At 48.1% G+C, this 72,089-nt stretch overlaps 1 long non-coding RNA gene across 2 annotated transcripts; it reads right to left on the reverse strand.

Annotated features, from left to right (window-relative positions):
• Positions 1–17,107: 17,107 nt before the first annotated feature.
• LOC140902824 (uncharacterized) lies at positions 17,108–42,681 on the reverse strand. Of its 2 annotated transcripts, XR_012156125.1 has the most exons (6): positions 42,570–42,681; positions 38,560–38,592; positions 27,384–27,422; positions 22,253–22,285; positions 19,472–19,495; positions 17,108–17,365 (listed from the first exon to the last, which is right to left on the reverse strand). It is a non-coding gene; the product is annotated as an uncharacterized lncRNA (long non-coding RNA). The 2 variants fall into 2 exon arrangements; XR_012156126.1 differs by lacking the exon at positions 27,384–27,422.
• Positions 42,682–72,089: the final 29,408 nt, after the last annotated feature.

Consider the following 72,089-nt stretch of genomic DNA (forward strand, 5'->3'; position numbering starts at 1 on the left):
TTTGATTCACTTTCTGGAGTCTGGCCCTTGACCCAGTCAGGGTGAGGAGGAGAAGGAGAAATATAATATATATATATAAAATATAATATATATATATATATATTTAACTGGGAATTGGTCCTGCTTTGAGCAGGGGGTTGGACTAGATGACCTTCTGGGGTCCCTTCCAACCCTGATATTCTATGGTTCTATGATTCTATGATTCTAAGACCTGTCTATACTTAACGAGACTGGCCAAAGCTTTTTGTGTTCAGTGGGGTTTTGTACAGAAAGATTCAGAAAAGAGTAGATTTGGGGTAGCTAGTGATTCCCTACACTCATTGAGACAGCATTAGAAGGAATCCCTGGGAAGATATGCACCACATGGGAATAGAAAGAACACTAGAGTTGCTAGAGGTCAGTTTTATTTGCCTTAAATGACCCGAGCCGTAGAAAGGAAATGTCTGCAATCAGAACTCAATCCTCAGTCAGCGGAATTTGACCCAAACAAGAGGAGTCAACTTCATGAAGATCAACTGGAAGGGACACAAACCAGGGAAATTTCCCACCACAACATCTGTAGAGAGTACTGCAGAGGTATCTATTGGATCTCACAGAACATGGCAAGTTAGAAGCCAATTAGTCCAATTTGGTGACCATCTCCCTCACTCTGTTATTAATCCAAGGGCTGGAATATAAGGAGCCCTAGACTTTGGTTTGCTGACAAGGCAAGTGTTTGGGAAAGAATCAAGTTGCTGCTGTTCTTTCCAAGTGGTGAAGGTGACACATGCCACGTGTTATGAAGAGTGAGACCTCATCTCAGAAAGAAGATCAGAGAGCACTATGTTTGCTATGTGTGTGCTAACGTGTAAAGGCTATGTTGAAAGCTTGTATTTAAATATATGCAACAGCACCAAAGTGGGAACACTGTATAAGGGCTAGATTTAATACCAAATAGCTTGTGTTTAAAAAATTATTCAGAAGAATTCCAGATACTATTTGCAGGGTGTTTGCATGTGTTCAGTGTTAGTTTATAAGACATTGCACTGGACTCTCTCTCTCTCTCTCTCTCTCTCTCTCTCTAGCTGCTTGGGAACTGTTAAGACCTATGTTCAAGGTTTTACATACAAGAGCCCTGAGGTTTAACTCTGTGCAAAAGCTTGTGCTTCAACAACGGGCTCAGCTGAGGACGTGCAAGAAAGAGGGGTGTGTAACCAAGTTACACATCCTAGTGGCGCAGCAACCCTTATCCTGTTATGTGTTGTCTTCAGATACCACCTCCCCTCTCCTTTCTCCTGTGTGATGTCACCCAGAGCCCCTGTCGTTTCCCAGGCGATTGTAGTAAACAAGTCCCTGGAGGTTCTGCTATGCCATGTGAGTAATGGCTTCCTCAGCCCCAGGCCAATTCAGTTACTCACCTCAGAGCCAAGGTACTGAATGGAAAATACAGGGGATGGTGGGAGGGACCCAGTTGTTTCTGGAGCTGACTAAGAAGAGGGCATGGTAGAATAACATGCAGGCCAGAGGGCTCTTCCACTCTCAATGGAGGTGGATCATGCCCATGTTCAAGTCAGCCAAGACCTTCTCTGCCTCCCAACTCACCACTCCATCCTACATTCCTTCTGCTGTCTCTCTACCTCTCACCCCCATCACTGCCCCTCCACTCCCGTTGCTGTTCCCATGTTGGTCTCCCCTCCACACAACACTGCTTGTTCCCCGTTCCCCTCCCTGGGACTCTCACCTTGTTGTTTTGGGCAGGCAATGGAGGGAACCCAGCTGCTCCGGCCTCAGCCATCACCTCCAAGCCCAAAGGAGGAAGAGTAGGGAGCGGCCAGCAAGAATTCCTGCTCCCCCCACCACGCATTTTCAACCAGACAGCTCTGCCAAGCAACAACTCAGGGCTCATCTACAGCCTGATGGATGCCACTGTGTCCTCGCCCTCAGTGCTGGTCCAGACCCTGCCGGGGTCCTTCCCAGACATCTATGATGGAGACACCAAGAAGTGGGAGGAGCATTTCCACAGCATCCAGAGAGCCTACAAGGAATTTGGTAAGGATGATGACTTGGCCATCCGGGTGCTGACCGAGGACTTCACCCTGCCATTCCCATTTACCTGGCCGGCTGAAGGTGAGGCATCCCTGCAGCCATCCTATGACCCCACCGACTGCTCCAGCTTCGACTTCTTCCTGCACCCAGGCAAACCCGTGCCTCGGATCCTGCAGCCGCTGCATGCCACCACCCAGGCCTTCTTCAAGAAGAGACGCCTGGAGCAGCTGGCCCTCAGCTATGCCAGCCAGGGTTCCCAGGGGCCACCAGCACAAGGAGCCACTCCCCCGATGCAGACAGACGTTGTGATGATCACCAGCCTGCCGCATGTGAGCACCTCCACCATTCCTGGAGAACCCACCTTCCTTCTAAAGGATGTCAAAGGCCTGAGGAACATTCAGCCTGTCCCTGTGGCAGTCTCCAATCCTGCCCCACCACAGCTAGGAAATCCTGGGTTCCTTACCCCAACCATTTCCCATTTAAACCTTCAGTAATGCTCCAGATGTGAATGAACCCAAACGTGGCCCATCTGAATACTCCAGATGTTTATGAAACCTCGACAAACCGCATGTGAACACTCAATAATGCTCCAGATGTTTATGAACTCCAGCGCTGCCCGTCTTAATGTTCCAGATGTTTATGAACTCCAGCACTGACCATAACACACACTGATGTTCCAGATGTTTTTGAAGCCCAGTTCTGCTCACCTGTCCACTCAGGTAAATCTACATTGCAAAAAACCAACCCCATGGCAGCGAATCACAGAGCCAAGGTCAACTGGTTTGGGCTCATGGGGCTCATGCTGCTGGGCTTAAAATAGCAGTGTAGACATTGGCACCCAGGATGGAGCCCAGGCTCTGAGACCCTCTCCCCTTGCTGCGTTTCCAGCCTGGCATGGAACGTCTACACTGCTATTTTTAGCCTTGTAGTGTGAGCTCCGCAAGCCCAAGTCAGTTGACACAAGCTCCGAGAGTCGCTGCTGCAACGTAGACATATCCTCAGTGATGATCCAGATGTTTGTTGTCTAGCTAGGATCTGTATGTTACAGCCTGGGTTGAAAGTTTAATAAAAATCGGCCTATCTGCTGAAGAGGGACCCTACCAGCCTACCCTGTATATGGAGAGAGCATCCCGGGGCGAAGATTAGTAAAATCGAATCAACTTGGACTCATCTTTGATCTTAGAGTGAGCTCATCGGACAGAAACATAGATCCTCTTCCACACCACAGCCAGGTCTCTCGCCGTTGGAAGTCAGAGACGAGTTGTGGGAGGCTCAGTCCCGTTACCAGCAGGACAGGTGTCAACACAAGTCATCTGTCCTTTTCACTATCACCTTCAGCACCATGGTCAGGGATTAAAATAGGCCCAGGACACTGAAGCTGCAGCATCCAGATGAAGGCTGGTCAAAAACTTGCCATCAAAAACGGTATGTCCCAAAACCGAAATATTTCCATTCTCAAATGCCACCAGGGTGCCTCATGGGAGCTATAGTTTGGGTGACTCGTGCTTTTGGGCTAGGCCCTGGTCAGGCTCCCATGATACACCAGGGTCATACAACTGCCATAATGCATGGCTTCCCCTTGCTAAGCAAGGAGCTGGCAGTCCCTCGTGGGCGATGTCCAGATGGGGAGCCTGGTCCCCACAGCAGAGTATGAGGCACCATTTCAGAATGGAAATCCTGCAATTTTTTTTCCCCCCAAAACTCCAAATTTAATCCCATTTTCCAGCTCTAATCCAGACCTCTTCCTACTCTCCAACTGGCAGGTCCCGCTCCTCTCTGTCCCCTGCAAATCCATATCATGAGTGTGTGTATGGGGAGCTGAGCTCTCAGTCATAGGGTGGGTGAGGATGAATGCACCAAACCATTCCTAAATTCTGCCCCCCCAGCACTGGCAAACCCCACTGTGACACTTCCCGGGGATACCCAGGGCTGGGAGACACCCTGCCACCCTCTGCTCTTGCTGTGTGGGAGCCACCTGTGCTAGCCATGGGTCAGCTCCCCAACTCCACCAGCCACAGGTGACACAAGCAGTCAATCCTCAGTCTATGCAGACCCCACTGTCCCTCTGCAGGTTAGCGAGAGGTGCACTCCAGCTCCCAAGCCTGCCAAGCATCTTCAGCATGGACCCCCTTGTGCACTGGACACTCACTGTGTTTTCTCCCAAGGAACAGCACCCCGCAGCTTGCCAGTCATACCTCAGATCACCGCTCTCCTTAAACACAGCTCTCAGAGCTGCTTAGGGAGAAAGCAAGCAAACATTTATTTAACAAAGAGTAGATTTCAAATAATAGCAAGTAGGAGTAACTGGAAACAAAAAGTTACATGTAAAATAAAATCACAGCACATATCCGAGGGCCTAGGCAATTAACCAAATACTAAGGGTGCCTCCCCCAAAAGATCCTCACAGCGATTTACAGCCTGCTTGGCTGTGACCTTCTGTTCATAGGCAAACACACAGCTTGCTTCCTAGGAGAAGGATCCGGCCTGTCTCTTTGCAACCCCAGATATCTCAAAACAGTCCTTTGATCTTTGTTCATAAAGTGTGCGCTCCTTCTTGTAGATTTCACGGTCTCTTGTCGATGTCACAATCTTGATTAGCTGGTGGCTGTATATGAAAATAAACTTACATTCTGAGATGCACAGTGCACAATGATCAGACAGAGAGATAAGCACCTGCTGTCCCCTGCCTGAACAAAGCCTGTCTGAGGCATGTCACCACCTGGTGACCTGCCTTTGACTTCAAAAGCTTGAAGACATAATTTCCAGTATAAATACATCACTCCTTAAATTTGATCCTACATACATTACACAAAGATGATGATCACTACTGGCTCTCAGCAGACACCTTATGACATCCTTCGGTGAATTCTTCTGCATATAGTTGACCCAGGGGATTCGTGTAAAAGTCTCCCCCATCCCCCCCGTGCCTTCTGCCAGTTGGCACAAGGAGGTTTCTGTGTCACCTGTCACACAAGACTTTGGGAAGTCCTGGGCCAAATCTCATTCAGTGGGACCTGCGTTCTGTGACCCTAGTGCCCCCGTGACCCCCCACCAACACGCCTCTGCTTCTCCCTCAGCAGCCGCCTCTCCCTGAGGTATCCCATTGAATCCCTTCATGTTCCTTTCTACAACCCTTAGTCACCAGTGTCGGGATTACAGCCAGGAAAACAGAGGTTTATTAGACGACAGGAACATGGTCTAAAACAGAGCTTGTAGGTGCAGAGGACCGGACCCCTCAGCTGGGTCCATTTTGGGGGGCAGTGAGCCAGACAACCCCGTCTGCCCTTCACTCCATGTCACCAGCCAGCCCCAAACTGAAACTCCCTCCAGCCCCTCCTCCCCTGGGCTTTGTTCCTTTCCCGGGCCAGGAGGTCACCGGATTCCTTTGTTCTCCAACCCTTTAGTTCTCACCTTGTGGGGGGGGGGGGGAAGGGCCCAGGCCATCTGTTGCCAGGAAACAGGGTGTCGGCCATTCTCTGTGTCCAGACCCCTGCACACACCTGCCCTCTAGGGCTCTGCAATGATCATACACCCTTATCCCACCCCCTAGACATTTAAGAACCGCCTAGGGGAAACTGAGCCACCCCACACTATTCAGAGGAAACATTAAGAACAGTCCCACTTGGTCACAGGGGGGTCTGTGTCTCAGTGAGGGGTGATGGGGTGAGGGTTGCTGGGGGGTCTGTGCCTCAGTGAGGGGTGATTGGGGTGGAGAGGTTGGTCGGGGGGTCTGTGGCTCACTGAGGGGTGGTTGGGGTGGGTGGTTGCTAGGGGGGTCTGTGTCTCAGGGAGCGGTGATTGGGGTGGGGGTGGCTGGGGGCTCTGTGTCTTAGTGAAGAGTGATTGGGGTGGAGAGGTGGGGGGGTCTGTGTCTCAGTGAGGGGTGATTGGGGTGGGGTGGCTGGGGGATCTGTGTCTCAGTGAGGGGTGATTGGGCTGTGGATTGCTGGGGTATCTGTTTCTCAGTGAGGGGTCATTGGGGTGGTTGGTGTCATGGAGTATGGGGGAGTCAGGGCCCTGCACCCCCCACCCGCCACTTCCTGCGATTCACCATGACTCTCAGCCAGCCAGTAAAACAGAAGGTTTATTAGACAACAGGAACACAGTTTAAAACAGAGCTTGTAGGTACAGAGAACAGGATCCCTCAGTCAGGTCCATCTTGCGCGGTGGGGAGCCCAGACCCTGGTTCTGGGCCTCCCTCTGTTTTCCCGGCCAGCTCTAAACTGAAACCCCCTCCAGCCCCTCCTCTGGCCTTTGTCTCTTTCCTGGGCAAGGAGGCCACCTGACTCTTTGTTCTCCAACACCTTCAGTTGGCACCTTGCAGGGGAGGGGCCCAGGCCACGGCCATTCTCTGTGCGGACACCATCACACTGGCCCTCTAGGGCTCTGCAGCAATCACACCCCCTTATCCCACCACCTAGATACTTAAGAACTGCATAGGGGAAACTGAGGCCCCCACAGTATTCAGAGAAAACATTAAGAACATTCCCACTTCATCACATCTCTCTCCCCTTTGAGACCGAACTGAGCGAGGTCACTTTAGCCAGTGACCTGGGGAAGTTAGAACCCACCAACGTTCCCATGGATGCCCCAACATTTCTCCCATTGTTTGGTGGGAGTTACACCAGGCCTGTCAGGGTTCCTTCCCCACTCTGAACTCTAGGGTACAGATGTGGGGACCTGCATGAAAGACCCCCTAAGCTTATTCTTACCAGCTTTGGTTCAAAACTTCCCCAAGGTACAAACTTTGCCTTGTCCTCGAACCCTATGCTGCCACCACCAAGCGTTTTAAACAAAGAACAGGAAAAGAGACCACTTGGAGACATCTTCCCCCAAAATATCCCCCCAAGCCCTAACCCCCCTTTTCTGGGGAAGGCTTGATAAGAATCCTCACCAATTTGTACAGGTGAACACAGACCCAAACCCTTGGATCTTAAGAACAATGAAAAATCAATCAGGTTCTTTAGAGAAGAATTTTAATTAAAGAAAAGGTAAAAGAATCACCTCTGTAAAATCAGGATGGAAAATACTTTACAGGGTATTCAGATTCAAAACACAGAGGATCCCCCTCTGGGCAAAACCTTCAAGTCACAGAAAACAGGAATAAACCTCCCTCTTAACACAAGAAAAAGTCACATAAAACAAAAGATAAACTAATCCGCTTTGCCTGGTTTACCTATAGTGGTTGCAATATTGGAGACTTGGATTAGGATGGGTTGGAGAAGATGGATCTCTGTCTGGCCTCTCTCAGTTCCAAGAGAGAACAACCACGTAAACAAAGAGCACAAACAAAAGCCTTCCTTCTCCCCCCCCCCTCAACAAGATTTGAAAGTATCTTGTCCCATTAATGGTCCTTTGGGTCAGATGCCAGCCAGGTTAGTTGAGCTTCTTAACCCTTTATAGGTAACAGGGTGTTGCATCTGGCCAGGACGGATTTTATAGCACTGTATACAGAAAGGTGGTTACTCTTCCCTTTATAGTTATGACAAGGCCCTTCCAGTTTCATGCCCTCCCGTAGGTCGGGTGTGCTTGATGGCACTCGCAGGCCACATGTGGGAAGGTTTATGTGGCCTGTGCCCTTTTGCCACCCCAAAACTCCTGGGGTTCAAACTGAGATCGGGTCTTCTCCCAGCACTCCAGTCTGGAGGGCTGTGATTCGGGCTCTCTTGGTGTTAAGGAAAAGTTAGCACATGTGACTCCATTTTGGTTTGGGGCCCAGCATTGTCGAAAAGCAAACACATCATCCAGCAGGAGGAGTGATCCTTAGATACTGAATCCCTGTGAAAATCCTCCTCCTTGTCTCCAGCCTGCCTTGACTCCCAGTATCTGTTTTTTGTCAGTCTCTAACTCCCTATCTCTTGGCCTTTGATGTGAGGCCTCCCATCCTGAAAATAAAAGTTACTAATGCATGGCTTTAGGACCATGCTGTGTAATTAACATACTGGTTTAGCAGGAGGAATGCACCAAGCAGGGATAGGAGGTAGATAAGAAAAGGGTTTGTTTATTGGCTAAGGTTTCCGATGCACGAGGGCAACATGCTTTGCTAAAAAGTATATAACCTTTGTATAATCTGTATTCAGGGTCCCCTCCTGGCTAGCAGGGGGGCACCACGCTCAAGCGTAATAAACTTAGTGTCTTTTGGGAACTCTACAGCTGTGGACTATGTTTATGTGCCTCAGCCTAGATTCGAACTGTGCGTGACCTATCAGGTATAATTCGCAGCAGTTGTGTGCGTGTCCTCTCAGGTGTAATTCCTAACACTTGGTTAAAAGCCCCCACCTTGACCTTGGCCACCCTCTGCCCAGGTGTGTCTGTCACCAGCAGCTCAGCATCAGCCCCTTTCATTTGATGCAGCCACGTTGGGGCAGAGGGGTCAGGATACACAGCAAAGCACCGCCCAAAGAGATACGGCCACAGCTTTTTAGGGGCCTGCCCCATGGCCAGGCATTTCTTCTCTGTGGCCGCATAGTTCTGCTCCCGGGGCAGCAGCTTTTTGCTCGGGTACCCAATGGGGTGTCTCTCCCCCTCAGCATCGGCCTGCATCAGCACCGCATCCAGCCCTGCGTCAGAGGTGTTGGTGAACACTGTAAAGGCTTGGCAAAATCTGGGTTTACCAGATTTACCAGAGCCTGGATTAGAGCCTCCTTCAGCGCACAGAGAGTCCTCTGGCACTGCTCAATCCAGACCATCTCGTCTGGCTTCCCCTTCTTACACAGCTCAGTGATGGGGGCAGCTAGGGAGCTAAAGTGGGGTACAAACCTCCAGTAGTACCCCGCCATCCTGATTAAGGCCTGGACCTGTTTCTTGGTCTGGGGAATGGGCCAATCTCTGATTGTCTCCACCTTGGCCGGCTCTGCGCTTGGGCAGCTGCTCCCCACCTTGTGGCCCAGGTACAACACCTCTGCCATCCCCACCTTACACTTTCCAGCTTTCACCGGCAGTCCTGCCTCCTTGAGGCAGCCCAGCACCCTCTTCACCTGGGACACGTGTTCCTCCCAGGTCTGGCTAAAGACATAGATGTCACCAATGTACGCCAAGGCCAAGTTCTCCATCCCCCTCAGTAACGGAACCACCCGGCGCTGGGAGGTGGCCGACCCTTGAGGTCGAAAGGCTGGACCAGGAACTCAAAGAGCCCCAAAGGGGTGAAAGCAGATTTCAACCTGGCATCTGGGTCCAAAGGCACCTGCCAGTCACCTTTGGTGAGATCCATAGGAGTGAGTAACGAGCCCTCCACAGCTTGTCTAGTATCTCACCAGGCCTAGGCATGGAGTAGGCATCGGACATGGTGATGGCATTAAGCTTCTGATAGTCCACCCAGAATCAGATTGACCCGTCTTTCTTGGGGACCAGCCCCACGGCTGAGGCTCATGGGCTGTTGAACAGCTGGATCACCTCTAAAGCCAACATGTCCTTGACCTCTCTCTCCAGGTTCTGGGCTGTTTTCCCAGTGACTCTGAACAGGGGACACCTGATGGGAGGATTGGCTCCCATCTCAGGGAAGAGATCCACCAGGGGTTTTTCCCCCTTCTTCTCCCAGTCATCCCTACTCCAGGTCCAGGGGTCCCCTCACTCTCCTCCCATACAGCAGCTCAAAAGGGAAGAACCCTGTGGATTCCTGGGGCACTTCCCTGTACCACAGGTGGGGCAGGTTCTTGTCCCAGTCCTGCGGATGCTGATTCATAAAAGTCCTCAGCATGATCCTCAGTTTCCCATAAAATCTCTCCACCAGCCCGTTGGACTAAGGGTGATATGCAGAGGCCCCGGTGGGCCAGACCCCACATTTCTCCCACAAGCCCTAGAGGACTCAGTTTCCCTGGGTGTTACTGCTTTAACAAGGAGGGGGAGGATCGCCAGCCTTACTTCTCCGCTGTTCCCAGCTCCACCCACAGCCCGGTCTGTGTTCATGATACGATATGAGTCTGCTCAGACTCAGCTCACCACCCCACCTCAGTGCTGTCTGTGCCTCTCAACAGCTCTCCCCTTGTAACTCCCCAATACATCCTCACAGGGCCTGCCCCATACGCCCCCTCACAGACCCCCAGTGTCCCCCCTCAGGACCTGCCCCATACGCCTCCTCACAGCCCTCCAGTGTCCCCTCTCAGGACCTGCCCCATAAGCCTCCTCACAGCGTCCCCTCCCCCCAGTGTGTCCCCACAGGACCTGCCCCATACACCTCCTCACAGCCCCCCCTCAAGCGTGTCCCCTCAGGACCTGCCCCATACACCTCCTCACAGCATCCCCCCCCCCCAAGCGTGTCCCCTCAGGACCTCCCCCAAACACTTCCTCACAGCCCCCTCCAAGCATGTCCCCTCAGGACCTGCGCCATACACCTCCTCACAGTGCCCCTCTAAGTGTGTCCCCACAGGACCTGCCCCATACACCTCCTCACAGCCCCCCCTCACCAGTGTCCCCCCTCAGGACCGGCCCCACAAGCGGCCTCACAGCCCCCCAGTGTGTCCTCAAAGGATGTGCCCCATACGCCTCCACACAGCCCCCCAGTATGTCCCCTCAGGACCTGCCCCACACACCTCCTCACAGCCCCCCCCCCAAGCGTGTCCCCTCAGGACCTACCCCACACACCTCCTCACAGAGCCCCCCCCAAGCGTGTCCCCTCAGGACCTGCCCCACACACCTCCTCACAGCCCCCCCGCCCAAGCGTGTCCCCTCAGGACCTGCCCCACACACCTCCTCACAGCCCCCCCGCCCAAGCGTGTCCCCTCAGGACCTGCCCCACACACCTCCTCACAGCCCCTCCCATTCCCTCATTCTCCTCGTCCTGTCCCCCATTCTCCCTGCAGACCCTCGAGATCCCTTCCTCGCTCCTCGTGTCCCGCCCCGGGACTCCCCGTGCCGTGGATACACCAATCCCTGGCGGGCGGGCGGGCGGGTGAGGACCCCGCCGCGAGGCAGTGACCGTGGGTCTCGCGCGCCCCGTTTCTGCCCCGCCCCCTCCGCTCAGCCCGGCACGCGGCGGTAGGCAGCGCCGGGGGGGGGGCGGGAAGGGGGCGGAGCTTTGGAAAAGGCGGGAAGAACCGGGGGCGTTTGCGAGTCTGCGGGGTGGGGAGGAGACAGCGCGAGACGTGGAGAGGAAGCAACGGCGGGGGGGGGACGATGGAACGGCCTCCTGCTCCTCCCCGGACCCTTCAGTGGGCGGGGCAAAGGAACAGCCCCGCCCCCTTTCAGGCAGCCTATTGGGAGGCTTAACATGGGGGACGCATTAGAACAGACTCCTTCTGCCCCCTCCAGACGTTTCAACCCTCTCCTGTCTCCTCATGTAGCCCGGGGGGGCGCAAGGGAACAGCTCGCTTCTTCCAGCCTGGAGGGAGAAGTCGCAGGGGGAGGGGCAATGGAACAGCTGCCTCCCCACTGCTCCCCTCCCAGCCTTGGGGTGGGGGTTAAAGGACCAGCTTCCTCCCTTTAGTCCTCTCGCCACACAGCGTGGACAGAATTGGTGGGTGTCACCCCCATTGCCCTGCTCTCAGGGGGAGGGGTCACAATACCCTCTGAACCTGGGGGCTGAGGGGGTTTGAGCCCCCTTCCCGCAGCAAGGAGTGATGGGATTGGAAGGTCTTTGGTCACCAGAGAAACCCACCTCCATGACTGGACTCGGCACCAGGCCTCCATCGTCCAGGCTTCATGTCTGGCCTCTGGTAGCCTGGGGTCCACGGGGGGGCCTAAGTGTTTTGTCTCTGGCTTCAACAGCTGGACTCAACACTTGGCCTCCTTTCCCTGCCTTCGGCATCTGGACTTGACACCTGGTGTCGGTGTCTGATTTCTGTCTCAGCTTCAAACATCCAGCCGCAGCCTCTGGTCTGAACATCTGGCTGAAACATCTGCTCTCTAAGCCACCCGACTGCAGCCTGCATTTGACCTCAGCATATGCCATCGACATCTGGCACAGGTAGATCAGGTTTTTTAGGTACATTTCTTTCTTCTGCCTCTTTTTAACGAGTTCCCGGGAATACTCTGGTCTGATATTGATAATTGGCTGAGGTGGCAGCACTTTTGCAATCTCCTGCACCCTCTAATCTAACAAGAGTGAGGCATTTACATTTTCAGATTAGTGCACCCATCACCCCATTATTTACATTACAGCACTGAATAATCCTGTACCAACAAATATTTTCCACCCGCACCTGGTAGCGAGCAAAGCCTACTGCATGTCTAGAAAGTTTTTGGCCTCAGCACATGGGAGGAAAACGTGGTTGTTTGTTGTTGTCTTCCCTAAACTTTATATCAGAGTTTAGGGCTTGGGTTCCCACACTTTTGACTGGGACGACCCCATTGTAATGAATTATTTCCTTTCAGGGCCCCAGATAGCATGGAGGACACCATTTTGGAGAGCGAAATGGCATCCTCAGCACAGTGTGACCTCACGTGTATGGCGCATGCGACATCACGCCTCGTAGAGGATGCCAGCTTTCTCTACCAAATGGCATCTTCCATGCTGAATGACCTCATATGTGTGGTATGTGCAAAGTCATGCTGTGTGGAGGATGGCACATTGTAGAGCAATATGGCACTCTCAATGCCTCATGATTTCGAATGTGTCATACATGTGAGGTCACGCTGTGCGGAGCAAAATGGGTTGCTGGAACTCCATCTGCTGATGGCTGGGGTCGAGACACACAGTTAGGGAACTGCTGTGGGGAAGATTGAAGGTACTTTTTAGGCCAGGGACTAATGGGCTGCTTTATTCGATTGATTGATATGGGTGAGTTAATTCATTCTCTTTATGTGATTGTCCTGCTTGGCAGCCATCATTATGTGATTGAAAGTTGGGGCACCAGGAGCTTTTCCTTTGAGCATTTGTTTTATGGTTATTTATATATTTTCAGAAGTGACTTGTGATTTTGGGAGCCCAACTCAAAACACCTTGTGCAGAGCACCCAACCTGTGAAAATCAGCTCTCTTTGAAGGCTTGGGCTCCCCAGAATGGCTAGTTCCTTTTGGAAAATGTTGGCCTGATTATTAAGTTCTATAAAGGGCACTTTAAAATGTCTTGCTTATGTGAAGTAAGTATAAAAATCACAATTCCATGGAGTGTCACCGACAATCAGCCCTTTAGGGTACAGTCTTCATTGCTGTCCAGAAAATCTAAATGAAATGGTTTGAATTGTAACTTGGATATTTTCTGACATGGATATGCCTTAAAATGGCTGGGAATTTAGGGCCAAATATGTCACATAACCTCTAATGCTGCGTTACTGGAGCCAAAAATCATGTTGGCAAACCTGATCTAAGCCCTGCAGATGATTATTGCATCCTAATGGGTGATGTACTTATTGCCATTTCTGTATGCATGCAGAACCACGAAGAAGCCTGCTGCTACCCAGTTTGTTCGAGCCATTCTTGCCCCATTGTGCCCTACGCTTACACAGAGCAGGTCTGTGCTCCTGTCTGGTGGCTGGAGTTTGAGCTAAGAGACTCTGAGCTAAAGAATCCTAAAATAGGGGATTCATAAACTGCTATATGTGGACTAACCACGAGGGGGAGCCGAGAGCCACAATGTCTACTAATGGTGGTAACAGTACCCCCATCACCAAGAGCTAAAAGCTGCCCTCGCAGCGAAAGCTCATCCCAACTTTCAGAGTTCCATTGCGGCTCAAATCCTCATATGGAGCATCTCTTCTGACAAATCTCACCTGGGAAGGAGCCACTGGGGGGGACTGAACCCTGGCTAGCTACATCTGAAATCATGCCAGAGCTGAAAGGGTTATATTTGTTTGCGCAAAGTCAGTTGCTGACTAATACACCTGTACGATGTCCTGCTGCTAGAGGGCACACAGCCACCCAGGGGAGGTATGGGTTACACCTTCATTTTTTTTTAAGATTTGATAGTGGACTCTAGCCTTTGTAGGCACATTTTTCGCGTGGCTTCTTGATGATTTGGGAATCTGCCCATGCAGTTCATGAATTCTGTGTGAGCTTATGAACTGTCCATCTGTATCTTTATTAGATTGCAAACTCCATTTTGAATGTGTGTGTAACCCTTCTGCCCGTCAGAGTTGGCAGCAACAAGGGCCGGGTTCAATATCTAGGGGTTCCATTCCAATAACACAATGCAAACTGGCTCGAGCCCCCACCCAGTGACCTGGGACAAATATATACCACCCCTGCTGGGCGCCTCCAAGAGTCAATACTTCCCCTCTCGCAAGCACATAGTCTGAGTGTAGCAAAAGTCTTTTAATAACAGAGAGAAACAATGTGGCATTATGTTGGGGAAACACCACCAACAGGATTCATAACACAACCCATGAGCAAAAAAAACCCACCCCAGGCAAATTGGGGCATGCCCTTTTCCCTTTGGTTCTTGAGTCCAGCAACCCCAAATCACCCAAAGTCCCAAAAGTCCAATGCCCCAAAAGTCTCTGTCCCTGGTCAGGGCAGCCCCAGAGTTCGAAAGTTTATCTGCGGAGCTTTACCTCCCAACCTGGGTGGAAATGGGACAGGGGTAAGAGGCACCTTACGTGATCTGAAGCTGACCGCCCCATAGCTCCATAGTGGCGCTCCACTCCGCCAGCCGCCCCACAAACTCCTTCGCTCAGCTGCGCTCCGCTCCGCCAGCCGCCCCACGAACTCCTTCGCTCAGCTGCGCTCCGCTCCGCCAGCCGCCCCACGAACTCTTTCACTCAGCTCCACGGCCCACAAGCAGCTCCTGCCATCCACACACTGCGCCGCATCGAACTGCTCCACAATATATCTTCAGGCTCCCCCACTACTTAACACAACACTCAGTGATTTCAGCTCTTAGGTGAATTCAGCTTATAATAGGGGAGCCCCAGTGCTGGTGCACTGTCAGCCCAAAGTGAGCTCAGCAGCCTATAACTAGACTTCTAATGAAATCAAAATTAGCTCTGATATTCCACAGTGGAGGGAGGAGGAAGTGCAATTAGCATGTAAGGCCCTCACCAAGGGGCCCATGCCACCAAGTATTAATACTTGTCCCCAGCCTCTCTCCATTCACACAGTTTTGGAACCCATGACCCTTGCCTAGCGAGTGCTACTTAGTTGATGGTGAATCCCTCCATCATAACAAAAGGCCACATGCAGTTCCAAGCACAGTTCCCATAATCAGGGTAATAACAATTTATTCTTCCTGCCCCAATAACAGAGACACTGGGGATCCCACAGCAGCCAAAGTGACCATTTGGGCAGCTATGGCCTCATTCTAGGCGTGGTGGGTGTGCCTATGCAAATGAGATCGGCCCCTGAAGTTCTTTTCCACAACTTGCCACACCTCACCACCAGATGTCAGGGTGGAGCTCATCCTGACACTGCTTACACGTGTGTGTGTGGGGGGGTCTTCTCTGTGATCTTGTCTCCATGGTAGACTGAAAGTCCAAGGTGTAATGATACAGCACTGACAGTAGAGGGTCGTTAAATTGGGATGGCCCCTATTGAAATAAAGACTGGCTCCCAACCTGGGGGATCAGTTTGTCAGGGGAGTGGTCCACTGGCAATGAAATTGCCTGAGGAAACAGATCCAAGAGTCACCTGACGGGGATGGGAAGATTAGGAAGGCAGGAGTTGATCTATTTGGGGTCTTTGGCTGTTGTCACCAGTTCAAGCCGAGGGGAAGTGATGCAGGAGCCTGATGAGGCTGGGGAACCCTGCCTACCTGAAGTCGGAAGGTTCCCAAAGGATTCCCAAGGGAAGGGTGAGCCAGAGTGAGAGGCAATATGTTTAGGATGTTTGTGGGTTTAGATATGAGCTGCTCTCTCTGTGTATTTCTTGTGCTTAAGTAAAGTGCAATAGTATTTGAGAATCCTATGCAAAGTGTCTCTCTCCATGTTACATATTTCACCTCATCATGGGCCCCCTGGGAGAGTTAAACTGGAAGGCTCCTATCTTCAGTGGGATTCTGGAGGAGGGTGAGTTTAAGCTACAGGAGAGTCAGAGGAATCAGCACTGATTCTAGCAACTGGGTGGTTGGACCCCCTGGCTGAAACTCTCAGGAGGGGGTGCTAGATAGATCAGCCCCCTGGGAGTGTGCATAAGGACCCCAAGACAGAGCCAGTGTCTGGTCTCATGTGTATTCAGACTCTGGAGGCTTGAAAGACATGGAAACCAGTGTCTGGGTCCCCTCACAGCAGTCTGGTGGGGCACTGGATCAGAGCTTTGACAGCTTCCTAACAGGTTGTTTGGAAGTGGCTGCTTCTGTGGTCACAATCCAGTCGAGTCATGAGAACGTGGAGAGGGGTTCAGGAAGAGTTGCCACTTTTATTTCCAGCAGCATTTGACATGTTAGTGGAATGAGCAAAAAGAGCAGCCCTGCTCCCATCTGCTTTGCAAAATATTGCTCTGTTGCCCTAGGTTGGGATTTTCAGACAGACCGAAGGAAATTAGGATTCTTTGCAAATCCCAGCCCCAATGTCTTTTGGGGAAGAGATTTTGTGTCTCACATGAAGGATAGAAGGTGATGGTCCGGATGTAGGGAGCTGAGCTGGATGAGGCTGAGAAGCCAGTGGAAGGGGCTGAAGCCCAAAATAATTAAGAACAAATTAAACCTTCTCATGAATTTATCTGTAATCTGTGTCCTTTGAAGAAGCAAGATTGAGGTGCAGTTTATGGGTGGTTTTAATGGGAGTGGTTTCTTGTCCGATGTTCAAGCCAAAAGAGCGTAACTGTTCTGGAAAGGGATCGTTTTATGGAGTGTAAGGAGGCACCTCTAGATTTTTGAGGATTATGTGCTGGAGCATCTACCCTGAAAGGAAAACTTGCCACATGTTCTCTAGCCCTGGTAGTGTAGTTCTGTAGCTCAGTTAACGGATACTCTTCCCTCCTGCTCTTCTGGATTTGTGAGCCACTCCACTATTCATTTTTCCCAGTGCTTCTGCTTCCCTGGTTTCACCACTGAGGGAGAGAGAGGAATACTGGAGAACAGTGTCTTCCCCCACCCCCCATACAGTAATCATTGCCTACAACGAGTTTAGAAATGACTCACAGTCGTGTCAGCATTTACAGAGGAGCGAATCCTATCCCAGCCTGGAAGGAAATTTAATTTACTAAAACGTAAAAAAACCAACAGTTACTGAACATTTTTTGTGCGTTTGTATTTATTTTAATTTTTGCAAAGCTCTCGCAATCCCCCAGGGCACCTGCGGGACAGAGCTCAGTGTCCCTCCGCTCCCTATTACATCAAAAAGCATAAAAATCAAGGACTGTCACAGTAATCAGCTAGAGGCCCATTCAGTAGGATTCATGATTTTCAGTCAGCATTTGATTGGTGGAAGAGTTGTGAGGCAGCAGCACGGGGAGCGTAATGGCAGGTGTCATCATCGAAGTCAGCCAATCCGGTTTCGCCAGCGTTTGAGTTAGTAATTCATAATTCTTAGTCCTGGGGAGAGATGGCAAATGGTCATTATGGTCCCAGTAACCCACAGGGAATCAGACAAGAACCCTCCCGCACTCCCTGGAGGAGTTTAGTCCCTTTCTAGTCCCCTACAGCTGTGTGCGACCGCCAGCATTCCACTTCCAGTATTGTGCATTGTACAGCAGTGCCCTTTACAAACTGCGATTGATGGCACTGGATGAGGAAATGAGGGAGGAGAGGGCCAGGGGAGATTTGGGAGGGCTGGAACTGAGCTCTTGGATTTGTTAAAGGGAAGGGTAATTTTAGAAATTAAAACTTTCTTTTGGGGATTTGAGCTGCCACTGGGATTTATGCTCTGGTTATCACACACTCGTCAAATCCCTGCCACTGTGTCAGTATTTACCCACACAGAGTTTATTCTGTCTGCCACGGGAATGCTGTGTCAATGAGACAGCATTGCACTTCCCAGCATTGCATTCAATGGAGAGGGTGACAGGAGGAAAGGGGAAGAAGTCTTGCGTGCTTGAAGGGGGCAGCTCAGTGATGTTGAGAGTAGCCCTCTGCCCTGCTCCTGATCTGTGGTGCATGATCCTGGTGGTGAAGTGGCTGCTGTGAGATCAGGAAAAGTGGTTGTGGAGAGGAAGTATGTCACAAAGCCAGTGCTGCTACACGGTAGATTCTTCCAGGTTTGGCTAATGGAAGCCCCAGAGCACCCATGGAGTTGGCGCCTATGCTCCTGAGAGTCAACAACCACACTGTTCCCCAGTTCTTTTGGGCCCCTATTCTAGGACCTCCACACCTCTGGTGATTCTCCATCCTTCTTACCTCTCTCCTCCCGCAGCCCTCAGTTCGGGTCTTCTGTGAGAGGGCTCCCCACAGTGTTCCACTCTTCAGGCCCCCTTGCCTGTGAGTCCTACCCCTGCTAAGCAACATCTCCTGGGAGCCTCAGTCTAGAAACAACCCTCTGCTTCTTGGCTCAGCCTGCCCTGATTGAGCTAGTTTGTCCCCTTTCCCTCGGGACCCCTGCACACACCGTCTGTTCAGCAGGGTTTCCCTGCTCTGGCCAGTTTTCTCCAGTGGCTGCCACCCACAGCACTAGCCGAACAGCTCTCGGAAGTTCTCTCTCTGTGCAGGTCTCTTCCCCAACATCTTCCACTGCAGCCTTCTCAGATCTCAGACAGCTCTCTCCTAGCAATTCTTAACAGCTCCCTGCATGGAGGCCAGGTGCCTTCTATCAGGACCCACTGGGAGGGACCTAACTAGTTACAGGTGAACAGGACCCATTCCCTCTTACATGAACCAGTCTTAAATGAACACAGCCATCAAATGGGGAAGTTACCAAGGGACAAGATGGAATCTCCATCACTCAAAGTCTGTCAGTCAAGTCTTGGTATAAAATTTGCATAAGCATCTGGGTGACTTAGGCATCCAAGTCCCACATTCAAAATTGACGGAGGCACTTAAGAGCCTGAGTCCTGGTGAAAGTCTGGGGATATGAAGTACCGAAGTCTTCCTCACTTTTGAAAATGCAACTTACAGTCTTAACACATGGAGGCGCTGGTGAGGCTTCTGCCAGGATATCTTTCTTTGGGGTGTGCCCTAGCTCACCTAGAAATCATGGGCTAGTTGCAGGAAGGACTGGATGAAATTCCCTGGACTGTGTTCTGCAGGAGGTCAGACTAGCTGAAGAGAACGGTCCCTTCTGGCCTTAAAATGTGTGAACCTATGAATTGTGCTGGTGGTGTTCTCTGTTAACATACATTTGAGCCTGTCACTCCCCCATCCTCTCTCTAACTACCAGACAAGCAGGAAAATAATACCTCCGAAATGAAAAGGAAAAGCTTTGTTTCTGCTCGCTAGTTGTTACTCCTTGGCATGGACTAAAGGCAGCAGCTGAAACAAACAGTTTCATGCCATTGGCAGATGCCGCTGGGTGGGGGACCCTTCTGTGTCAGGGCTGGTGGGCAGCAGCAAGAGCGGGGGGCACTTTTTTCCTTTCACTGAGGTTGTACCATGAAATATACTGAGGGTGCCTCCTTTAACTCAAATGGCTCCAGTCTCCATTCCCATTATGAGAGCTGCCAAGATAACGCAAGAGATTCTCAAAGAGAGAGAACTTGAGATACTCACCACAGATCATCGCCCCATTAAACCCTTTAGAGAGAAAAAAACAAGAAAGTTATTTTTTCCATTGACTTCCTGTGACATTGGAATGAGGGTGGTTAGCTCCTATCCCTGGCAGAAGCAGCTGTGGTGCTTGTGTCATGGCAAACTTTGTTGCTGTCCCAGAGCTGCTACTGACTTCTGGTGTAGCCCAGGGTGTTTAGCACCTTTTGAAATCGAGCCGCAGGCATCTGTACTTGAAACCCTCAACTGTGAGACCCCCTAAATGAGTGACAACTTTTCCTCCTGTTGGCCTAAATGTGTAAGGGAAACGGCATAGTAAGCTAACGTCAGTCAGTGAGGGCCTCTCTATTTCTCCGGCACACAAACTTCTTAGAACTGAATCTGTACACACCGAATCTGAGATTTGGACAGAAGTGGCTTTTAATCTATCTAAACACAATAATAGATGTAAAGAATTTTCTTAATAAGTGAGGAGAACCTTTTATCCTCCTTTCTGCTCACTCAAACAATCCAAACTCAGCTACAGGGAATGCTAAAAGTTCACCTTTGGGCAAAGAGGAAAGCACAGACATATCCAATCCTATTTCTGAGAGAGAATCATCATTATAATAGAGAGTATGTTACTCCTACCATTACTTTCATTGTTACCACCAGCATTTGTACGGGCCCAGCGCTGCTTCCCTTTGGGCAAGGGACGGAGACGAGGAGAATGGCAGCTATAGATTGATCTTGACCGTCCCACCAGGTTATAAAGCAACACCTGAAACTCCATATTTTGAAACATGGGTGTGACACTCTATACCTCGGGGGAGCATCCTGTTACCCCCATATTCCTCATTTTTAGATAACTGTGATCTTGCATATAAAGCATGCCTGGTAAGGTATCGGGGAAAGGTTATGATCTGCTGAAAGACATTGTTCTATCTAAACATGTGTAGCACCAATGCATATGAAATGATAAGAATTGTGTTGTATGGTTTTCACTAAAATATGCTGTGGGTTTGGGAGGCACCCAGATACTAGCTACACAGAGACAATGACAAGGGAGGTAACCAACACCGGGGTGGGTGCTGTTGAACAGACATCACTAGCCATTGTCCAGCAAGGGAGCTACAATGCAATGACTCACCTGCATGAGGCCACACCAAGGGAATTGCTCAACCTTGGCTGGGGACTCATGACACAGGGGCCCCATGCTTGGCTTTCTCCTGCCCCCACCTATGCTGTAAGCAACAAAGACACTCATTGAAGACTCCAGCAGAGGAGATTGGCCCAGGTTTCAAGGGTGAAATCTGTACATGAAGGACTGCAATCTCCAGTGGGGTGAGAAAAACTGCTTAATCGAGACGTTGGGCAGTCTAATAGGGTTGAGAGCTTAGACTGCATGCTTATATTTTATTTTATTTTGGTAACTAATTCTGACTTTTTGCCTATCACTTAATGTCACTTAAAATCTATCTTTTGTAGTAAAAAAAATTGTTTAACGGTTTATCTTTACCAGTGAGTTTGTATAAAGTGTGTGGCAAACCTCCTCAGGTTTGCAAAGGCTGGTGTATATCCCCTTTCCATTGATGAAGTGGTGAACCAATTAATAAATTTGCACTGCTCATCTTGATATATTGGTATATTCCTGAGGTACAGTGCTGGGAGCTGGGGGGATTTGGCTCTGGTGTCTTTCTCTGTGATTCATGAGTGGCTCTGGGAGCGTTCCTGCAACCTACCTGGGTGTAGGGCTCCACATGCGGTTGTGCTGAGTGATAACAGCACCTGAAGGGGTTTGCTGCTGGTCACTAGCAAGGCATTGTGAGAGACAGCCCAGGCTGGAGGGCGTTAAGGGGGCACAGCGGTCCCACAGACCCAGGCTGCACCCCGGGGATCCCGTCACAATGGGAACCATTTTATTGGTCTGATTTCCCATCATGAGAGAAACTAGGACTGCCAGGGATCTCTGACATAGTAGAATTGCTAACCCTACCCGTTAAGAGAATGGCCTTCCATCACTTCACTTGGCCTCTGTCAAAATTATCAGGGTGATGTAGCAGACTCGTAAAGCAAAGTGAATTTGCAGTGCTCACAGGCACCGCACCACTGATGCTGCGAACCACTGCTCTGACTCCAGTGGAGCTACATCAGGTTACTGTGGTGTATCTCCAATACAGAGATGTGGATTTACACCCATTTGGAATTTGACCCATTGAACCCCCTGGAGTTTTGGATAATTTACACCAGCTGGGGATTTGGCCCCACTCACTTTATTGGAGCTAAGACAGATTTCCATCCGTTGGGCATTTGGCCCCACTAACTTTCATTGAACTATAGATGAGTGACACCAGTTGTTGATCTGGCCCCACTTCTTTTATTGAGGCAACACCAATTTACATCGTCTGGGAATCTGCTCCCTTGTATAGATGAGGTCATGTATGTGATTGCCTATGGGGATACTATTATCCCAGTCTCAGGTAGGCAGCTTCACAGGATTTCCAGTGAATCACAGCTCACAATATGGATGACTCCATCTGGGACCCGGTCATAATGAAGAGAGACCTAAGAAATACAATAAATTGCCTACTTGTATAATAGGAGAATTGAAACCACAAAGAACACCTGGATTAACTCTTAGACACTCCTGTGGGACTTGGAAACCCAGAGCTTTGTGTTCTGCCTCACTCTTTCCATGCGTGTCTAGGCTATTCCAGCTGAACACTGGTCTCAAGGTTCAGGCTTGCTAAGAGGTAATGAGATAATATAAAAGAGCTGGACAGCAAAATCATTTTGAGTACTCACCCCAACAATACGTGGAGCTCGATTCATGACCTCCTGGAAGGAAATAGTGAGAGTAGGATCAAGAAACGCCCTTCTCCAATATAATTTCAATGAAGTTGATTCCTCACAATAGCAAAAGCCTTACCAGCCAGTTCTACACTAGGAGCACTTTGCCAGTACAGTTCTACCAGTACACTCGTGTGCTTTTGCTGGTATGGCATATTCTCCTCTGAAATGAGGCCATGTCTCCATGACAGAGCGTATGCCTGCATAGTCCCTAGAGGACAGGCTGCATATGCTGACTTAAGGACTTGTTCCGACATAATAAGACCACCTCCCCACTTGACGTTCAGTAAGCTGAGAGACTCACCCTTCTGTCGGTCTAGTTGCCTCTATCCTGGGGATTTTTCAGCATAGCGTTTTTCACACTGCTAGCTGATATAGAGACACTGGCCGAACACTGAAGTGTACACCAGGCCCAGCAATACCAGCAAAAGCAGTTTTGCTGGTTATAACTGCAGTTACAATAGTCAGGCCTGACCAACTTGATTGCCTTCTATGATGAGATAACTGGCTCTGTGGATATGGGGAAAGCAGTGGACATGACATATCTTGACTTTAGCAAAGCTTTTCCTACGGTCTCCCACAGTATTCCTGCTAGCAAGTTAAAGAGGTACGGATAGGATGAATGGACTATGAGGTGGATAGAAAGCTGGCTAGATAGTCGGGCTCAACGGGTAGTGATCAAGGGCTGGATGTCTAGTTGGCAGCCGGTATCAAGCAGAGTGTCCCAGGGGCCGGTCCTGGGGCCTGTTTTGTTCAATGTCTTTATTAATGATCTGGATGATGGGATGGATTGCACCCTCCACAAGTTCAGAGATGACACGAAGGTGCGGGGAGAGGTAGATATGCTGGAGGGTAGGGATAGGGTCCAGAGGGACCTAGACAAATTGGAGGAATGTGCCAAAAGAAATCTGATGAGGTTCAACAAGGACCAGTGCAGAGTCCTGCACTTAGGACGGAAGAATCCCATGCACCGCTACAGGCTGGAGACCGACAGGCTAAGTAGCAGCTCTGCAGAAAAGGACCTGGGGATTGCAGTGGATGAGAAGCTGGATATGAGTCAGCGGTGTGCCCTTGTTGCCAAGAAGGCTGACAGGATCTTGGGCTGCATTAGTAGGAACACTGCCAGCAGATTGAGGGAAGTGATTATTCCCCTCTATTCAGCACTGGTGAGGCCACATCTGGAGGATTGCGTCCAGTTTTGGGGCCCCCACTACAGAAAGGATGTAGGCAAATTAGAGAGACTACAGCGGAGAGCAATGAAAATGATTAGGGGGCTGGGGCAGGGGATTTACGAGGAGAGGCTGAGGGAACTGGGCTTGTTTAGTCTGCAGAAGAGAAGAGTGAGCGGGGATTTGATAGCAGCCTTCAACTACCTGCAGGGGGGTTCCAAAGAGGATGGAGCTAGGCTATTCTCATTGATGGCAGACGACAGAACAAGGAGAAATGGTCTCAAGTTGCAGTGCGGGAGGTCTAGGTTGGATATTAGGAAACACTATTTCACTAGGAGGGTGGTGAAGCACTGGACTGGGTTCCGTAGGGAGGTGGTGGAATCTCCATCCTTAGAGGTTCTTAAGGCCCGGCTTGACAAAGCCCTGGCTGGGATGATTTAACTGGGGATTGGTCCAGCTTTGAGTAGGGGGTTGGACTAGATGACCTTCTGAGGTCTCTTCCAACCCTAATCTTCTATGATTTTATGACTTTTGCCAGCGCAGCGATGTCGTAAGGAATCAAACTTCTTCACACCCCATACGGATCGAGCTATGCCAGCAGAAGTCCATATTGTAGACATGGCCCCAGACAGCTCTGCGATGGGAAACCGTCCCCCTATCCTTGCTTCTCAGGGCGGAGATTAACCTGGAATATGGGAGCTTCCTTTCGTGACTCTGATCCCTCAAGATAAGAAATAGAGATGATCAACGTTTTTTGTAATGAATTTTTGCAAGCAAATTGTCACTTTTTTACCAGAAAATTAATCACTTCTTTTTTTGACAAAATCAGAAATGAAAAGGTTTTCATTTTTTCATTTTTTTCCCCCCTTTCTTCTTTGATGGAGCTCTTTGAAAAATTATAAGTTTGTTTGTGGCAAATTTCCAAGAAAAATAGCATTGGAACACGATTTGCAAACAGGACTCTGGGGAATCAACAAAATTCAAAACATTTTTAGTTCTATTTTTCATAATTTTCATTGGAAAAAAAATCTTTCTTGAGTGGCAACAGCTAATTCAGATCCTATTATTTTATATTATAGTTGGGATTTTGTTTTCCCATGTGCATTACTTCGCATTTATCAACAATGAAGTTCATCTGCCATTTTGTTGCCCAGTCACCCAGTTTTTGTGAGATCCCTTTGTAACTCTTCGCAGTCTGCTTTGGACTTACAAAACTGCTCAAGATATTCATCATCTGCAAATTTTGCCACCTCACTGTTTATCCCTTTTTCCAGATTGTTTATGAATATGGTGAGTAGTACTGGTCCAAGTACAGATCCCTGCAGGATACCACTCTTGACTGAAAATTGACCATTTATTCCTGCCCTTTGTTTCCTATCTTTTAACCAGTTGCTGATCCATGAGAGGACCTTCCCTCTTCTCCCATGACATCTTACTTTGCTTAAGAACCTTCGATGAGGGAGCTTGTCAAAGACTTTCTGGAAATCTAAGTACACTATATCCACTGGATTGCCCCTTGTCCACGTGCTTGTTGACCCCCCTCAAAGAATTCTAGTAGATGGGTAAGGCATGATTGCTCTTTACAAAAACCATGTGGACTCTTCCCCCAACAAATTGTGTTCATCTAGGTGTCTGGTAATTCTGTCCTTTAGTACAGTTTCAACCAGCTTGCCCGGCACTCAAGTTAGGCTTACCAGCCTGGAATTACCGGGATCACCTCTCGAGTCTTTTCTAAAAATTGGCGTCACGTTAGCAATGCTCCAGTCATCTGGTGCAGAAGGTGATTGAAATGATAGGTTACGTACCACACTTAGTAGTTCTGCAATTTCACATTTGAGTTCCACGAGAACACTTGAGTGAATGCCATCTGGTCCTGGGGACTTATTACTGTTTAATTTTTCAATCTGTTCCAAAAGCTCCTCTAATGATACCTCAATCTGGGACAGTTCCTCAGATTTGTCACCTAAAAAGAATGGCTCTGGTTTGGGAATCTCCCTCACGTCCTCAGCCGTGAAGACCGACGCAAAGAATTTATTTCGTTTCTCCGCAATGGCTTTATCGTCCTTGAGTGCTCCTTTAGCATCTCAATCGTCCAGTGGCACCACCGGTTGTTTAGCAGCTTCCTGCTTCTGATCTACTTCAAAACATTTGGCTCTTACTTTTTGAGTCTTTTGTTAGTTGTTCTTCAAATTCTTTTTTGACCTTCCTAATTGTATTTTTACATTTCACTTGCCAGAGTTTATTCTCCTTTCTACTTTCCTCAGTAGTATTTAACTTCCACTTTTTAAAGGATGCCTTTTGCCTCTCGGTGCTTCTTTGACTTTGTTTCGCCATGGTGGCACTTTTAGGATTCTCTAATTATGTTTTTTAATTTGGGGGATACATTGAAGTTGAGCCTGCATTATGGTGTCTTTACAAAGTTTCCATGCAGCGTGGGGGATTTCACATTTGGCACTGTACCTTTTAATTTCTGTTTAATTGACTTTCTCATGTTTGTGTTGTTCCCCTTTCTGAAATTAAATGCAGCTATGGCGGGCTGCTGTGGTTTTTCTCCCACCCGAGGGATGTTAAATTTAATTATATTATGCTCACGATTACCAAGCAATCCAGCTATATTCACTTCTTGGACCAGATCCTGGGATCCACTTAGTAGGAAATCAAAGATTGCCTCTCCTCTTGGGGGTCCCAGGACTAGCTTCTCCAAGAAGCAGTCATTTAAGGTGTCAAGAAACTTTATATCTGCATCCCGTCCTAAGATGACATGTACCCAGTCAATATGGGGATTGTTGAAATCCCCCATCATTACTGAGTTGCTGTGTTGGTTTTGTTTTGTTTTGTTTTATAGCCTCTCTAATCTCTCTGAGCATTTCACAGTCACTATCACCATCCTGGTCAGGTGGTGGGTTGTCTATGGAATTACTATCCATAGAGATTCTATGGTACAGTTTGCTTCATTTAAGATTTTTATTTCATTTGACTCTGGTTTTTTTCACCTCTAGTGCCACTCCCCCACCAGTCCGACCGGTTCTGTCCTTCCAATCTAAAGAAATAGTATTTTTCAATTCACCTCATACAAGTACTGTCATGCAATCTCTTTCATGTGAAAGTGAAACTTTCAAAGGTAGATTTTATTTTAAAATAACTGCACTCAAAAACAAAACCATGTAAAACTTTAGAGCCTACAAATCCACTCAATCCTACTTCTTGTTCAGCCAGTTTCTAAGACAAAGAGATTTCTTTTCATTTACAGGAGATGATGCTGCCCGCTTCTCACTTTCAGGTGACATTGTAAATAAAAAGAGGCATTCGCATGGCACTTTTGCAGCCGGCATTGCAAGGTATTTACGTGCTAGATATGCTAAACATTCGTATGCCCCTTCATGCTTTGGCCACCATTCCAGAGGATATGCTTCCATGCTCGTGACACTTCTTCAAAAAAAAAAAATGCGCTAATTGAATTTCTGACTGAATTCCTTGTCCAAGATTGTATGTCTCCTGCTCTGTGTTCTACCCGCATTCTGCCACATATATTTCACATTATAGCAGTCTAGGATGATGACCCAGCACAAGTTAAAGAGGTACGGATTGGATGAATGGACTATAAGGTGGATAGAAAGCTGGCTAGATAGTCGGGCTCAACGGGTAGTGATCAACGGCTGGATGTCTAGTTGGCAGCCGGTATCAAGAACACTTTCGCTGCAGATTTGACAAAATGCAAAGAAGGTACCAATGTGAGGTTTCTAAAGATAGCTACAGCACTCAACCCAAGGCTTAAGAATCAGAAGTGCCTTCCAAAATCTGAGAGGGACAAGGTGTGGAACATGTTGCTCTTTTAAGACTTCTGACAACACTCCAATGTGGAAACTACAGAACCCGAACCAAAGTAATTTGACAGCAAAGTAATTTTGAGTACTCACCAGAGGAAAAGGTTTTCCAGCTGGATGTTTTCGAAACACCTGTAAGGAAACAGAACAGGATCAAGAAACTCCTTCTCCAATATCATTTCAAGGTTGTTGATTCCTCACAATGGCAATGGCGTTACCAACAAGCTCTACACTAGGAACGCTTTGCCAGTACAGTTCTACCAGTACACTCGTGTGCTTTTGCTGGTATAGCATATTCTCCTCGAAAGGGAAATGAGGCCATGTCTACACTACAGAGCCTATGCCTGCATAGTCCCTAGAGTACAGGCTGCATATGCTGACTTAAGGACTTGTTCCGACATAATAAGACCACTTCCCCACTTGACGTTCAGTAAGCTGAGAGACTCACCCTTCTGTCGGTCTAGTTGCCTCTATCCTGGGGATTTTTCAGCATAGCGTTTTTCACACTGCTAGCTGATATAGAGACACTGGCCGAACACTGAAGTGTACACCAGGCCCAGCAATACCAGCAAAAGCAGTTTTGCTGGTTATAACTGCAGTTACAATAGTCAGGCCTGACCAACCTGATTGCCTTCTATGATGAGATAACTGGCTCTCTGGATATGGGGAAAGCAGTGGACATGACATATCTTGACTTTAGCAAAGCTTTTGCTACGGTCTCCCACAGTATTCTTGCTAGCAAGTTAAAGAGGTACGGATAGGATGAATGGACTATGAGGTGGATAGAAAGCTGGCTAGATAGTCGGGCTCAACGGGTAGTGATCAACGGCTGGATGTCTAGTTGGCAGCCGGCATCAAGCAGAGTGTCCCAGGGGCCGGTCCTGGGGCCTGTTTTGTTCAATGTCTTTATTAATGATCTGGATGATGGGATGGATTGCACCCTCCGCAAGTTCAGAGATGACACGAAGGTGCGGGGAGAGGTAGATATGCTGGAGGGTAGGGATAGGGTCCAGAGGGACCTAGACAAATTGGAGGATTGTGCCAAAAGAAATCTGATGAGGTTCAACAAGGACCAGTGCAGAGTCCTGCACTTAGGACGGAAGAATCCCATGCACCGCTACTGCCTGGGGACTGACAGGCTAAGTAGCAGTTCTGCAGAAAAGGACCTGGGGATTGCAGGTGATGAGAAGCTGGATATGAGATGATGAGAAGCTGGATATGAGTCAGCAGTGTGCCCTTGTTGCCAAGAAGGCTGACAGGATCTTGGGCTGCATTAGTAGGAACACTGCCAGCAGATTGAGGGAAGTGATTATTCCCCTCTATTCAGCACTGGTGAGGCCACATCTGGAGGATTACGTCCAGTTTTGGGGCCCCCACTACAGAAAGGATGTAGGCAAATTAGAGAGACTACAGCGGAGAGCAATGAAAATGATTAGGGGGCTGGGGCAGGGGATTTACGAGGAGAGGCTGAGGGAACTGGGCTTGTTTAGTCTGCAGAAGAGAAGAGTGAGCGGGGATTTGATAGCAGCCTTCAACTACCTGCAGGGGGGTTCCAAAGAGGATGGAGCTCAGCTATTCTCATTGATGGCAGACGACAGAACAAGGAGGAATGGTCTCAAGTTGCAGTGGGGGAGGTCTAGGTTGGATATTAGGAAACACTATTTCACTAGGAGGGTGGTGAAGCACTGGACTGGGTTCCGTAGGGAGGTGGTGGAATCTCCATCCTTAGAGGTTCTTAAGGCCCAGCTTGACAAAGCCCTGGCTGGGATGATTTAACTGGGGATTGGTCCAGCTTTGAGTAGGGGGTTGGACTAGATGACCTTCTGAGGTCTCTTCCAACCCTAATCTTCTATGATTTTATGACTTTTGCCAGCGCAGCGATGTCGTAAGGAATCAAACTTCTTCACACCCCATACGGATCGAGCTATGCCAGCCGAAGTCCATATTGTAGACATGGCCCCAGACAGCTCTGCGATGGGAAACCGTCCCCCTATCCTTGCTTCTCAGGGCGGAGATTAACCTGGAATATGGGAGCTTCCTTTCGTGACTCTGATCCCTCAAGATAAGAAATAGAGATGATCAACATTTTTCGTAATGAATTTTTGCAAGCAAATTGTCACTTTTTTACCAGAAAATTAATCACTTCTTTTTTTGACAAAATCAGAAATGAAAAGGTTTTCATTTTTTCATTTTTTCCCCCCTTTTTTCTTTGATGGAGCTCTTTGAAAAATTATAAGTTTGTTTGTGGCAAATTTCCAAGAAAAATAGCATTGGAACACTATTTGCAAATAGGACTCTGGGGAATCAACAAAATTCAAAACATTTTTAGTTCTATTTTTCATAGTTTTCATTGGAAAAAAAATCTTTCTTGAGTGGCAACAGCTAATTCAGATCCTATTATTTTGTATTATAGTTGGGATTTTGTTTTCCCATGTGCATTACTTCGCATTTATCAATAATGAAGTTCATCTGCCATTTTGTTGCCCAGTCACCCAGTTTTTGTGAGATCCCTTTGTAACTCTTCGCAGTCTGCTTTGGACTTACAAAACTGCTCAAGATATTTATCATCTGCAAATTTTGCCACCTCACTGTTTATCCCTTTTTCCAGATTGTTTATGAATATGGTGAGTAGTACTGGTCCAAGTACACATCCCTGCAGGATACCACTCTTGACTGAAAATTGACCATTTATTCCTGCCCTTTGTTTCCTATCTTTTAACCAGTTGCTGATCCATGAGAGGACCTTCCCTCTTCTCCCATGACATCTTACTTTGCTTAAGAACCTTCGATGAGGGAGCTTGTTAAAGACTTTCTGGAAATCTAAGTACACTATATCCACTGGATTCCCCCTTGTCCACGTGCTTGTTGACCCCCCTCAAAGAATTCTAGTAGATGGGTAAGGCATGATTGCTCTTTACAAAAACCATGTGGACTCTTCCCCCAACAAATTGTGTTCATCTAGGTGTACGGTAATTCTGTCCTTTACTACAGTTTCAACCAGCTTGCCCGGCACTCAAGTTAGGCTTACCAGCCTGGAATTACCGGGATCACCTCTTGAGTCTTTTTTAAAAATTGGTGTCACATTAGCAATGCTCCAGTCATCTGGTACAGAAGGTGATTGAAATGATAGGTTACGTACCACAGTTATTAGTTCTGCAATTTCACATTTGAGTTCCACGAGAACACTTGAGTGAATGCCATCTGGTCCTGGGGACTTATTACTGTTTAATTTTTCAATCTGTTCCAAAAGCTCCTCTAATGATACCTCAATCTGGGACAGTTCCTCAGATTTGTCACCTAAAAAGAATGGCTCTGGTTTGGGAATCTCCCTCACGTCCTCAGCCGTGAAGACCGACGCAAAGAATTTATTTCGTTTCTCCGCAATGGCTTTATCGTCCTTGAGTGCTCCTTTAGCATCTCAATCATCCAGTGGCACCACCGGTTGTTTAGCAGCTTCCTGCTTCTGATCTACTTCAAAACGTTTAGCTGTTACTTTTTGAGTCTTTTGTTAGTTGTTCTTCAAATTCTTTTTTGACCTTCCTAATTGTATTTTTACATTTCAATTGCCAGAGTTTATTCTCCTTTCTATTTTCCTCAGTAGTATTTAACTTCCACTTTTTAAAGGATGCCTTTTGCCTCTCAGTGCTTCTTTGACTTTGTTTCGCCATGGTGGCACTTTTAGGATTCTCTAATTATGTTTTTTAATTTGGGGGATACATTGAAGTTGAGCCTGCATTATGGTGTCTTTACAAAGTTTCCATGCAGCGTGGGGGATTTTCTAGTGCCACTCCCCCACCAGTCCGACCTGTTCTGTCCTTCCAATCTAAAGAAATAGTATTTTTCAATTCACCTCATGCAAGTACTGTCATGCAATCTCTTTCATGTGAAAGTGAAACTTTCAAAGGTAGATTTTATTTTAAAATAACTGCACTCAAAAACAAAACCATGTAAAACTTTCGAGCCTACAACTCCACTCAATCCTACTTCTTGTTCAGCCAATTTCTAAGACAAAGAAGTTTGTTTTCATTTACAGGAGATAATGCTGCCCGCTTCTCACTTTCAGGTGACATTGTAAATAAGAAGAGGCCCTTCGTATGGCCCTTCATGCTTTGGCCACCATTCCAGAGGATATGATTCCATGCTCGTGACACTTCTTCAAAAAAAAAGAAAATGCACTAATTGAATTTCTGACTGAACTCCTTGTGCGAGATTGTATGTCTCTTTGTTTTACCCGCATTCTGCCATATATATTTCATGTTATAGCAGTCTCGGATGACGACTCAGCACACGTTGTTCATTTCAAGAACACTTTCGCTGCAGATTTGACAAAATGCAAAGAAGGTACCAATGTGAGAATCTGGAATTTGGGAACTCCCTTTCTTCAGTCTGACTTTTCAAGATAAGTATTAGAGCTGGTTCAATTTTTTCAAAGTGAATATTTGTTATAAAATTGTCATTTTTTTTCCAGAGAACAAATTCATTGTTTGATAGAATCAAAAATGAAAAAGTTTGACATTTTTTCATTTACTTCCCCCTCCCCCCGCTTCTTTCTTTTTTACTGGAGCTACTTGAAAAATTATAGAAACTTTTTGGGATTTTTCAATGAAAAACTACATTTCAACTCTATTTCCAAAAATGGATCTTGGGAATCAAATGACACAACTCAGAACTTTTTTGTTTTAGTTTTCATTTATTTCAATAATGTTTCAAAATGCTCGAGCCCGCAAAGAATGAGACCTCCTGAATCACTGACCACTGCTGCACTTGTTGGCCTAAATGTGGAAGGACATGGCAGAGTAAACTGTTGTCAGTCAGTGAGAGCCTCTCTCTGTCTTCTGCACACAAAACACTTTTAACCATACATGTACACATCAAGTCTGAAATTTGGAACAAAAGCTGCTTTTGAGATATCTGAGCACAATAACATCTAGACAGTTTTCTTAATATGTGATGAAAACCCTTCAGCCTCCTCCCCACCCCCGCTGTTACTCAGGATCTTTCTACACTTAAAACGCTACAGCAACACCGTGCAGCGCTAAATTTGCACACTGAAGCACTTCAGTATAAACACTCGCTACCGTGACGGGAGGGGTTCTCCTGTCGCTATAGTTAATCCACATTCCCATGGAGCAGTACCTAGGTTGAGTGTAAAATTCTTCCGGCTAGCTAGCACTGTCTGCAATGAGGATTAGGTCGGGATAGCTGCTACTTTCAGGGGTGTGGATTTTTCATGCTCATGAGAGACATCATGCATCATGCTCATGAGAGACAGAGATATCAATGTGAGTATTCAGGATAGATGGGGCCTCAGACAATTCAAGCTCAGCTACAGGGAATGCCAAGAGATCATCACAGAACAATTCACCATTGGGTAGAGAGAAAAAGGAGACATTTATGTTAATATATCACAGAGAAAATCATCTTTCTAATATAAAGTATTAATCCTAGTAGTACTTTCACTTTTACCAGCAGAGCTTCTACCGGCAAAGCACTGCTTCCCTTTCGGTAAAGGGTGGAGATGGGGGTAAAGGCAGCCATGATTTGGAGCTTAATGTTGGTTTCTGTTTGTTTCTTCCGATTATGAAATCCGCTTTCAGGCTGGGGAGGTTTAGCAGCTCCATTGATACCATGAGTCGTCTATGACGTTACAAGCCTGATTGCGCAAACCCAACACCTTGTTTGTTAAAGAGACCAATGGCCTTTGTCAATGAGGAACGATCAGAGTTGATTTACCTCCCGGTGTAATATGGCTATATACTCTCCCTAGAGTTTCTGAACATAGTTTTTATGGTGTGGATGGGGTCTGTAATCATAAGTACATAAGAATGGCCATCCTGAGTCAGACCAAAGGTCTATCCAGCCCAGTATCCCATCTACCAACAGTGGCCAATGCCAGGTTCCCCAGAGGGAGTGAACCTAACAGGCAATGATCAAGTGATCTCTCCCCGGCCATCCATCTCCACCCTCTGACAAACAGAGGCTAGGGACACCATTCCTTACCCATACTGGCTAATAGCCATTAATGGACTTAACCTCCATGAATTTATCCAGTTCTCTTTTAAACCCTCTCATAGTCCTAGCCTTCACAACCTCCTCAGGCAGGGAGTTCCACAGGTTGACTGTGTGCTGTGTGAAGAACAACTTCCTTTTATTTGTTTTAAATCTGCTGCCCATTAATTTCATTTGGTGGCCCCTAGTTCTTATATTATGGGAACAAGTAAATAACTTTTCCTTATTCACTTTCTCTAAACCACTCATGATTTTATAGATCTCTATCATATCCCCCCTTAGTCTCCTCTTTTCCAAGCTGAAAAGTCCTAGCGTCTTTAATCTCTCCTCCTATGGGACCCGTTCTAAACCCCTAATCATTTTAGTTGCCCTTCTCTGAACCTTTTCCAATGCCAGTATATCTTTTCTGAGATGAGGAGACAACATCTGTATGCGGTATTCAAGATATTCTCCGTCTTATTCTCTATGCCTTTTTTAATGATTTGTTTGCTTTTTTGACTGCTGCTGCACACTGCATGGATGTCTTCAGAGAACTATCCACAATGACTCCAAGATCTTTTTCCTGATTAGTTGTAGCTAAATTAGCCCCCATCATATTGTATGTATAGTTGGGGTTATTTTTTCCAATATGCATTACTTTACATTTATCCACATTAAATTTCATTTGCCATTTTGTTGCCCAATCACTTAGTTTGGTGAGATCTTTTTAAAGTTCTTCACAGTCTGCTTTGGTCTTAACTATCTTGAGCAGTTTAGTATCATCTGCAAACTTTGCCACCTCATTGTTTACCCCTTTCTCCAGATCATTTATGAATAAATTGAATAGGATTGGTCCTAGGACTGACCCTTGGGGAACACCACTAGTTACCCCTCTCCATTCTGAAAATTTACCATTTATTCCTACCCTTTGTTCCCTGTCTTTTAACCAGTTCTCAATCCATGAGAGGATCTTCCCTCTTATCCCATGACAACTTAATTTACATAAGAGCCTTTGGGGAGGGACCTTGTCAAAGGCTTTCTGAAAATCTAAGTACACTGTGTCCACTGGATCCCCCTTGTCTACATGTTTGTTGACCCCTTCAAAGAACTCTAAGGCCTGGGCTGCACTGGGGGCGGGGGTTCGAACTAAGATACACAACTTCCGCTACGCTATTTGCGTAGCTGAAGTCAAAGTATCTTAGTTTGAGTTACCTGGCCGTCCTCACAGTGGCAAGTCGACCGCGACAGCTCCCCCGTCGACTCCGCTTACTCCTCCTGCCGAGGTGGAGTACAGGCGTCGATTCAGGGATCTATTTATCGCGTCTAGACGTGATTTATCGTGTCTAGACGTGATTTATCGCGTCCCCGATAGATCGATCACTACCCGCCGAGCCGGTGGGTAGTGAAGACGTGCCCTAAAAGGTTAGTAAGACACTATTTCCCTTCACAGAAACCATGTTGACTTTTGCCCAACCATTTATGTTCTTCTATGTGTCTGGACACTTTTACTTTTTACAATTGTTTCAACTAATTTGCCCAGTACTGACGATAGACTAACCGGTGTGTAATTGCTGGGATCACCTCTAGAGCTCTTCTTAAATAGTGGCATTACATTAGCTATCCTCCAGTCATTGGGTACAGAAGCTGATTTAAAGGACAGGTTCCAAACCCTAGTTAATAGTTCCGCAATTTCACATTGGAGTTCTTTCAGAACTCTTGGGTGAATGCCATCTGGTCCTGGTGACTTGTTACTGTTAAGTTTATCAATTAATTCCAAAACCTCCTCTAGTGACACTTCAGTCTGTGACAATTTCTCAGATTTGTCACCTGCAAAAGATGGCTCAGGTTTGAGAATCTTCCAAACATCCTCAGCCGTGAAGACTAAAGCAAAGCATTCATTTAGTTTCTCTGCAATGACTTTATTGTCTTTAAGTTTGTCTGCGGAAAAGGACCTAGGGGTGACAGTGGACGAGAAGCTGGATATGAGTCAGCAGTGTGCCCTTGTTGCCAAGAAGGCCAATGGCATTTTGGGATGTATAAGTAGGGGCATAGTGAGCAGATCGAGGGACGTGATCGTCCCCCTCTATTCGACATTGGTGAGGCCTCATCTGGAGTACTGTGTCCAGTTTTGGGCCCCACACTTCAAGAAGGATGTGGATAAATTGGAGAGAGTCCAGCGAAGGGCAACAAAAATGATTAGGGGACTGGAACACATGAGTTATGAGGAGAGGCTGAGGGAGCTGGGATTGTTTAGCCTGCAGAAGAGAAGAATGAGGGGGGATTTGATAGCTGCTTTCAACTACCTGAAAGGGGGTTCCAAAGAGGATGGCTCTAGACTGTTCTCAATGGTAGCAGATGACAGAACGAGGAGTAATGGTCTCAAGTTGCAGTGGGGGAGGTTTAGATTGGATATTAGGAAAAACTTTTTCACTAAGAGGGTGGTGAAACACTGGAATGCGTTACCTAGGGAGGTGGTAGAATCTCCTTCCTTAGAGGTTTTTAAGGTCAGGCTTGACAAAGCCCTGGCTGGGATGATTTAACTGGGAATTGGTCCTGCTTTGAGCAGGGGGTTGGACTAGATACCTCCTGAGGTCCCTTCCAACCCTGATATTCTATGATTCTATGATTCTATGATTCTAAGTGCTCCTTTTGTATCTCAATCGTCCAGGGGTCCCACTGGTTGTTTAGCAGGCTTCCTGCTTCTGATGTACTTAAAAAACATTTTGTTCTTACCTTTTGAGTTTTTGGCTAGTTGTTCTTCAAACTCCTTTTTGGCTTTTCTTATTACATTTTTACACTTAATTTGGCATAGTTTATGCTCCTTTCTATTTACCTCACTAGGATTTGCCTTCCACTTTTTAAAAGATGCCTTTTTATCTCTCACTGCTTCTTCTACATGGTTGTTAAGCCACAGAGGCTCTTTTTTAGTTCTTTTACTGTGTTTTTTAATTTGGATTTACATTTAAGTTGGGCCTCTATTATGGTGTCTTTGAAAAGTGTCCATGCAGCTTGCAGGGATTTCACTCTATTCACTCTACCTTTTAATTTCTGTTTAACGAACCCCCTCATTTTTGAATAGTTCCCTTTTCTGAAATTAAATGCCATAGTGTTGGGCTGTTGACGTGTTCTTCCCACCACAGGAATGTTAAATGTTAGTGGATTATGGTCACTGTTTCCAAGCGGTCCTGTTATAGTTCCCTCTTGGACCAGATCCTGCGCCCCACTCAGGACTAGATCGAGAGTTGCCTCTCCCCTGGTGGGTTCCTGTACCAGCTGCTCCAAGAAGCCGCCATTTAAAGGATCGAGAAATTTTGTCTCTGCATTTCGTCCTGAGGTGACATGGACCCAGTCAACATGGGGATAATTGAAATCCCCCACTATTAGTGAGTTCTTTGTTTTGGCAGCCTCTCTAATCTCCCTTAGCATTTCATCATCACTATCGCTGTCCTGGTCAGGTGGTCGATAATAGATCCCTACTGTTATATTCTTATTAGAGCCTGGAATTACTATCCAGAGAGATTCTATGGAACATGTGGATTCATTTGAGATTTTTACTTCATTTGATTCTACATTTTCTCCCCCTCCCCCCCCCCCACCCCCGCATGACCTGTTCTGTCCTTCCAATATATATTGTACCCCGGAATGATTGTGTCCCATTGATTGTCCTCATTCCACCAATTTTCCGTGATGCCTATTATGTAAATATCCTCCTTTAACACGAGGCACTCTAGTTCACCCATCTTATTATTTAGACTTCTAGCATTTGTGTACAAGCACTTTAAAAACTTGTCACTGTTTATTTGTCTGCCCTTTTCTGATGTGTCAGATTCTTTTTTATGTGACTGTTTCTCATCTGATCTGGCCCCTACTTTATCCTCTTCCATCCTCTCCTCCCGACTAAAACCTAGAGAATCTCTATCAATAGACCCTCCTGTAAGAGAAGTCTCTGTCCGATCCACGTGCTCCTCTGCAGCAATCGGCTTTCCCCCCGCCCCCATCTCTTAACATTAAAAAGGTTGCAGAGCAATTTTTAAACTAAGTGCCAGCCGTCTGGATCCACCTTGGTTTAGGTGGAACCCATCCTTCCTGTATAGGCTCCCCCCATCCCAAAAGTTTCCCCAGTTCCTAATAAATCTAAACCCTGCCTCTCTACACCGTCATCTCATCCACGCATTGAGACTCTGAAGCTCTGCCTGCCTACCTGGCCCTGCACGTGGAAGCATTTCTGAGAATGCCACCACAGAGGTCCTGGATTTCAGTCTCTTTCCTACAAGCCTAAATTTGGCCTCCAGGACGTCTCTCCTCCCCTTCCCTGTGTCACTGGTACCTACATGTACCACGACCACTGGCTCCTCCCCAGCACTGCACATAAGTCTGTCTAGATGCCTCGAGAGAAATCATAGCTGGCCCTATGACCACCACCTGAAACTCCAGATTCTGAACATGATGGGAAGCCAGATGAATAAAAGAGAGACTAGGATTGCCAGGGATCTCTCACTTCATAGATTTGCTAACCCTAACCGTGAAGGGAATGGGCTTCCGCCATTTAATCTGGCCTCTGTCTGTTAAAAGTATCAGGCTAATAGAACAGACTCTTGAAGCAAAAGGAACTTGCAGTACTCACAGGCAGAGCATCACTGACGCGGCTCACCCCTGCCCTGCCTCCAATGGAGCGACCTCGGTTTAGCCTGGACCATGAACTCCAACACAGGAATGTTGATTTACATCCATTTGGAATCTGGCCCGTTGACTCCAATGAAGCTACGGATAAGTTACACCAGAAGGGGATCTGGCCCTGCTGACTTTACTGGAGCAATGGTTGATTTACCCCTGTTGTTCTGTCTCCACTTACTTTGATAGAGCAACACTAATTTACACCAGCTTGGGATCTGCTCCCTTGTAGAGATGAGGCCATGTACGGGATTGCCCATGGTGACACTATGATCTGCAGTCTCTCGGATGCAGAATGACAGAATTCCCCGTATATCACAGCTCCCAGTATGTATGACTCCACCTGGGAAGTGATTATAATGAACAGAGCCCACAGTAACCCAGCAAATTGTCTACTTTTATAATGGGAGACTTGAAACTGCAAAGAACGCTTGGATTGACACTTACATGCCCCCATGGGACTTGGAAGTCCATTGCTTTGTGTTTTGCACCAGTCTTTGAACATGTGTCCAGGATACTCCAGTTGACTCTGAATCTCAGGGTTCGGGCTTGCGAAGAGGTACTGAGATAATATGACAGCCTGACAATAAAGTAAATCTAGAGTACTCACCAAAACAGCTTCTTCAAATGGAGTCTCGACATCCTGTAAGGAGATAGTTAGGAGTTATTTCACCCTGCTCTTTCTCCACGATCATTTCAATGTAGCTGATTCCTCACAATGGCAATAGCTTTCCCAGGTCAGTTCTACACAAGGAGCGCTTGGCCAGTGTGGCTCTACTGGTAGACGAGTGGGCTTTTGCCAGTATAGCATGTTCCCCCCAAAGCCAAATAAGGTCATGTCTGCATTACGCTGCATTGCCCTATGGAACATGCTGTGCACGCCAACAGAAGGTCTTTTTCTGCCAATATCAGCACTCCACCTCCCCGATGGATGTTCGGTATGCTGACAGAATCACCTTCTCTTGGTCTAGTTCCGTCTATACGGGGGATTCTCCAGGAAAATAGCCATGTTGCCCAAGAGGGGTGATTTTTGCACACAGCTCGTTGATATAGCTGCACTGGCAGAACTTTATAGTGTAGACCAGGCTCAAGCATACCAGCAAAAGCCCAGTTGTGCTGATTACAACTGCAGCTACAGTAGGGAGAGGCTTTTGCCAGCACAGCCGTGTCAGTCAGGAATCAAACCTCTTCACACCCCATACTATAGAGCTGTGCCAGCAGAAGTCTGTGTTTCAGACATGGCCCCAGACAGCTCTGCGATGGGAAACAGCCCTCCTACACTTCCTTCTCAGTACTCAGATTGACCCCCAGAATCTGGAAATTGAGAACTAAGTCCCTTTCTTGAGTCTGACTTTTCACGATAAGAATTAGAGCTGGTTAAATGTTTCAAAATGAATTTTTGTAAAAATATTGTCATTTTGTTTTGCAAAATCAGAAATGAAAAGAATTTGTGGTTTTTTTATTTATTCCCCCCCCCTTCATCTTTTCTGGAGCTGTTTGAAAAATTATAAGTGTGTTTTGGGGACATTTCAAAGAAAAATAGCATTTCAAATCTATTTGCAAAAATGGGTCTGAGGAATCAAAGAACAAACCTCAAAACTTTTTTCTTTTTCTTTTTCATTATTTTTATGGAAAAATTGGGGGAAAAGGTGGCTAGAAAATTATGTAATAGAACTCATGCCTTTTTTTCTTTTTAGTTTTCATTATTTTCGTTGAAAAAAACAGAAGAAACAAATTTTTCCATCAAATTTTTCTTTTAAAAAAAATCATTTTTAGTTAAAAATAAAATAGATTAGTGACAAATTTCAAGTAGTTCTACATTTTTCTCCTTTCAAAAATGACTGCGCATCCTGTTTGTTGTTTTCAAAAAATATAGAACGTGGAGGGAAGAGTTGATTGCACAGCTGAGACTGTTCAGCACTTTTGGGAATCAAGTCCAAATCGTCAGTGATTGCGCCCCCAAAGAATGAGATCTGCAGGTTTTGCTAACTGTGTGAGGGAAATGGCATGATAAGCTATTGTCAATTGGTGAGGGCCTCTCTATATCTCCGGCACACAAACCTCTTAGAACCATATGTAAACACTGAAGCTGAAGATTGGAACAATAGTTGCTTTTGTAATATCTAAGCACAATAATGGATCCAAAACATTTTCTGAATAAGCAAGGAAATCCCTCTAATCTTCTCCCCTCACTACACCGAGACAATTCCAACTCAGCTACAGGGAATGCTAAGATACTGTCCCTGAGCAATTCACCTTTGGACAGAGAGGAAAGGGGAGACATTTCAGATCGTATTTCACAGAGAAAATCATCATTATAATAGAAAGGTCCAACTTATGACATTCTCCTAAGCAAAGTAGGGAAATATGATCTAGGTGAAATTGGTATAATGTGTGTGCACAACTGGTTGAAAGGCTGGGTAACGGTGGTTCTCTGTCAAGCTGGGTGGACGTATCTAGTGGCGTTCTGCAGTGGTCACTCCTGGGTCTGATACTATTCCATATTTTCATTAATGACTTGGATAATGGGGTGGAGAACACACTTATAAAATGTGCAGATGATACCAAGCTGGGAGGAGTTGCAAGCAGAGGGTTAGAATTCAAAACAACCTTAACATATTGGAGAATTGGACCAAAAGCATCTAGATGAAATTCAATAGACAAGTGCAAAGTACTTCTCTTAGGAAAGAAAAAAACAAATGTACAGCTACAAAAGAGGGAATAACTGGCTAGGTGGTAATACCCGGAAAAGGATCAGGTGGTTATTGTGAGTCACAAATTGAATATGAGTCAACATGTGATACAGATGTAAAAGAGGCTATTATCATTCTGGGATATATTAACAGGAGTGGTGAATGTAAGACACAGGAAGTAATTGTTCCATTGTGCTCAGCACTGGGGAGGCTTCTGTTGGAGCCGTGTTTTCAGTTCTGGGCGCTACACTTTAGGAAAGATGTAAACAAATCGGAGAGTCCAGAGGAAAGCAACAAAAATGGTAAAAGGTTTCGAAAATGTGGCCTGTGAGGAGAGGTTAAAAAATGGGGCATGTTTAGTATTGAGACAAGAGGACTGAGGAGGGGGACCTGATAACAGTCTTCAAATATATTAAGGGTTGTTCTAAAGAGGACTGTGATCAACTGTTCTCTGTGTCCACTGAAGATAGGGCAAAAAGTAGGGGGCTTAATTGCAGCAAGGGAGATTTTGACTCGATATTAAAAAGAACTTTCTAACTCTAAGGGTAATTAAACTCTTGAGTAGGCTTGTGGAATCCCCATCATTGCACGTTTTTAAGAAAACTTTGGACACCACCTGTCAGGGATGGTTTAGGTTTCTTGGTTCTGCCTCAGTGCAGGGAGCTGGACATGATGACTTCTTGCGGTCCCTTCCAGCTCTACCTTTCTATTATTTTACAAAAGTCATCGTTATGACAAATAGTATGTCACTCCTAGCAGTGCTTTCATTGTTACCAGCAGCACTCCTATGGGCAGAGAGCTGCTTCCCTTGGGCAAAGGACAGAGATGAGGGGAATGGCAGCCATGATCTGGACTTCCATCATCGCTTCCGTTCAGCTCTTCCAGATGAGCAAGTCCCCATTGTGGCTGGGGAGTTTAGCAGCTGTATTTATCCCCTGTGTCATATCTGACACTACAAGCCTGATTGCTCCAACCCAATCCCTGGATTGTCAAAGAGATCAATAGTCTTCATTAAACTAAAAAGGTCAGGACCATCGTATTAGTCCTTCTGCAATATGGCTGTATGATGTCCCTAGAGTTTCTGATTACAGCCTTTGTGGTGTGGAAAGTGGGGGAGGTTTAGATTGGATATTAGGAAAAACTTTTTCACTAAGAGGGTGGTGAAACACTGGAATGCGTTACCTAGGGAGGTGGTAGAATCTCCTTCCTTAGAGGTTTTTAAGGTCAGGCTTGACAAAGCCCTGGCTGGGATGATTTAACTGGGAATTGGTCCTGCTTTGAGCAGGGGGTTGGACTAGATGACCTTCTGGGGTCCCTTCCAACCCTGATATTCTATGATTCTATGATTCTATGGAAAGGGGCTGTAACCAAAGCATCCTCTGTTATTTTCAAACATTTTAGAGAATGGGGTGGGGAGTCGGGGAGGGGGGTTCTTTGCACAGCCCAGGATGTTCAGCACTTTTGGGAATCAAGATCAAGTCATCTCTGCTTGAGCCTCTAAAGAATGAGACCCCACCCCCAGCCCATATCGCTGACCACTGGGCCACAAGTTGGCCAAATGTGTGGTGGAAATGGCATAGTAAGCTAATGTCAATCAGTGAGGACCTCTCTATTTCTCCAGCACGCAAACCACTTTGAACCATATGTACACATTGAATCTGAACTTTGGAACAAAATGCGCTTTGGGGATATCGAAGCATAATAACAGATCTAAAGAATTTTCCAAATAAGTGAGGAAAACCCTTTAATCTTCTCCCCCCATTACTGTACTCGGCCAATTCAAACTCAGCACAGTGCTAAGACACTGTCCAAGAACAATTCACCTTTGGGCAGAGAGGAAAGTGGAGCCATTTCAGATCCCATTTCACAGAGAAAACCAGCATTATAATAGAAAGTATTATACTGCTCGTAGTGATCGCATCCTTACCTGTGCGCTGACCTGATGCGCGCTGCTTCTCTTTGGGGAAAGGATGGTGACGAGGAGAATGGCAGCCACAATCTGGAGCTTCATCTTGGCTGCTGAAAGATTCTTCCAGGTCCTGATATCCCCAGTGTGCAGCTCGAGGGTTTAGCATCTATATTTATACCATGTGTGGTACGTGACATTACAAGCTTGATTGCCCAAACTCCATGCCCGCATTGTCAAGGAGACCAATCACCTTTATCAATAAGGAAAGGTCAGACAGCTCATTTATCACCAAAACTCACCCTGTGGAATCTGATTTCTGCTTCCAAAGGCCAGGATCCAACTTCAGCTGGAAAAATAAACTGTTGTTCTCCCTAAACTTATCAAAGTGACTTATTTTTTCCTTTCTGGCATGGAGAGGCAGAACCTGCTTTATTTTTCTAATCTGCCCCAATCCCCATGCCCACCGTTTCTGCTAACTAATCAACTAGCCCATCCCTAGCCCTGCAGCCTCTCAGTTTCCCCTGCGCTCTACGGGCTGTTCCCTTGAAGGGGCCACGAGCCTGATCTTACCCTACTCTCTCAAGCGCAGTATCTTGCGCCACTGGTTCTGCCCAGTGGAACCAACAAGTCTCTCTTTACCCTCCCATGATTGCCCAGACTTTGCAGCCTGCAACTCCTGCCACTTTATTGTCTCGTTCAGGTCATGAACATTTCTTCTTTCCCTCTGCGAAAGGTCTGCCCCCCACAGTAGAGATGTGTCTACCGTAGGTGAAGATATGTCCGTCCACAGCTGAAGTATCTCCCAATCTTTCATATCCTTAACCTTCCAACCCCCCTGCAAGGACAGGAAGTGCTATTGTCCCTGTCTTACAGATGGGAAACTGAGGCACAGAAGGACTCAATAACGTAATCAAGGTCACACAGGAGTCTGTGGCACCACAGGGGATTGAGCTGTCGTGTCCTGAGTCCTAAGCTAATGCTCTAACCACTGGGCGACCCTCCTTCCATAACCTGAGTCCCAAAAGCCACCCCTGGAGGCAGGAATGTAGCAAGTAATAAAATCAGAGGCGCTCCCAAGTGTAAGGGGACTGTTGCCCCCTTACTAACATTCAGTGGGGGTGTTTTAGTTGCTAGCTGCCAGTACTAAAAAGGGGGAAGGTTGGATGGGGAATCAGGACCCTGAGACTGACAGCCCCCAGGAACAATGGGGAGAGGCCAATGCTCCAGATCAGCCTGAATGACAGGGCGAGCAGGCTAATCAGGGAGTCAGAAGGCCAAGGAGGTCCCGTCCTCGTCCTCCATGTGAGCTGGATTTGCCTGGGTCAGACAGAGTGGGGCCGAGCTAAGGAGAAAGCAGGGGCCCAAGCTAAGCTGGGGAGCAGAGCTGGGCCAGATCCAGAGGGACCTGAAAAGCAGCCCAGAGAGAGCAGACCCTGTCCTGGGAGCAGAGCTGCAGCAACCAGAGCCAGAGGGGCCAAAGAAGCAGCCCAGGGAGCTGGAGGCAGCAGCAGCAGTGCAGAGGCCGAGCGGTGGAGCTGGGGCTGGAGCAGTCCGGAGCTGGGTGCGGAGAGCAGCTGGGGAGAGCGAGGGGGACCCTGGGCAGTGGGCCCAGCACAGGGAGACGCCTCAGCCAAGAGGCTCTGCAGGCCAGGCTTGGATCGTAACCCCGCCAGGGCGGGGGCGACACTGGGCAGAAGGGTCCTACCACTTAGAGCCTGAGAGCGTGTGGCCACCACCAGAGCAAGTGTCCAACCCACAGCATCCCTGCTGCACAGCCAGGGCCTGAGAAGAAGGCCTGGGACTTACGAGGAACAGACTGTGAACTGCCCTGACGTTCCAGAGACACTGTTTGTGATTTTCCCTGCCACAGAGCAGGGTGATGTGTTTCCTTTAACCTTTCTCATTCTTCCTTACTCTTTTTAAAATTAATTGTTGATTAAATAACTTGTATTTGCTTTAAGTTGTATGTAATGGTCAGTAGGTCAGAGAAGTGCCCAGTGCAGAGAGAGTACCCCGGAGTGGGGACACCCTAGCCCCTGTCCTAGGTGACCAGAGCAGGGTTGGGGGTCGAGCCCCCCAGGAATCCTGGGCCCAGCCTTGTTGGGGTTACAAGGACTCTGCCAGACAGGAGAGTGGAAGGGGAGTCCTCAAGGGCAGGGAGGCCACTGGGTAAAGGAAGTGGGCGTGAGGACTCGGATCCTTTCGCTAGCCCACTTCACCGGGGTCGTGCAGAAGCCAGGAAAGTTCCCCACAAGAGCGGGACTATTTCCCCGCTTACATAAGCATGCTCAGACTTTATGTACAGCAAAGACATCAGTGGAGTATGCTTCCATTGGGTGTACTCAGCTACTGGTTTACTGGCTGACAATAGTGTAGCAAGAGAAGGCTGAGAGTTATCCAAGTCTTCCCGTCCCAAGTAATGCTCCCCTGAACTTCTCTCCCGCAGCCATGGCTCTCAGGTCGTCCTCCTCAGAGATGTCCGCCATTCTTGGCCCCCGCTAGCAAATCGCAAATGGCTTTCTGGAGGAAAGGAATGGCAAGACTGGATTAGACCCAAGAGCCATTTCCTCCAGTATCCCATCTCCGGCACTGGCCAGCACCCACTGCTTCCAAGGAAGGTGTAAGAACCCCAATGTGGGAGAATCTGCCCCCATGAAAGTCTCATCCTTATCCCTAAGCAGGAGGTTTCATAACCCTTCCAAAATTAGGATAATGCAACATAAACCTGATTTGAATGGAAGAAGAGCCTGCACACAGGGGTTTTCATGGTTGAACTAACTCAGATTAAACTCCCACAAAATTGGTCAAATAATGTATCTTTCTTGTATAAACAAGACCTGAGAATCTGGGCCTCTGTTTTCTCTCTCTCCGCCCACAACCGGGACCCAATCCTAGAACAACAAAGAACTTCTATTGAGGCCGCTCTTTGCCTCGCTGGACACCCCACTTTTCACCTGTCACCGGTAGCATTGCTATGTTGGCACAGCTCTTTCATGCAAGAGCTCTTCTGAAAACACAGCCACACCTGACAGCCTGTTCTCCCTGTCTGCCCTTGTTCACCTCTGGCAGGCACCGATCTCATGCTGATAAGAGCCATGGGTTCTGCTTCCTCCTCTTAATGACTGACTGTTCCCATTCTTAAAACCCCATGAACTGTCCAGTGGACAAACAATAGGAGCCTGTTTAGAGTCTGACCGGGCATCACCTCAGAACAAGAGCTTTAGCCGTTTGCTGTTCAGAGACGGTGATGTAACAAGGACAGTCCACGTCAGCAGCCAGAAAGGACATTTCTTCGCATGGGTCACTCACTCTAAAATACCTTGCTGTAGGAGGTTCTCAGGATCACTCCTGCTGATTCCCCACTGGACTTCTCTCCAGATTCTAGCAGGCTGTGCAGCTCCGGGTACTCTAGGGTTTGAGGTACACAACTGAACCCCAAGTCCTGGCCTTTTCAGTCCTTACCTGGTTATTCCCTGTGGATCTGTGTGGCACAGAGCTGGGTGGTATTACCAAGTAGCCCGGGGAAACCCTATAGGAATTCCCATAGGAGATGAGATTACTATAATTATTTATCATATGTCGTATGGTAGCGACTAGGGGGCAGATAATAGGACACTGTTGTGTCAGGCACTGAACAGTCACGGAGCCCAGTGTTAACCTGCAATTTAACCCTGCAGTGAAGATGCACCTTAAGGTCCTTTTGAGCCTAATGGCGACATAAAGATGCCTTAAACTCACACCCATTTTAAGGCCTTTAGACAGGAAGCATGATCCAGTGGTTAGGGCCCAAACCCAGGGGTTGAATTCCTTGCTCTGCTACAGAGCTCTTGTGTGACCTTGGGCGAATCACAGAGGGTCTCTTTGCCAGTTGCAAAATGAGGGTAGCAGCACTTTGGTAGCTCCTGGGGAAGTCTTCAGGAGAAATTCATCAATGATTGTGACCTTCCCAGCTATTAGGCTCTCAGGGGCCACGGAAGTGCTGAAGAGAGACAGAGCAGTGTAAAGTGAGTCGGCTGAAGCAGTGCTACAGACTGGTTGGTGGATATTTGTTTCGATTTAGCAGTGGTGTGTTTCAGTTCAGCTGGTCAATTTAGGACAGAGGTCCCCAATCTGTGGGACATGCCCCACTCGTGGGGCGCAGAGGAAGATTAAGGGGGCACTCCTGGGGCACAGGCCAGCCCCCATGTGGGGTGGGGATAGGGCGCCTAGTCCCGCCCTGACTGCCAGCCACACACCCAGGGATCCGCTACTAGCCGCCGGGCCCACACGCGGGGTCCCAGCTGGTGGCCCCACGCCCGGGCATCTGCTCTCAGCCCCGCGTCTGGGGATCCACCCCCGACCCAGCTGTGACCCCAGCCTCGGCCCCTTACCCCTGTCCACGTCCCCCCTCCCCGAGCTGCGACCCCGCTTCCAGCAGGCAGGGGGGGCGTAGACAGAGTAAGGGGGGGTGCAAGGTAAAAATTTTGAGGACCACTGATTTAGGATAACGCAACATAAGCCTGATTTCAATGGAAAGAAGAGCCTCCACACAGGGGTTTTCATGGTTGAACTAACTCCGATTAAAATCCCACAAAATTGGTCAAATAATGTATCTTTCTTGTATAAACAAGGCCTGAGAATCTGGGCCTCTGTTTTCTCTCTCTCCGCCCACAACCGGGACCCAATCCTAGAACAACAAAGAGCTTCTAATGAGGCAGCTCTTTGCCTCGCTGGACACCACACTTTTCACCTGTCACCGGCAGCATTGCTATGTTGGCACAGCTCTTTCATGCAAGAACTCTTCTGAAAACACAGCCACACCTGACAGCCTGTTCTTCCTGTCGGCCCTTGTTCACCTCTGGCAGGCATCAATCTCATGCTGATAAGAGCCATGGGTTCTGCTTCCTCCTCTTAATGACTGACTGTTCCCATTCTTAAAACCCCATGAACTGTCCAGTGGACAAACAATAGGAGCCTGTTTAGAGTCTGACCGGGCATCACCTCAGAACAAGAGCTTTAGCCGTTTGCTGTTCAGAGACGGTGATATAACAAGGACAGTCCACGTCAGCAGCCAGAAAGGACATTTCTTCGCATGGGTCACTCACTCTAAAATACCTTGCTGTAGGAAGTTCTCAGGATCACTCCTGCTGATTCCCCACTGGACTTCTCTCCAGATTCTAGCAGGCTGTGCAGCTCCTGGTACTCTAGCGCTTCAGGTACACGACTGAACCCCAAGTCCCGGCCTTTTCAGTCCTTACCTGGTTATTCCCTGTGGATCTGTGTGGCACAGAGCTGGGTGGTATCACTAAGTAGCCCAGGGAAAGCATGTAGGAATTCCCATACCGGATCAGATTATGATTATTATTTATCATCTCTATTATGGTCGTGACTAGGAGGCAGATGAGATGAGGACCCTATTGTGCCAGGTGGTAGACATACAAATAGTGAGAGACAGTCCCAGCCCCAGCTGGGATCACGGCCCTGTGGTGCCGCATGCTGGTGGGGATGTTAGTGGAGGTGCAAGCACAAGTGGTTTGTAGCGTGAGGACACGGTCTGCTCACATCAACATAGGCACAGGCAGATGTTCCTTGGGAGGCTGGAAGGATAGACACCTCTCATAGACACCTCTCTGACCATTGGCCATTTCCAGGTGAAAACTTCTCCCCTCCCATCTCCACTTTCATTCCTATTCACTTGACTCCTGACTTCTCATTCCCCATCACCCAGCCACCACCGTCCCCACCCTCCAAGCCTCTGTCTACCCTCCTGTTTCTCCTTGCCCGGCCCCACCAGCTCCCACCTCCCTTCACATTCCCCCTCACCGGACCTTGTCTCCCCTCCCGTTCCCTCTTGCTTGACCCCACCGGCCCTCTGGTTGCCCCTTGACTGCCTCCCATCTCCCCACCTGGTCTCTAATACCCAACCCTGTCTCCCTTCCCATCCCCGTCTGCCCTCCTGTTCCCCAGTGCCTTGCCCTCCCCACTCTCCCATTCATGGCTTCATAATGTCACTATGGCAACTACAGAAAAATACTGTAATTCTGATAAATTCTGATAAAATACTTTTCAGAAAACATTCCATGTGTTTCTGGCTCCTATTACCATGATTTAGCTGCTAGAAATAGGACGGGTCAGCAACATGTAACCAGCCAGCTCCCTATAGACCACCATCAAGGGCTCCATAGAGCCCCAGTGAACGGGACCTATTCCCAGTACTGATCCAGCCTCCGATGTACTGAGGCAGGGTTGAGGGGTATGGTACTTTCTTATCTGTGTGCTGGTGAGATGTGAGATGTGGCTTCTAAGAGTTAATCTCTGTCCAGGGTCAGGTCCCTGACACAGTCCCTGAAGTCTACACAGACTGACTCTCCACGGGGCAGGAAGCTTTTCTTTTGTGGGTTTCTTAAAGGGAAGGAAGGGGCGTTCGCGACTGAAAGGTGCAGAAGGGTTTGGTTTTGATGGTCTCTACTGAGTGTTACAGACAGGCAGATGTCCTGCGATTGTGCACTTCTAAAGATTCCTTCAAACTCACATTTCCTCTGTTGTGTGGAATGCTGAACCCTAGTGCCCTGCTCTAACCACTAAACACCGTATCCCTCCCAGGGTCAGAGAGAGAACCCAGGAGTCCTGTCTCCCAGGCCCCCCTGCTCTAACCCACTAGACCTCACTTCCCTCCCAGCAGGGGAATGCTCAGAAATTTAACTTTGATCGCTTTTTTGAGGGGGGCACGTTCTGTGCCCCCCCACACACAGCTGCCAGGTCCCGGGAGGAGCTCACTCTTCCCTCCTCCCCACTGCAGCCGCAGGGCTGGACAAGTTCTGTGCCCCTGACGATTATTGGGGAGGGGGAGTGCCCCTGCTTGCCCCTCCATGTGCGCTTCCTGCCTCCCACAGTTGGAAGTAGAATCCAGGAGTTACTGCTTTAACCTACTAGATTCTACACCCTGCGCAGCACTGAGAATAGGACCCAGGCGTCCTGACTCCCAGCCCTGCATTTCTCACCAGACTGAAGACTGTATATCTTTTTAAAAGATAATTTCTGATTGGTCTATAACTTATGGGCTTGATGCAGAAATGATGGGTGAGACTGGCCTGTTATGCCCGAGGCCAGACTAGATGATCCTAATAGTCCTTTCTGTCCTTAAAAGCTATGAATCTATTAACCACTAGGCCCCTCCTTCCCACCACCACTGGGAATAGAACGCAGGTGTTTTGGTTTACAGTCTCACTGCTGTAAGTCACTAGATAACATTCATTAGTCCAAGAAACTCTTGCGGCTTGATACAGAAGATACAGAACTGGATTTGGATAGACAAGACTAGTTCTAATTAGACTGGTTTGAGAGTAGCAGCCCTGTTAGTCTGAATCCGCAAAAAGAAAAGGAGTACTTGTGGCACCTTAGAAGCTGTTGCCGGAACCCAGGGCCAGAGGCGAGCAACAGCAGGGGTTCGTTGCCCGGTGTGCATCACCCAAGAATCACAATGGGGTGGAGAAGCAGAAAAGTTTATTTGCAGCTGCTAAGAAGGTACATGGAAAATAGAATCTCAAATCCTGCACACAGAGCAGGAAGTTACACAGGCTATTATCCATCCTTTCTTCAGCATACTTATCCAACAGCAAGCTGCCCTAAGGATCCATATAGCCAGCCAATCCAGTTACCAGCTAGTTCCCTTGTTCTCTGTACCATCTGTTAAACCATACATAAAGCTGCTTTATTCACCATTGTTCTTCCATATCCGCCCTGTTTGGCCTTGTTTAGTTTCAGGCAGCCTGACTCTGCAACATATTGTTGCAGATCCTCAGCATAACTGCTGTGAGTGCCTCCAGGCTGGGGGACCAAGGACACTCGGGCCTAGTACGCAGAGCTGCTGTGAGTGCCTCCAGGCGGGGGGGTGGGGGGGCCAAGGACGCTTGGGGCTAGTGCGAGGGGGCTTCATCGACACTCGTGGTCTTCCATCCCCTCGAGTTACCTAGTGGCCATGCCCAGTGTCCCCAACAGGACTAACAAATTTATTTGAGCATAAGCTTTCGTGAGCTATAGCTCCTTTCATCGGATGCATTCAGTGGAAAATACAGTGGGGAGATTTATATACACAGAGAACATGAAACAATGGGTGTTACCATACACACTGTAACGAGAGTGATCAAATAAGCTGAGCTATTATGAGCTACTTTTACGTAGAGATTGTCCAGTTTGGCCAATGTACAAGGCAGAGGGGCATTGCTGGCACATGATGGCATAGATCACATTGGTAGACACGTAGGTGAATGAGCCTCTGATAGTGTGGCTGATGTGATTAGGCCCAATGATGGTGTCCCCTGAATAGATATGTGGACACAGTTGGCAACGGGCTTTGTTGCAAGGGTAGGTTCCTGGGTTAGTGTTTCTGTCGTGTGGTGTGTGGTTGCTAGTGAGTATGTGCTTCAGGTTGGGGGGCTGTCTGTAAGCGAGAACTGGCCTGTCTCCCAAGATTTGTGAGAGTGATGGGTCGTCCTTCAGGATAGGTTGTAGATCCTTGATGATGCGCTGGAGAGGTTTTAGTTGGGGGCTGAAGGTGATGGCTCGTGGCGTTCTGTTATTTTCTTTGTTGGGCCTGTCCTGTAGTAGGTAACTTCTGGGTACTCTTCTGGCTCTGTCAATCTGTTTCTTCACTTCAGCAGGTGGGTATTGTAGTTGTAAGAACGCTTGATAGAGATCTTGTAGGTGTTTGTCTCTGTCTGAGGGGTTGGAACAAATGCGGTTGTATCATAGAGCTTGGCTGTAGACAATGGATCGTGTGGTGTGGTCTGGATGAAAGTTGGAGGCATGTAGGTAAGTATAGTGGTCAGTAGGTTTCCGGTATAGGGTGGTGTTTATGTGACCATCATTTATTAGCACCATAGTGTCCAGGAAGTGGATCTCTGGTGAGGACTGGTCCAGGCTGAGGTTGATGGTGGGATGGAAATTGTTGAAATCATGGTAGAATTCCTCAAGGGCTTCTTTTCCATGGGTCCAGATGATGAAGATGTCATCAATGTAGCACAAGTAGAGTAGGGGCATTAGGGGACAAGAGCTGAGGCAGCGTTGTTCTAAGTCAGCCATAAAAATGTTGGCATATTGTGGGGCCATGCGGGTACCCATAGCAGTGCCGCTGATTTGAACCCTAATTAGACTGTTGCACAAATCATTACAAATCATACGCAGGATCCATAGGGTCAGCAGAGAAACATTCCCTATGAAGCTCTCTTGCTTAAAGGGAGATCTATTGAGAAAGAGTGCTGTGATGAAAAGGGGCCACTCCTGGGTAAAGCTGGCCTTCAATGGGTGAAAGAACGGGAAAGAACATCCTGTACCAGGGAGAGGAATTCTGAGATAGACTGGAAAGGGAAACCTCTGCAGCAGCAGTTGGCTCAGTAGCAGATATATAGGCCAAGGCCTGTTCCACCCAATTCAGGACATTTTAACCTCTGAGAAGCCTAAGGGAACTGGTAAGCCAGTAGTATGAAGATAGACAAAAGGATGGATGTGTGTCAACTGTGAACAGCAAGACCATTTAGTACAAGACTGTGAGAACTCACCTCAGCCCAATTTAGCGCAACAACGGCAAAGTTGCCTGCTGGAGGATTTGCGTGACGGGGACAGCCAGCAAAGCAGTCATGTAGAGGCACAGAGTACAATCTGGATCTCATGAGGACAATCCTGGAGAAGACTCAGCATACTAAAAGAGTTTCAGACAGCAAGACCATAGCCTGGAAGGACAAATGTGCAAGATTCTGTTCCTGTTGATTGGAAAGTTTTGCAGTGACAAGATAGGCATATAGGACACTTGATTCACTTTCTGGAGTCTGGCCCTTGACCCAGTCAGGGTGAGGAGGAGAAGGAGAAATATAATATATATATATATAATATAATATATATATATATATATATATTTAACTGGGAATTGGTCCTGCTTTGAGCAGGGGGTTGGACTAGATGACCTTCTGGGGTCCCTTCCAACCCTGATATTCTATGATTCTATGATTCTATGATTCTAAGACCTGTCTATACTTAACGAGACTGGCCAAAGCTTTTTGTGTTCAGTGGGGTTTTGTACAGAAAGATTCAGAAAAGAGTAGATTTGGGGTAGCTAGTGATTCCCTACACTCATTGAGACAGCATTAGAAGGAATCCCTGGGAAGATATGCACCACATGGGAATAGAAAGAACACTAGAGTTGCTAGAGGTCAGTTTTATTTGCCTTAAATGACCCGAGCCGTAGAAAGGAAATGTCTGCAATCAGAACTCAATCCTCAGTCAGCGGAATTTGACCCAAACAAGAGGAGTCAACTTCATGAAGATCAACTGGAAGGGACACAAACCAGGGAAATTTCCCACCACAACATCTGTAGAGAGTACTGCAGAGGTATCTATTGGATCTCACAGAACATGGCAAGTTAGAAGCCAATTAGTCCAATTTGGCGACCATCTCCCTCACTCTGTTATTAATCCAAGGGCTGGAATATAAGGAGCCCTAGACTTTGGTTTGCTGACAAGGCAAGTGTTTGGGAAAGAATCAAGTTGCTGCTGTTCTTTCCAAGTGGTGAAGGTGACACATGCCACGTGTTATGAAGACTGAGACCTCATCTCAGAAAGAAGATCAGAGAGCACTATGTTTGCTATGTGTGTGCTAACGTGTAAAGGCTATGTTGAAAGCTTGTATTTAAATATATGCAACAGCACCAAAGTGGGAACACTGTATAAGGGCTAGATTTAATACCAAATAGCTTGTGTTTAAAAAATTATTCAGAAGAATTCCAGATACTATTTGCAGGGTGTTTGCATGTGTTCAGTGGTAGTTTATAAGACATTGCACTGGACTCTCTCTCTCTCTCTCTCTCTTTCTCTCTCTAGCTGCTTGGGAACTGTTAAGACCTATGTTCAAGGTTTTACATACAAGAGCCCTGAGGTTTAACTCTGTGCAAAAGCTTGTGCTTCAACAACGGGCTCAGCTGAGGAAGTCTAAGAAAGAGGGGTGTGTAACCAAGTTACACATCCTAGTGGCGCAGCAACCCTTATCCTGTTATGTGTTGTCTTCAGATACCACCTCCCCTCTCCTTTCTCCTGTGTGATGTCACCCAGAGCCCCTGTCGTTTCCCAGGCGATTGTAGTAAACAAGTCCCTGGAGGTTCTGCTATGCCATGTGAGTAATGGCTTCCTCAGCCCCAGGCCAATTCAGTTACTCACCTCAGAGCCAAGGTACTGAATGGAAAATACAGGGGATGGTGGGAGGGACCCAGTTATTTCTGGAGCTGACTAAGAAGAGGGCATGGTAGAATAACATGCAGGCCAGAGGGCTCTTCCACTCTCAATGGAGGTGGATCATGCCCATGTTCAAGTCAGCCAAGACCTTCTCTGCCTCCCAACTCACCACTCCATCCTACATTCCTTCTGCTGTCTCTCTACCTCTCACCCCCATCACTGCCCCTCCACTCCCATTGCTGTTCCCATGTTGGTCTCCCCTCCACACAACACTGCCTGTTCCCCGTTCCCCTCCCTGGGACTCTCACCTTGTTGTTTTGGGCAGGCATTGGAGGGAACCCAGCTGCTCCGGCCTCAGCCATCACCTCCAAGCCCAAAGGAGGAAGCGTAGGGAGCGGCCAGCAAGAATTCCTGCTCCCCCCACCACCCATCTTCAACCAGACAGCTCTGCCAAGCAACAACCCAGGGCTCATCTATAGCCTGATGGATGCCACTGTGTCCTCGCCCTCAGTGCTGGTCCAGACCCTGCCGGGGTCCTTCCCAGACATCTATGATGGAGACACCAAGAAATGGAAGGAGCATTTCCACAGCATCCAGAGGGCCTACAAGGAATTTGGCAAGGATGATGACTTGGCCATCCGGGTGCTGATGGAGGACTTCACCCTGCCATTCCCATTTACCTGGCCGGCTGAAGGTGAGGCATCCCTGCAGCCATCCTATGACCCCACCGACTGCTCCAGCTTCGACTTCTTCCTGCACCCAGGCAAACCCGTGCCTCAGATCCTGCAGCCGCTGCATGCCACCACCCAGGCCTTCTTCAAGAAGAGACGCCTGGAGCAGCTGGCCCACAGCTGTACCAGCCAGGCTTCCCAGGGGCCATCGGCACAAGGAGCCACTCCCCCGATGCGGACAGAGATTGTGATGATCACCAGCCTGCCGCATGTGAGCACCTCCTCCATTCCTGGAGAACCCACCTTCCTCCTAAAAGATGTCAAAGGCCTGAGGAACATCCAGCCTGCCCCTGTGGCGGTCTCCAATCCTGCCCCACCACAGCTAGGAAATCCTGGGTTCCTTACCCCAACCATTTCCCATTTAAACCTTCAGTAATGCTCCAGATGTGTCTGAACCCAAACGCGGCCCATCTGAATACTCCAGATGTTTATGAAACCTCGACACACCCCATGTGAACACTCAATAATGCTCCAGATGTTTATGAACTCCAGCACTGACCATAACACACACTGATGTTCCAGATGTTTTTGAAGCCCAGTTCTGCTCACCTGTCCACTCAGGTAAATCTACATTGCAAAAAACCAACCCCATGGCAGCGAATCACAGAGCCAAGGTCAACTGGTTTGGGCTCATGGGGCTCATGCTGCTGGGCTTAAAATAGCAGTGTAGACGTTGGCACCCAGGATGGAGCCCAGGCTCTGAGACCCTCTCCCCTTGCTGCGTTTCCAGCCTGGCATGGAACGTCTACACTGCTATTTTTAGCCTTGTAGTGTGAGCTCCGCAAGCCCAAGTCAGTTGACACAAGCTCCGAGAGTCGCTGCTGCAACGTAGACATATCCTCAGTGATGATCCAGATGTTTGTTGTCTAGCTAGGATCTGTATGTTACAGCCTGGGTTGAAAGTTTAATAAAAATCGGCCTATCTGCTGAAGAGGGACCCTACCAGCCTACCCTGTATATGGAGAGAGCATCCCGGGGCGAAGATTAGTAAAATCGAATCAACTTGGACTCATCTTTGATCTTAGAGTGAGCTCATCGGACAGAAACATAGATCCTCTTCCACACCACAGCCAGGTCTCTCGCCGTTGGAAGTCAGAGACGAGTTGTGGGAGGCTCAGTCCTGTTACCAGCAGGACAGGTGTCAACACAAGTCATCTGTCCTTTTCACTATCACCTTCAGCACCATGGTCAGGGATTAAAATAGGCCCAGGACACTGAAGCTGCAGCATCCAGATGAAGGCTGGTCAAAAACTTGCCATCAAAAACGGTATGTCCCAAAACCGAAATATTTCCATTCTCAAATGCCACCAGGGTGCCTCATGGGAGCTGTAGTTTGGGTGACTCGTGCTTTTGGGCTAGGCCCTGGTCAGGCTCCCATGATACACCAGGGTCATACAACTGCCATAATGCATGGCTTCCCCTTGCTAAGCAAGGAGCTGGCAGTCCCTCGTGGGCGATGTCCAGATGGGGAGCCTGGTCCCCACAGCAGAGTATGAGGCACCATTTCAGAATGGAAATCCTGCAATTTTTTTTCCCCCCAAAACTCCAAATTTAATCCCATTTTCCAGCTCTAATCCAGACCTCTTCCTACTCTCCAACTGGCAGGTCCCGCTCCTCTCTGTCCCCTGCAAATCCATATCATGAGTGTGTGTATGGGGAGCTGAGCTCTCAGTCATAGGGTGGGTGAGGATGAATGCACCAAACCATTCCTAAATTCTGCCCCCCCAGCACTGGCAAACCCCACTGTGACACTTCCCGGGGATACCCAGGGCTGGGAGACACCCTGCCACCCTCTGCTCTTGCTGTGTCGGAGCCACCTGTGCTAGCCATGGGTCAGCTCCCCAACTCCACCAGCCACAGGTGACACAAGCAGTCAATCCTCAGTCTATGCAGACCCCACTGTCCCTCTGCAGGTTAGCGAGAGGTGCACTCCAGCTCCCAAGCCTGCCAAGCATCTTCAGCATGGACCCCCTTGTGCACTGGACACTCACTGTGTTTTCTCCCAAGGAACAGCACCCCGCAGCTTGCCAGTCATACCTCAGATCACCGCTCTCCTTAAACACAGCTCTTAGAGCTGCTTAGGGAGAAAGCAAGCAAACATTTATTTAACAAAGAGTAGATTTCAAATAATAGCAAGTAGGAGTAACTGGAAACAAAAAGTTACATGTAAAATAAAATCACAGCACATATCCGAGGGCCTAGGCAATTAACCAAATACTAAGGGTGCCTCCCCCAAAAGATCCTCACAGCGATTTACAGCCTGCTTGGCTGTGACCTTCTGTTCATAGGCAAACACACAGCTTGCTTCCTAGGAGAAGGATCCGGCCTGTCTCTTTGCAACCCCAGATATCTCAAAACAGTCCTTTGATCTTTGTTCATAAAGTGTGCGCTCCTTCTTGTAGATTTCACGGTCTCTTGTCGATGTCACAATCTTGATTAGCTGGTGGCTGTATATGAAAATAAACTTACATTCTGAGATGCATAGTGCACAATGATCAGACAGAGAGATAAGCACCTGCTGTCCCCTGCCTGAACAAAGCCTGTCTGAGGCATGTCACCACCTGGTGACCTGCCTTTGACTTCAAAAGCTTGAAGACATAATTTCCAGTATAAATACATCACTCCTTAAATTTGATCCTATATACATTACACAAAGATGATGATCACTACTGGCTCTCAGCAGACACCTTATGACATCCTTCGGTGAATTCTTCTGCATATACTTGACCCAGGGGATTCGTGTAAAAGTCTCCCCCATCCCCCCCATGCCTTCTGCCAGTTGGCACAAGGAGGTTTCTGTGTCACCTGTCACACAAGACTTTGGGAAGTCCTGGGCCAAATCTCATTCAGTGGGACCTGCGTTCTGTGACCCTAGTGCCCCCGTGACCCCCCACCAACACGCCTCTGCTTCTCCCTCAGCAGCCGCCTCTCCCTGAGGTATCCCATTGAATCCCTTCATGTTCCTTTCTACAACCCTTAGTCACCAGTGTCGGGATTACAGCCAGGAAAACAGAGGTTTATTAGACGACAGGAACATGGTCTAAAACAGAGCTTGTAGGTGCAGAGGACCGGACCCCTCAGCTGGGTCCATTTTGGGGGGCAGTGAGCCAGACAACCCCGTCTGCCCTTCACTCCATGTCCCCAGCCAGCTCCAAACTGAAACTCCCTCCAGCCCCTCCTCCCCTGGGCTTTGTTCCTTTCCCGGGCCAGGAGGTCACCGGATTCCTTTGTTCTCCAACCCTTTAGTTCTCACCTTGTGGGGGGGGGGAAGGGCCCAGGCCATCTGTTGCCAGGAAACAGGGTGTCGGCCATTCTCTGTGTCCAGACCCCTGCACACACCTGCCCTCTAGGGCTCTGCAATGATCATACACCCTTATCCCACCCCCTAGACATTTAAGAACCGCCTAGGGGAAACTGAGCCACCCCACACTATTCAGAGGAAACATTAAGAACAGTCCCACTTGGTCACAGGGGGGTCTGTGTCTCAGTGAGGGGTGATGGGGTGAGGGTTGCTGGGGGGTCTGTGCCTCAGTGAGGGGTGATTGGGGTGGAGAGGTGGGTCGGGGGGTCTGTGTCTCACTGAGGGGTGGTTGGGGTGGGTGGTTGCTAGGGGGGTCTGTGTCTCAGGGAGCGGTGATTGGGGTGGGGGTGGCTGGGGGCTCTGTGTCTTAGTGAAGAGTGATTGGGGTGGAGAGGTGGGGGGGTCTGTGTCTCAGTGAGGGGTGATTGGGGTGGGGTGGCTGGGGGATCTGTGTCTCAGTGAGGGGTGATTGGGCTGTGGATTGCTGGGGTATCTGTTTCTCAGTGAGGGGTCATTGGGGTGGTTGGTGTCATGGAGTATGGGGGAGTCAGGGCCCTGCACCCCCCACCCGCCACTTCCTGCGATTCACCATGACTCTCAGCCAGCCAGTAAAACAGAAGGTTTATTAGACAACAGGAACACAGTTTAAAACAGAGCTTGTAGGTACAGAGAACAGGATCCCTCAGTCAGGTCCATCTTGCGCGGTGGGGAGCCCAGACCCTGGTTCTGGGCCTCCCTCTGTTTTCCCGGCCAGCTCTAAACTGAAACCCCCTCCAGCCCCTCCTCTGGCCTTTGTCTCTTTCCTGGGCAAGGAGGCCACCTGACTCTTTGTTCTCCAACACCTTCAGTTGGCACCTTGCAGGGGAGGGGCCCAGGCCACGGCCATTCTCTGTGCGGACACCATCACACTGGCCCTCTAGGGCTCTGCAGCAATCACACCCCCTTATCCCACCACCTAGATACTTAAGAACTGCATAGGGGAAACTGAGGCCCCCACAGTATTCAGAGAAAACATTAAGAACATTCCCACTTCATCACATCTCTCTCCCCTTTGAGACCGAACTGAGTGGGGTCACTTTAGCCAGTGACCTGGGGAAGTTAGAACCCACCAACGTTCCCATGGATGCCCCAACATTTCTCCCATTGTTTGGTGGGAGTTACACCAGGCCTGTCAGGGTTCCTTCCCCACTCTGAACTCTAGGGTACAGATGTGGGGACCTGCATGAAAGACCCCCTAAGCTTATTCTTACCAGCTTTGGTTCAAAACTTCCCCAAGGTACAAACTTTGCCTTGTCCTCGAACCCTATGCTGCCACCACCAAGCGTTTTAAACAAAGAACAGGGAAAGAGACCACTTGGAGACATCTTCCCCCAAAATATCCCCCCAAGCCCTAACCCCCCTTTTCTGGGGAAGGCTTGATAAGAATCCTCACCAATTTGTACAGGTGAACACAGACCCAAACCCTTGGATCTTAAGAACAATGAAAAATCAATCAGGTTCTTTAGAGAAGAATTTTAATTAAAGAAAAGGTAAAAGAATCACCTCTGTAAAATCAGGATGGAAAATACTTTACAGGGTATTCAGATTCAAAACACAGAGGATCCCCCTCTGGGCAAAACCTTCAAGTCACAGAAAACAGGAATAAACCTCCCTCTTAACACAAGAAAAAGTCACATAAAACAAAAGATAAACTAATCCGCTTTGCCTGGTTTACCTATAGTGGTTGCAATATTGGAGACTTGGATTAGGATGGGTTGGAGAAGATGGATCTCTGTCTGGCCTCTCTCAGTTCCAAGAGAGAACAACCACGTAAACAAAGAGCACAAACAAAAGCCTTCCTTCTCCCCCCCCCTCAACAAGATTTGAAAGTATCTTGTCCCATTAATGGTCCTTTGGGTCAGATGCCAGCCAGGTTAGTTGAGCTTCTTAACCCTTTATAGGTAACAGGGTGTTGCATCTGGCCAGGACGGATTTTATAGCACTGTATACAGAAAGGTGGTTACTCTTCCCTTTATAGTTATGACAAGGCCCTTCCAGTTTCATGCCCTCCCGTAGGTCGGGTGTGCTTGATGGCACTCGCAGGCCACATGTGGGAAGGTTTATGTGGCCTGTGCCCTTTTGCCACCCCAAAACTCCTGGGGTTCAAACTGAGATCGGGTCTTCTCCCAGCACTCCAGTCTGGAGGGCTGTGATTCGGGCTCTCTTGGTGTTAAGGAAAAGTTAGCACATGTGACTCCATTTTGGTTTGGGGCCCAGCATTGTCGAAAAGCAAACACATCATCCAGCAGGAGGAGTGATCCTTAGATACTGAATCCCTGTGAAAATCCTCCTCCTTGTCTCCAGCCTGCCTTGACTCCCAGTATCTGTTTTTTGTCAGTCTCTAACTCCCTATCTCTTGGCCTTTGATGTGAGGCCTCCCATCCTGAAAATAAAAGTTACTAATGCATGGCTTTAGGACCATGCTGTGTAATTAACATACTGGTTTAGCAGGAGGAATGCACCAAGCAGGGATAGGAGGTAGATAAGAAAAGGGTTTGTTTATTGGCTAAGGTTTCCGATGCACGAGGGCAACATGCTTTGCTAAAAAGTATATAACCTTTGTATAATCTGTATTCAGGGTCCCCTCCTGGCTAGCAGGGGGGCACCACGCTCAAGCGTAATAAACTTAGTGTCTTTTGGGAACTCTACAGCTGTGGACTATGTTTATGTGCCTCAGCCTAGATTCGAACTGTGCGTGACCTATCAGGTATAATTCGCAGCAGTTGTGTGCGTGTCCTCTCAGGTGTAATTCCTAACACTTGGTTAAAAGCCCCCACCTTGACCTTGGCCACCCTCTGCCCAGGTGTGTCTGTCACCAGCAGCTCAGCATCAGCCCCTTTCATTTGATGCAGCCACGTTGGGGCAGAGGGGTCAGGATACACAGCAAAGCACCGCCCAAAGAGATACGGCCACAGCTTTTTAGGGGCCTGCCCCATGGCCAGGCATTTCTTCTCTGTGGCCGCATAGTTCTGCTCCCGGGGCAGCAGCTTCTTGCTCGGGTACCCAATGGGGTGTCTCTCCCCCTCAGCATCGGCCTGCATCAGCACCGCATCCAGCCCTGCGTCAGAGGTGTCGGTGAACACTGTAAAGGCTTGGCAAAATCTGGGTTTACCAGATTTACCAGAGCCTGGATTAGAGCCTCCTTCAGCGCACAGAGAGTCCTCTGGCACTGCTCAATCCAGACCATCTCGTCTGGCTTCCCCTTCTTACACAGCTCAGTGATGGGGGCAGCTAGGGAGCTAAAGTGGGGTACAAACCTCCAGTAGTACCCCGCCATCCTGATTAAGGCCTGGACCTGTTTCTTGGTCTGGGGAATGGGCCAATCTCTGATTGTCTCCACCTTGGCCGGCTCTGCGCTTGGGCAGCTGCTCCCCACCTTGTGGCCCAGGTACAACACCTCTGCCATCCCCACCTTACACTTTCCAGCTTTCACCGGCAATCCTGCCTCCTTGAGGCAGCCCAGCACCCTCTTCACCTGGGACACGTGTTCCTCCCAGGTCTGGCTAAAGACATAGATGTCACCAATGTACGCCAAGGCCAAGTTCTCCATCCCCCTCAGTAACGGAACCACCCGGCGCTGGGAGGTGGCCGACCCTTGAGGTCGAAAGGCTGGACCAGGAACTCAAAGAGCCCCAAAGGGGTGAAAGCAGATTTCAACCTGGCATCTGGGTCCAAAGGCACCTGCCAGTCACCTTTGGTGAGATCCATAGGAGTGAGTAACGAGCCCTCCACAGCTTGTCTAGTATCTCACCAGGCCTAGGCATGGAGTAGGCATCGGACATGGTGATGGCATTAAGCTTCTGATAGTCCACCCAGAATCAGATTGACCCGTCTTTCTTGGGGACCAGCCCCACGGCTGAGGCTCATGGGCTGTTGAACAGCTGGATCACCTCTAAAGCCAACATGTCCTTGACCTCTCTCTCCAGGTTCTGGGCTGTTTTCCCAGTGACTCTGAACAGGGGACACCTGATGGGAGGATTGGCTCCCATCTCAGGGAAGAGATCCACCAGGGGTTTTTCCCCCTTCTTCTCCCAGTCATCCCTACTCCAGGTCCAGGGGTCCCCTCACTCTCCTCCCATACAGCAGCTCAAAAGGGAAGAACCCTGTGGATTCCTGGGGCACTTCCCTGTACCACAGGTGGGGCAGTTTCTTGTCCCAGTCCTGCAGATGCTGATTCATAAAAGTCCTCAGCATCATCCTCAGTTTCCCATAAAATCTCTCCACCAGCCCGTTGGACTAAGGGTGATATGCAGAGGCCCCGGTGGGCCAGACCCCACATTTCTCCCACAAGCCCTAGAGGACTCAGTTTCCCTGGGTGTTACTGCTTTAACAAGGAGGGGGAGGATCGCCAGCCTTACTTCTCCGCTGTTCCCAGCTCCACCCACAGCCCGGTCTGTGTTCATGATACGATATGAGTCTGCTCAGACTCAGCTCACCACCCCACCTCAGTGCTGTCTGTGCCTCTCAACAGCTCTCCCCTCGTAACTCCCCAATACATCCTCACAGGGCCTGCCCCATACGCCCCCTCACAGACCCCCAGTGTCCCCCCTCAGGACCTGCCCCATACGCCTCCTCACAGCCCTCCAGTGTCCCCCCTCAGGACCTGCCCCATAAGCCTCCTCACAGCGTCCCCTCCCCCCAGTGTGTCCCCACAGGACCTGCCCCATACACCTCCTCACAGCCCCCCCCCAAGCGTGTCCCCTCAGGACAATACCCTCTGAACCTGGGGGCTGAGGGGGTTTGAGTCCCCTTCTCGCAGCAAGGAGTGATGGGATTGGAAGGTCTTTGGTCACCAGAGAAACCCACCTCCATGACTGGACTCGGCACCAGGCCTCCATCGTCCAGGCTTCATGTCTGGCCTCTGGTAGCCTGGGGTCCACGGGGGGGCCTAAGTGTTTTGTCTCTGGCTTCAACAGCTGGACTCAACACTTGGCCTCCTTTCCCTGCCTTCGGCATCTGGACTTGACACCTGGTGTCGGTGTCTGATTTCTGTCTCAGCTTCAAACATCCGGCCGCAGCCTCTGGTCTGAACATCTGGCTGAAACATCTGCTCTCTAAGCCACCCGACTGCAGCCTGCATTTGACCTCAGCATATGCCATCGACATCTGGCACAGGTAGATCAGGTTTTTTAGGTACATTTCTTTCTTCTGCCTCTTTTTAACGAGTTCCCGGGAATACTCTGGTCTGATATTGATAATTGGCTGAGGTGGCATCACTTTTGCAATCTCCTGCACCCTCTAATCTAACAAGAGTGAGGCATTTACATTTTCAGATTAGTGCACCCATCACCCCATTATTTACATTACAGCACTGAATAATCCTGTACCAACAAATATTTTCCACCCGCACCTGGTAGCGAGCAAAGCCTACTGCATATCTAGAAAGTTTTTGGCCTCAGCACATGGGAGGAAAATGTGGTTGTTTGTTGTTGTCTTCCCTAAACTTTATATCAGAGTTTAGGGCATGGGTTCCCACACTTTTGACTGGGACGACCCCATTGTAATGAATTATTTCCTTTCGGGGCCCCAGATAGGATTTGGAGGGCTTATTACATTCCTAATAGGTTATCTCCCTATGCAACGTAACACAAGTACCGTTAACAATACAAAATCCACTGCAACACCGAGTTCTGACCACTGCAGTATGGTCCAACATCCGAGACACCCCCAAAATACTGCCTCTCCTCCTTCGATGGGGTCACGATCTTGTGTCCAGTTGCTGGCAGTTGCAACAAGCTGCTCCTTCAAGTTTTGTATGCTTTTGTCCATATCACAAGTCCATTGAATGTTCACAGAGAAATGGGATATTGTCCAAACCAGCTTGACCACTTGGTATGGAATCAGGCAGTAAGCCCTGGCTTATTCACAGCAATAAGATTCACAGATCCATTTGTGCACCAAAGTCCACAAAGCAGCATGTAGATGGGTGTAGTTTGGTTATGGGCTGGTGTAATTGTGCCCCCAGTAATATGTACATTCCCAGCAAAACACCTTATACACAGTACACCCAATTGTCCACCCCTTGCATACGCCATTGATCCCGCTCCTCTATAGTCATAGGAGAGGGGCACATCCAAACATCTTCTATTAATTTACACTATTTTACACACACCCCCATTGATTTCCAGTGAGCTCCTCCCCTTCTCATTATTTCCATAGGGCTTGTGGGGGCCACCTTAGTTGCCATTCCATTTCCAGGTACCACGGTAGCTATTACACAGGTGCTGGCCTCCTAGTTGAGAATTTGCATTCCCATACACATCTTCCCCCCCAAGGCCAGCCTTTGGAAGCCATCCCCCACCCACATCATGAGGTTTTCTGTTCATTAAAACACAACAATGCTAGCAACAAGACAAACACCACAGACAAACAACACAAAACATAGATCCATGGTATTCTGGGTTATTTTTCCCGCTGGCACCAGCTTGCTTGTAGAGTATCTGAAAAACAAAAGAAACAATTTCCACCCCCCTGGTGGGGACAGATTATTGCTTAATAATAATACCACTTTCTTTTACAAATGTCCTTGCTACTTGCAGGAAAAAACAGAAGAATTACCTCCAGACTGTCCTTATTTTGTTCTATAGTCAGGCTAGTGAATTACCTCACTCACTGGTCATTTATGAAATTCATGAGATGGTGTACCTCAGTTTCCCCTCTTGTACAACAGACCAAGTTTGCAATAGTTTCTCTGCTGTACCAAGCTTTAAGTTTATTCTCAGGTAATAGCTGAGACACAGCTTCAGATTTTAGCACTGTACACACACACACGCACACACACACACCCCTTAAGGTTAACCTGTCCCCCTTATTTTCAGGCTTAACTTGTGTGTTTTTTTCACCTCCCTTTCCTGAAGGGCCATAATCTGAGTCTTCTAGTAGCTTGTTTGCTGACCGGATGTATTCATTATTTGCAGCTCCTTTGTGCCCATCAGCTAGGTAATTTGCATTTACACACAGAGGCTTACTAGCTTGCTTTTGGATCCAAAGCTGTTAGCAGCTCAGACACTGTCTTAAAAGGGAAGCATTTTACTTCCACCAGAGTTCTGATTACTTTCCACTTTCATCTCCTGCTCCAAAACACACAGAGATCTGAAAAAGAAAGCACAACCTATTGTGGCTCCTTTTGGAGCCCTATTAGGATTTTAATGAAGTACCATGTTTTATTTGCATTTCTTTTACTCCTTTTCCAATATACACTGCACATGTCCTGGGAAAATGCAAATTCCTTCCATATAGTTTAACCTCCATAACATCATATTTGCCAAATTAATTTTACACAAGGTATAACTGCCTCCCCCATGCCTACAGAGTTTTCATGCAGAACCCACCAAAGCAACAATCTGATCCCCCAGAGCCATCCCAAGGCTCAGTGTTCCCATCATTCCTCCCCTTTTCCTTTTCTTTTACCTGTGCACACACACACAAAATTCTGTTTTGCCTAACATCCCTTGCACTGTGATTACTCTTTTTTACACAACTGTACCCCAATTACACTTCCATCTTGTACAACTAGACACAACCAGGGGCAGCCAAGTTAAGTTCCAGTAGAAACCCCTTCCATCCTTTAGTGATTTTGATTACATTACCCAAAATTCAAATAATTTTGATCAGATTCTCTCTCTGCCTGCTGCCTGCAGCAGTCCCCTATAGACCATTTCTGTGGGAAAAGGGCCCATTTTCCCTCAGAATAGCTATAAAGGCTTCTGTGGACAGAAGCATAGTGGTGATAGTAGCCACTCTACCTGACCCCCTTGGATAATTTAATTACCAAGCTTCCATCCAATGTGACTGCACAGAGTTGCACATACAGTTACATGTATATAACTGGGTTTTATCATTAAACAAAAACTTCCTTCTTGACATCTCACATAAGTATCCAAAGTACCCTCCATTAAAACTTCAGAAAAACAAAAGAGTGTGGAAAGGCAGGTTGCACTTTGAAACTTTTATTTTTTTTTTTCCTCCACTCCCCTAGGACCAAGTCTCAGATACAGTCTTTAAAGGTGGTCTGTTAACTCTGCTTTTGACCTTAAACCCTTTTGTGCCAAATCATCTTTCACTATCCCTAACTAATTTACAACCCTTCAGCAGCCCTTGCTGAAGCAGCACCAAACTTGAAAGATTTCTGGCAGCTTCCCATAATGCTGCCCTTACTTCAAACCTCTCAAGCAGACTGAAGTGCCTCTTTTCCCTGGGAGGCATTCAGTCCCCATGGGCAGGGACCTTCTTCCCCTACCCATATACCAAGGAGGGTGGGCTCCTCAGCCACCCCCCATACCTCTGGGTCCCCTAACACTTCCTCCATTTCCTTTTTAATCTTATCCCAGGTTGACCCCTGTACCTGGTATGGGCCCTGGTCCTCCCTTATCCATTTATCCAAAAAATCCTTTACCCTGGCTTGCCAGAACCCGCAACTACCATCACGAGAGTTCGCGATACCCTCTCCAAGCAGCTGCGCGGACTGTTGGGGAGGGGGACTTACAGGCTGCCACTCACCTATCCAATGCGATGCATCCGAGTCACCGGCACCAAGATGTTAGGGGGCTTATTCCTTCACCCACTTACTTCCCTGGTCCTTCTCGCATGAACAGAGAGCAACAATACCCGAAGTCCAAAGGTGCAAACAATTCGATGTTTATTGGGGTGAACTTCCAGCAAGCATGATTCCAGTTTCCTTCCTTAGTATCCTCCTTCCCAGCTCTGACACCACAAAGCCTTACACCTGTGTCCCTGTTCCCATTCCTGCCCTTAGCCAAACATGATTGCAACTTCCTTACTCCCATTCCCTGTTCCCATTTCCCCCTTTAGCAAAACATGATTCCAATTTTCTTACCCCCATTCCCTGTTCCCATCTCCCACACCCACATGCCCATCCCCACCCACACCCCCACCCAGTCACTTCCTCATTGACTACAGATTATATAGTAAAACTTGAGTTCTGCTTAGCTATACCTTAACCAATCATTCTCCTGAAATTTAACTAACCAATCCTAACATATTGTAACATGATTATGTAACCAATTATATCCCACCACCTCAATTAGTTTACACCCAGCAAAATTAATTATACAGCAGACAGGAACAATCACAGAACCAGACAGAGATTATACAGACAAACAATAGCAAAGTGGGAACTATAATGACAAAACAATACAGAAGTGAGGATTCCACATCCCAGCGATTGATAAGTGAGTTCTTGCCAGACAGGATGGTATCAAACTAAGTTTCCTTTTACATTTTCTAGGCACTTCCCTTTCTCTGGAGGTGATAGGAATACAATCCTGTCCTGATAGTGCCTAACAGCTCACGAAAGCTTATGCTCTAATAAATTGGTTAGTCTCTAAGGTGCCACAAGTACTCCTTTTCTAACAGCCCAATAGCACCTTATTTCAATGTGACTAGTTTGGAATGCGAGGAGGTGACCGGTCGCTTCCCAGCTTATGGCTGCCTCTGCTGCTTAGCCAAAGGCCTGAGCCTAAGCACAGGGCCACAAACTGTCACAGTAAGAGAAGGCCCTTACACTGGCAGACAGTGGTTTTGATTCTTTCTTTTATACCTCTATCACTAGCCAAGTGATAAGAATACACCTAAATTCTTAGAGTATCGGCCTTTACAGACAGGCCTGAATATCTATATCCTAACAGGGAAGATTGAAGGTACTTTTTAGGCCAGGGACTAATGGGCTGCTTTGTTCGATTGATTGATATGGGTGAGTTAATTCATTCTCTTTATGTGATTGTCCTGCTTGGCAGCCATCATTATGTGATTGAAAGTTGGGGCACCAGGAGGTTTTCCTTTGAGCATTTGTTTTATGGTTATTTAAATATATTTTCAGAAGTGACTTGTGATTTTGGGAGCCCAACTCAAAACACCTTGTGCAGAGCACCCAACCTGTGAAAATCAGCTCTCTTTGAAGGCTTGGGCTCCCCAGAATGGCTAGTTCCTTTTGGAAAATGTTGGCCTGATTATTAAGTTCTATAAAGGGCACTTTAAAATGCCTTGCTTATGTGAAGATACCTTGTAAGTATAAAAATCACAATTCCATGGAATGTCACCGACAATCAGCCCTTTAGGGTACAGTCTTCATTGCTGTCCAGAAAATCTAAATGAAATGGTTTGAATTGTAACTTGGATATTTTCTGACATGGATATGCCTTAAAATGGCTGGGAATTTAGGGCCAAATATGTCACATAACCTCTAATGCTGCGTTACTGGAGCCAAAAATCATGTTGGCAAACCTGATCTAAGCCCTGCAGATGATTATTGCATCCTAATGGGTGATGTACTTATTGCCATTTCTGTATGTATGCAGAACCACGAAGAAGCCTGCTGCTACCCAGTTTGTTCGAGCCATTCTTGCCCCATTGTGCCCTACGCTTACACAGAGCAGGTCTGTGCTCCTGTCTGGTGGCTGGAGTTTGAGCTAAGAGACTCTGAGCTAAAGAATCCTAAAATAGGGGATTCATAAACTGCTATATGTGGACTAACCACGAGGGGGAGCCGAGAGCCACAATGTCTACTCATGGTGGTAACAGTACCCCCATCACCAAGAGCTAAAAGCTGCCCTCGCAGCGAAAGCTCATCCCAACTTTCAGAGTTCCATTGCGGCTCAAATCCTCATATGGAGCATCTCTTCTGACAAATCTCACCTGGGAAGGAGCCACTGGGGGGGACTGAACCCTGGCTAGCTACATCTGAAATCATGCCAGAGCTGAAAGGGTTATATTTGTTTGCGCAAAGTCAGTTGCGGACTAATACACCTGTACGATGTCCTGCTGCTAGAGGGCACACAGCCACCCAGGGGAGGTATGGGTTACACCTTCATTTTTTTTTAAGATTTGATAGTGGACTCTAGCCTTTGTAGGCACATTTTTCGCATGGCTTCTTGATGATTTGGGAATCTGCCCATGCAGTTCATGAATTCTGTGTGAGCTTATGAACTGTCCATCTGTATCTTTATTAGATTGCAAACTCCATTTTGAATGTGTGTGTGTGTGGGGGGGGTCTTCTCTGTGATCTTGTCTCCATGGTAGACTGAAAGTCCAAGGTGTAATGATACAGCACTGACAGAAGAGGGTCATTAAATTGGGATGGCCCCTATTGAAATAAAGACTGGCTCCCAACCTGGGGATCAGTTTGTCAGGGGAGTAGTCCACTGGCAATGAAATTGCCTGAGGAAACAGATCCAAGAGTCACCTGACGGGATGGGAAGATTAGGAAGGCAGGAGTTGATCTATTTGGGGTCTTTGGCTGATGTCACTAGTTCAAGCCGAGGGGAAGTGATGCAGGAGCCTGATGAGGCAGGGGAACCCTGCCTACCTGAAGTCGGATGGTTCCCAAAGGATTCCCAAGGGAAGGGTGAGCCAGAGTGAGAGGCAATGTGTTTAGGATGTTTGTGGGTTTAGATATGAGCTGCTCTCTCTGTCTATTTCTTGTGCTTAAGTAAAGTGCAATAGTATTTGAGAATCCTATGCAAAGTGTCTCTCTCCATGTTACATATTTCACCTCATCATGGGCCCCCTGGGAGAGTTAAACTGGAAGGCCCCTATCTTCAGTGGGATTCTGGAAGAGGGTGAGTTGAAGCTACAGGGGAGTCAGAGGAGTCAGCACTGATTCTAGCAACTGGGTGGTTGGACCCCCTGGCTGCAACTCTCAGGAGGGAGCGCTAGATAGATCAGCACCCTGGGAGTGTGCATAAGGACCCCAAGACAGAGCCAGTGTCTGGGCTCATGTCTCTTCAGACTCTGGAGGCTTGAAAGACATGGAAACCAGTGTCTGGGTCCCCTCACAGCAGTCTGGTGGGGCACTGGATCAGAGCTTTGACAGCTTCCTAACAGGTTGTTTGGAAGTGGCTGCTTCTGTGGTCACAATCCAGTCGAGTCATGAGAACGTGGAGAGGGGTTCAGGAAGAGTTGCCACTTTTATTTCCAGCAGCATTTGACATGTTAGTGGAATGAGCAAAAAGAGCAGCCCTGCTCCCATCTGCTTTGCAAAATATTGCTCTGTTGCCCTAGGTTGGGATTTTCAGACAGACCGAAGGAAATTAGGATTCTTTGCAAATCCCAGCCCCAATGTCTTTTGGGGAAGAGATTTTGTGTCTCACATGAAGGATAGAAGGTGACAGTCTGGATGTAGGGAGCTGGGCTGGATGAGGCTGAGAAGCCAGTGGAAGGGGCTAAAGCCCAAAATAATTAAGAACAAATTAAACCTTCTCATGAATTTATCTGTAATCTGTATCCTTTGAAGAAGCAAGACTGAGGTGCAGTTTATGGGTGGTTTTAATGGGAGTGGTTTCTTGTCCGGCGTTCAAGCCAAAAGAGCGTAACTGTTCTGGAAAGGGATCGTTTTATGGAGTGCAAGGAGGCACCTCTAGATTTTTGAGGATTATGTGCTGGAGCATCTACCCTGAAAGGAAAACTTGCCACATGTTCTCTAGCCCTGGTAGTGTAGTTCTGTAGCTCAGTTAACGGATACTCTTCCCTCCTGCTCTTCTGGATTTGTGAGCCACTCCATTATTCATTTTTCCCAGTGCTGCTGCTTCCCTGGTTTCACCACTGAGGGAGAGAGAGGAATACTGGAGAACAGTGTCTTCCCCCATCCCCCATACAGTAATCATTGCCTACAAAGAGTTTAGAATTGACTAACAGTTGTGTCAGCGTTTACAGTGGAGCGAATCCTATCCCAGCCTGGAAGGAAATTTAATTTACTAAAATGTAAAAAAACCAACAGTTACTGAACTTTTTTTGTGCGTTTGTATTTATTTTAATTTTTGCAAAGCTCTCACAATCCCCCAGGGCAACTGCGGGACAGAGCTCAGTGTCCCTCCGCTCCCTGTTACATCAAAAAGTATAAAAATCAAGGACTGTCACAGTAATCAGCTAGAGGCCCATTCAGTAGGATTCATGATTTTCAGTCAGCATTTGATTGGTGGAAGAGTTGTGAGGCAGCAGCACGGGAGCGTAATGGCAGGTGTCATCATCGAAGTCAGCCAATCCGGTTTCGCCAGCGTTTGAGTTAGTAATTCATAATTCTTAGTCCTGGGGAGAGATGGCAAATGGTCATTATGGTCCCAGTAACCCACAGGGAATCAGACAAGAACCCTCCCGCACTCCCTGGAGGAGTTTAGTCCCTTTGTAGTCCCCTACAGCTGTGTGCGACCGCCAGCATTCCACTTCCAGTATTGTGCATTGTACAGCAGTGCCCTTTACAAACTGCGATTGATGGCACTGGATGGGGAAATGAGGGAGGAGAGGGCCAGGGGAGATTTGGGAGGGCTGGAACTGAGCTCTTGGATTTGTTAAAGGGAAGGGTAATTTTAGAAATTAAAACTTTCTTTTGGGGATTTGAGCTGCCACTGGGATTTATGCTCTGGTTATCACACACTCGTCAAATCCCTGCCACTGTGTCAGTATTTACCCACACAGAGTTTATTCTGTCTGCCACGGGAATGCTGTGTCAATGAGACAGCATTGCACTTCCCAGCATTGCATTCAATGGAGAGGGTGACAGGAGGAAAGGGGAAGAAGTCTTGCGTGCTTGAAGGGGGCAGCTCAGTGATGTTGAGAGTAGCCCTCTGCCCTGCTCCTGATCTGTGGTGCATGATCCTGGTGGTGAAGTGGCTGCTGTGAGATCAGGAAAAGTGGTTGTGGAGAGGAAGTATGTCACAAAGCCAGTGCTGCTACATGGTAGATTCTTCCAGGTTTGGCTAATGGAAGCCCCAGAGCACCCATGGAGTTGGCGCCTATGCTCCTGAGAGTCAACAACCACACTGTTCCCCAGTTCTTTTGGGCCCCTATTCTAGGACCTCCACACCTCTGGTGATTCTCCATCCTTCTTACCTCTCTCCTCCCGCAGCCCTCAGTTCGGGTCTTCTGTGAGAGGGCTCCCCACAGTGTTCCACTCTTCAGGCCCCCTTGCCTGTGAGTCCTACCCCTGCTAAGCAACATCTCCTGGGAGCCTCAGTCTAGAAACAACCCTCTGCTTCTTAGCTCAGCCTGCCCTGATTGAGCTAGTTTGTCCCCTTTCCCTCGGGACCCCTGCACACACCGTCTGTTCAGCAGGGTTTCCCTGCTCTGGCCAGTTTTCTCCAGTGGCTGCCACCCACAGCACTAGCCGAACAGCTCTCGGAACTTCTCTCTCTGCACAGGTTTCTTCCCCAACATCTTCCACTGCAGCCTTCTCAGATCTCAGACAGCTCTCTCCTAGCAATTCTTAACAGCTCCCTGCATGGAGGCCAGGTGCCCTCTATCAGGACCCACTGGGAG

The sequence above is a fragment of the Lepidochelys kempii genome, chromosome 24 (genome assembly GCF_965140265.1).
Source record: "Lepidochelys kempii isolate rLepKem1 chromosome 24, rLepKem1.hap2, whole genome shotgun sequence".
NCBI lineage: Eukaryota > Metazoa > Chordata > Testudines > Cheloniidae > Lepidochelys > Lepidochelys kempii.